Genomic DNA, 72,089 nt, shown 5'->3' with positions numbered 1-72,089 from the left:
ACTAATGTCAGAGTCCCACCTCAGATTAATTAAGTATAAATCTCTTGATAGTGAAACCGAACATCATCCCTTTTAGAAGCTCCCCAGTTGACTCACATGGTTCTAAATGACTCTAAAGGGCTGAGAACCCCCAGGAGTCCAACTTCAAAGACCAGGGAGATCTGCAAATCGCCCACCTGCATGTGATACTAATGGTGCTACAGCCCTCACCAGCAATACTAGTTCCAGCCCAGACTGTAGGGAGAAAAAACATAATTGGACTGGTGAAGGCTGATCCAAACCACCTCTGGAGCCAGCTGTCCCCCAGAGTGAGGGGCCTCCCCCCATTGCTATGTAGGTGGTTTGACAGTGGCATTGCTCCAGGAGGTGGCTTGGAAGTCTGATAGCTTGGGAGCAGAAAGAGCTTCTGCTGAAAAGTACATTGCTAGCAATCATTTTGAGAAATTGTGAAATGCCTTCTTATTCCTTTCTCCTCCGTTCATACCGCCATGCGAACTCACTCCCTCTAAATGAGTCTGTGGAAATGAGAACACTAATTTACGTCAATGTTCTGGATTTTTTGTTTTTTGTTTTTTTGTACATGCCCCTAGCGGGAACCGAACCCGGGACTCTCTGGTCCACAGGCCAACACTCCAACCACTGAGCCAAACCAGCCAGGGCAAAGTTCTGGATTTTTAAGTACTATCATGTTGGCCCTATTGGTATAGACCCATCCTCATTTGAGATTCAAGATGTCCAGGGTACATCACAGGAGAATTATGAGCATCAAGGGGACCCAAACACAAATGCCCTTCCTCCTCATTTTTTTCAAGTGTCTTAAAAGAGTCCTCCTCAGTCTCCTCACTAGCTGCTTTCCAGGTCACTGGAAATAGGGGCATGCCCCTCCCCACCAGGAAACACTAGATTCTGCCTCCTGCCTGGGAGCTGGGTGAGTCTTTGTCTCCAGATAAGACAGTGGTACTATTTTGGGATCAGATGGGCAGGCTGCTATCTGACAAAGTAACAGCCTTTCTTCTCTTCTAATGCCAACAGGGATTGCCTGGGTGCGCCAGTACCTGAATATGGCTTTTTGTTGTTGAACAGAGTCCTATTTTCTCTGTTCATGCCCAGTGATTAAAGTAAGATTTCCTATTCAGATCACTTCTAAGTCACTAAAGGAAGGTGGAGGAAGATAAATTAATTAAATGGTAATAGTCGTTGAGAGGTTACTGGATACAAGACACTGTACTTGGCTCACCACGAGTTAATATAAGGCTGGTGTATTCAAAACCATGCTCAAGAAAAAGTGACAGTCTCCCAAACCATAAATGATGGTGTATTTTTTTCCTTTAATAATAATATTTGCTAATGTGAACTTAATTGAAAGAAGTTTGGAAGGATGGGGTTGGAAAGCTGTGGAAATTTTAAATGAAATAACAAAATTTGAAGTAGATAAAACTTGAATACTTTTAACCCAAAGCTGTTTTGATTATGCAGCACAGGTTTTCTTCCCAAGGATGGAAGAACTGTGGTCGACTGGAGGAAAGAAAATTGAGAAAAACAAAAGAACAGTTTGGGATAAGCCCTTGACAATGTTAAGAATGAGTACACCACCTACAGCCACTGGTCAGTTAAACTCTAGAGGGCCAGGCCACATCCCCCACACACGGCATGATGTTCTGTTCTACTGTTACTGCGTTAATAATAGAGGAAGGAAAAAGAGACTTGGATAAGGTGAAGGAAGAAAGATATGCTTTCCGATCCTGTCTGGAAAGAGATGAAGAGCCAGGACAGGATTGGTGGTGGGGAGAGGGGCGGGGATGGGTGTAGCTCTGACGGCCAGAGCTGTTGCTTTAGAACCTGACATCCTGGCACGTCCACATTCTAGTTTTAGAGCCTTGGACACATCCCCCGACTTCTCTGACACCCAATGTCCTCTTCTGTAAAGGATACCACCACCGCTCTGATGTTATTTTGGAAGTTATTACACACAGACTATAATAGTTGTGTTTTCTGATAAATAGCCACTAACCACATGTGGCTATCTAAATTGAAATTAAGTGAAATTTAAAATTTAGTTCTTCAGTTGCACATTTCGTTTTTTTTTTTTTTGGTGGTATGTTTCCCTAGCAGGAACCGAACCCGGGACTCTCTGGTCCACAGGCCAATGCTTAATCGCTGAGCCAAACTGGCCAGGGCCAGTTGCACATTTTAAGTGCTCAATAACCACGTGTGGTTATGGCTACCGTACTGGACAGCGGGGCATTTCATCATCACAGATAGCTCTGCAGGACAGGGCTGCTTTGGATGGTCCACTGCTCTGGAGCTACACAGCACGTTCAAATCCCAGCTCTGCTACTTAGTAGCTGTGTCACTTTGAACAAATGCTTTAGCTACTCTGTGCCCTAGTTTCCTCATCTTTAATTTGGAAATGGTTAAAAAATCTCCCTCATAGGGTTATTGTAAGAATAACATATATAAATCAGTTAAGATCATGCCTGGTACATAGTTAGCATCATGAAAGAGGTGCCATTTTTCAGTAATGGTTACCCAAGATAAGATGTGGGCAGCATCTGGCACATAGGGAGCATGAGCAAATATTTCTACCTCAGGTGTGCAAACATAGAAGATAGAGGAAAACACTCTTTCCAAGCATTATGATTTGCATTTTAGACATATATAACATCTCAGTTTTTAGCCTCATAATAAAAGATTCTCTTCTAGTCTATTTTACCCGTTATCTACTTGAAACAGAATGAACCCAAGAGTTCAAAATAATAGGGGACTGCTTCAATCTTGTAAGGAGCCTCAAGGGGAGTTTATCCCTTTTTATTTGGGGATTTATCAGTAACTTAGAATGGAGGTCCTGGTCAGACTCAGACCATAGCAGGAAAGACTTACACTGTCAGCACTTGCCCATAACAGATGGACCCAATTAAGCATTCTCAATCCCAGGCTCTGAATGCAGAGGCTTATTTGCTGGGATAGCCTTCAACTGTCAAAATAGGAAATGCACTTTGGCCCATCTCCTTTCCCATCCCACTTGGTTCTAGAGAGATTTTTCTTCTTATGGACAGAGGACCATGAGTTCATGGATCTCATTGATGCAGAATGTAGGAAAGTGGGCCCCTCTTGGGCTGATTCTCAACATCAGGCATCATGGCCATATCTTCTGAGGAGGCATAAAAAATAGGTAAGATCTGGGCTGATGTCTTCTGAGAGAAAGGAGGAGGTCAAAGGTACCAGGGCAGCAGGTCTACCAGCCTCACTTGGCAAGAGCACTTGACACCTTCAAACTCGGCTTCAGATTGCAAAGAGGGCAGCAGTCTCAGGTCAGCTCCAAGCATGGGTCAAAGTACGAAGATGACCAAACAGTCCAGGTGGACCTTAAAGTTTATAAACCATCTATCTTATATGGTTTATGCCTTCTACCTTAAGGTATATTTATATTCTTGTTCATATTTGTCAAGCAGATTCTCCCTTTTTTCTGTGTTGAACTAAAGAGCATTTAGTCTCTTTTCCCCCTTTTAGACCACTCTTTCAACAAAGACATCCCAGACATCATAACATAATGGTTTCTTGATGTTGACTCACACCATCTAACGCATCTAACACCATCTAATGCATCTGACTCACACATCTGCATATCATTGTGATTCCACTTACTAGTAGACCCCCTATTAAGAACTATAAATGTACCAGCAGTAAGGATCTTCTAGAGGATGTGTTACTCCTTTTAAAGTTTTGTTATACTGAAAAAGAAAAAAATAACAATAGCTTATTCCTAAAAGGTTGATAGGAGAAGACAATGTAGCTTGCATATGACATACACATACAAGCCATGGCCTTAGTGCTATAAGAGGAAATGCGTGTTTTCAGAAGGACTTGAGTAGCTGTGTTAAATGCCTCTGACAGGTCAAGTGAGGGACATGAGGGCTAAAACGCCTTCATTGGATTTAGAAACATGGAAACGATTGATGATCTCAGTACAAGAAGTTTGGGTGGCAAGGAAGATGGAAGGCCTAATGGAGATGGCTGATGACTGACAACTAGGAAGAAGTGGAGACAGCCTCAGAGACGATGCAACAGCATGGCCACACTCAGAGAGGGCGTGGCGTTTGCATGAGGAGGGGGGTTTTCACTTGTTTTCCACTGAACCTGTTGACTGTAATTAGAATTCTAGGAACAGTCCATGGAATTACCAGAATTGGTTGACTTCGGTGGATGGTCAACATGGAAAGAAAGAAAACCAAGCTAAGCGAAGCCAAGATCATAGGACTGAGGTATTTGCTTTAGGGGCAGATACCTTCCCAACAAAAGATGTTGACCTGAACTTCTGTGGCAACTGGGAGAATCCCACCTCCAAGCTCCTGGTCATTCGAATCTGCTGTGTAAGATTGATTTCATAACCAAGTTAGAATTTTCTTTTTTTTTTTTTATCCTCACCCGAGGATATTTTTCCATTTTTTTGTACAGATAGAGTATGGGAGGGAGAGAGAGGAAGGGAGAGAGAGAGAGAAACATCGACGTGAAGGGACACATCGAGTGGCTGCCACCCACACGACCAACCAGGGCCAGGGACAAACCGCAACCGAGGTACATGCCCTTAGCGGGAACCGAACCCAGGTCTCTCTGGACCGCAGGCCGACGCTCTAACCGCTGAGCCAAACCGGCCAGGGCCCAAGTTAGAATTTTCTCTGGGCCTGAAAATTTAATCTTCAAAAAGAAAGAAATGATAATGATAATGTTGGCTAATCTAATTCTGTCTGGGGAACAGATCCTAAAACAGTTTACCATAGTGGCGATGCTTAGAAGCATAAATACAAAAACAAACAAACAAACAAGGATATCTCTCCCTGGCCACAAATAGGAGCATGCTCATTATTCTGGGATCTTCTGTGTTTTGTTTTGTTTTGTTTTTTTAATTTTTTCCAGCCCAGCCAGTGTGGCTCAGTAGTTGAGCATCAACCCATGCGCCAAGAGGTCGCCGCTTCAATTCCCAGTCAGGGCATATGCCCAGGTTGTGGGTCAAATCCCCAGTGGGGAGCATGCAGTAGGCAGCCAATTGATGTTCTCTCTCATCGATATTTCCATCTTTCTCTTCCTCTCCCTTCCTCTCTCTCTAAAAAAAAAAAAAATTAATAAAGAACAAAAACATTTTTAATAAAATTTTAATAATTTAAATTATTATTAAAAACTATTGTTATGATTTTTAAAGTTATTTAAAAAATAATTTAATAAAAATTTTTAATAAAAATGTTTTTCCTGCTTTTAAAAGAATACATGCTGGTCACAGAAAAGATGAAAATAGAAATAATTCCTAATCCCACCATACATAGATCCATACTTTTAATATGTTAGCACATGAGTGAAATTGGATCATACTTCATATACAATCTTATATTCTTTATTGTTATATAGCTTTAATTTATTATATCTTGAGCAGTTTTTATGGCCATAAATATTATTTTAGAATAATCTTTTAATGTTTGTTTATTATTCTATTCTTTGAATGCCTTATAATTTATTTAACTCTATTCCTATTTTTGAATACTTAAGTTGTTTCTAATTTTTACTACTATAAATAAAACTGCAGTGGATGCCCTTGAGAAAAAAACATTTTTGCACCTGATTATGTCCACATGATAGATGTACTTTCCAAAAACATGTATGTCAGTTCACACTTGCACCATCAGTGTCTGAAAGTATTACCACTTCGACCCCCTCTTCAGCAATAAGCATTTTTATTTATTTATTTTTATTTTTTTTTATCTTCACCCGAGGACATTTTTCCATTTTTTGTTCAGATAGAGCGGGAGGAAGAGAGAGAGAGAGAAACATCGATGTGAAGGGACACATCGAGTGGCTGCCACCTGCACGACCAACCAGGGCCGGGGACAAACTGCAACCGAGGTACGTGCCTTAGCGGGAACCGAACCAGGGTCTCTCTGGACCGCAGGCCGACGCTCCAACCACTGAGCCAAACCGGCCAGGGCAAGCATTTTTATTTTTTAACCTTTGCCATGTTAATAAGAGAAAATGTCTCCTTTATTTGGAATTTCTTTGAATACTTGTGATAATAAACATATTGTTCCCATTTTGTTAAATATGTATATTTGCATTAACAATTGCACTTCACGGTGCTCTGTGGGGAACACATTTGAACTTAAGAACTTGCAATCTGGGAAAATTTTAACTCAACAGCTTGGAAGCAAGCACTTTACAGTCGAATAGCTCGTGGGTTGGAAATTCATTTAAAAGTCCCCCAATGAAATCTGGCATCCCTCTGTGACCTGGGGCTGTTGGCATTGAAGCACGCTCTCCTAGTTTTCCGATTTCCTAATGAAAAGACATGATTTCAGTCAAGGAAGAATCCTGCCTCCGGAGAAGACTTCTCTGGGCTGTAGCTCCAGAGCAGAACCCGAGGGCCTGCAGCTCACAGACCCTGTGTAGGTGCCATCCTCAAAGCAGACTCGGGAGCTAGAAATGAAGAAGGGATCCCCCACAGAGGTGACATTTCTGCTGAGACCAGGATGATGAGAAGAAGTGAGCCATGCAAAGACCCAGGGCAAGAGATTCCAGGTAGAGGAAACAAGTACAAAGTCCCTGAAATAACGAAGACCTCTGTGTGTTTCAAGAACCAAAAGGAGGTCAGTGTGGCTGAACCACAAGCGATGGTGCAGGAGATGAACTCGGAGGTGAAGTAGACACCAGAAGGTGTAAGGCCCTGTAGGCTAGGGTCAGGAATCTGGATTTCCTTTTCTTGTGGTACAACCATTTGGAGGGTTTTAAGGAGGTCCTGGCCTGTGAGCATGAAACAGTCTGTGCCAGGCAATGTAATATATGCTGAGTTGGGTGTCCCATAGGAAATCAGAGAAGAGGAGGCCCATGCGGTTAACACATATTTAATGACAGATGAGATAGAACTGAGTCCCAAAAGAACATGGAAATGTGAATAGCTTCGGGGGCAGAAGGTAAAACACAGCAAAAAGAAAGGCTAGGAAATGAAATCTTGTGGTGAAGGAGAGACCTGCTGAATCACACTGGATTATCACTTCATCGGCATGCCTGTCACCTTGGCCAGCCCAGCAGCTCCTAGTGGGCATGGGCCACCTTCTTCCTCTTTCTCTCTCTTGCACACCTGGTGCCAGCATTTGCTAGGTGCTCTGGCTCCTTCAAGCAGATGGTGTATATTGAGAAGGGTACTAACCAAGCTTAGAGTGGGGCTGGTTATGTGGTGTCAAGCTTCGTTAAGAACTGAAGTTCGTGAAACATGTATAACCTACATCCATAAAATTAGGATTCTGTCCACTGTTCTGTTTATTGCTGTATCACATAAGAATGGCCGTTATCAAAACTTGAAGGATCTACTTGAAATCATGTGCTTAAAAATGCAGACTCTCAAGAATAGTAGAAATATCCTTTGGGGACAGTGAAAGGAATCTCAAAAAGGCAGGTGGCCAGACTCCAGAATAACTCAATCCACAGTTCAAAAGAGGACTGCCTATGGGTTAAGACACCGTGAATAAAGAAAATAAAAGTAGTTTCAAATATGAGCTCAAACCCAAAGGCACCAAGTCAGTTGTTCACATGGCGGTTATTGATCTGTGAGGGAGCATCTCACATCGGCAACTCAGGCGTACCCAGGGAGAGTGGCTTCAGGGATGTACGCACCTAGGGACTCTCCGGAGCAGTGCTGGGGAAGCCAGCTAGTTAGCGATGAATAAAAGCATCTAAGAGACCTCTGCAAGAATCATGCTCCTTTAAATTGGGATGAAAAAGTTCTCATTGACGCCCTGGTCAGTTTGGCTCAGCAGTTAGAGCATCGGCCCGTGGTCCAGAGAGACCCGGGTTTGGTTCCTGCTAAGGGCATGTACCTCAGTTGCAGTTTGTCCCCGGCCCTGGTTGGGTCATGCGGGTGGCAGCCACTCGATGTGTCCCTTTCACGTTGATATTTCTCTCTCTCTCTTCCTCTCTCTCCTTCCCACTCTATCTGAACAAAAAAAATGGAAAAATGTCCTCGGTGAGGATAAAAAAAAAGAAAAAGAAAAAGTTCCCATTGAGGCTAAGGCACTAGGAAGGGCTTTGAGGAACATTTAAATACTCTTGTCCCTTCCCTCAGTTCCAAAGGAACATCACCACATAAACAACCAGGCAAATAACTAATTTTTTTTTTTTTTTTGAGATCATCCCAAGTAACATGAGAGTGATAGCATGCATAGAAAATGTAGGCAGTTTCATTTGCCTTCTTAAAAATGGGCAGTAAGTCTTGTAGGTCAGCAGACCTGCCGTTACCTGGTGTGTGGCCTTGGATAAGTCATTTCAGTGCTCAGGCTCCAGAGCTGCTCATCTGAAAGAAGCTAACTGGATTACTCTGCCAAGGGAATTCTTGAGGAACAGGTAGGTAGATGTAGTTTGGGTTGGTTTTTGTTTGTTTTAAGCAGGGACAGAATTTAGGAGAGAGGGTATGGAGAAAAGCTAAGCCAAGGTTATTCTGGAAAAGAAAAAGGAGAAGAAGTTTGCCTCAGAGTATGGAAATGTGAGGAGAGAAGCATCAGAAGAGCAGTTCTTAGTAGGTATGTAGGCTGAATAATGACCCCCAAAGACGTCCTCATCCTGATCTCCAGAACCTGTGGCTATGTCACCTTACTTGATAAAGAGGACTGTGCAGAGGTGATAGAAATAAAAATCGTGAAATGGGGAGATTATCCTGGATTAAATAGGTGGGTCTGATATAATCACATGGATCATTATAAGAGGGGGCAGGAAGTCAGAGAAGAGAGATTATGCTGCTGGCTTTGAGGACAAAGAAGGACCACAAGCCAAGGGATGTTTCCAGGAGCTGGAAGAAGCACGGAAACAGGTTGTCCCTTGGAGCCTCCAGAAGGAACGCAGCCCTGCAGACCGGGATTTCACGCTGCTAAGTCTGTGGTCATTTGTTACAGCAGCCCCAGGGGACTACTACAGGAGGAATTCTGTGTGGTATCGGGTAGCACTTCTCTGTGTGGTCAGGAAGGCTTCAGTGAAGTGTACTTGCCCTTCAGTATCCTAGGAGTCCAGTTGGAGTTTTTGTCTGTGGTGAAATGATATGCTGAGATTGGCATCCAGCCCAAGTGGGTGCACGTTGGCTTCTAGAGGCTGAGCAATATTTAAATTAATTACAGGTGGCTGAAGGTGTTGTACTGATGATCTCAAACATCCTGTGATTTCATTATTTCAGAATGGCCTCTCAAATCACATTTGGGGTGGGGAGATAAGAATTGTGTGAAAATCCACCTTAGGCATCACCTATAAATGCCCTTTGCAACCTATGGTGTTGCATTAAAAAGTAAATCATTATCATATTTTTTTAATGACAAAATAGAATCCTCAGTGAGCTGTGGCTTCCTCAAGGTCTCACCAATACCTTGTCACAGGGCTAAGGACAATACCTGAGGTCTCTGGCTTCACCTGAGGTCGTATGCTCACTCTGACTTTTCAGTATCAACTTTAAAAACCTGTAATGTGTTTTAGAAGTGGTAAGTGGTCCTCCCATATTTCCCAATAACTTTTTTTTTTAATCCTCACTCAAGGATATTTTTCCATTTTTTGTTCAGATAGAGTGGGAGGGAGAGAGAGGGACAGAGAGAGAGAGAGAAACGTCGATGTGAGAGAGACACACCGAGTGGTTGCCACCCACACGACCAACCAGGGCCAGGGACAAACTGCAACCGAGGTAAATGCCCTTAGCGGGAACCGAACCCAGGTCTCTCGGGACCGCAGGCCAATGCTCTAACCGCTGAGCCAAACCGGCCAGGGCCCCAATAACTTTTGCATGCAGTTGGACTCCCGGTAACTGAAAGGCTTGGGAAACATGTTCTAGCAGACTTTTCTGCCTAACCAAATATGAACCTCCTGTCCAGAGGTTTTCCAAACTTTAATGGTGCACTATACTCCCTTGGTACAACCAGCATGGCAAACAGCTTTTGGACCATTTTTGTTCATTGCCAAGTCTCCCACTGTGTCTCAGCCATCACTGAGGACATTAGTCACCATTTCTATGCCTACACTGGTAGGCTGCTTTGTAAAGTCCAAACTGCATCCACAAACATCATTTTGTTAAATCTTCATGCTAACTCTATAAGGTAACTATTATTGCTCCCATTTTTCAGATGAGAAAACTGTAGCTCGGCGATTTTGAGACTCGTCCAAGGTCACCCAGAAGAATCAGAGTCTAGACCTCAGTGTTCTGCTGCAAACCCAGTGTCTGTAGACACAGGTGGTGTGGTTGACAGACCTGGATCTCTCCCAGGATTGCCCCACATAGCAATCAGGGTCCCAGCAGGAAACAGGTGGCCCACACAAAGCTTGTATTTTGAAGAAAGTGTAATGAAAATAACTATACTATACAAAAGTGTGGGTAGAGCAATCACGGGGCAAAGGGCATCTCTGGAGGCACCACACTGCCTGAGAGGGCAAAAGGGAAGAAGCGTCATAAGGCTCAGAGATAGAGGGCAGTGTGGAGAGGCCAGCTGGCAGGAGCCGTGGTCTTCAGTGGATGGACAAAGCCAGCCCACAGGGACCCAGCAGAGGGGAGCTGAGGATAAACACCTAGCCTCCCTCTGCTCCACCCTCCCAATTGCCTGCTGGTGCCTCCCATTGACCAACCCAACCAGGGGGCAAGGAAGACTTGGAAGTATTCCATGCCAGTCAGCATCCCAAGACATAGGTTGTAGGTGTGTGAGAGAGAATGTGGAAGGACAAGCAGAGGCCACTTGCACCCCCCGAAGCTGCCTTGTGTCTAAATTTATGACATTCTGTATCTAATAGCAATTTCTGGTATGGCCATAACAGCCACAACTGAACTAACCACACAGTAGGAACTCGTTAAATACGTTTAAGCAAGGATTTATTAATGGAATGTCTTAGCTCATTTACAGTGGCATGGAAAGATTAATTGATTTTCTTATATGATTTGCCTTTTCTTAAAGAGGGCTTTCCCACTGATATCTGATGACTGGAGCATTTTTCATTTCCTCGGGCTCTGGTTCTGTTACTGTTACTAAATGCACAGTAAATAAATAGCCCCTGATACCATGCCGAGGCCTGAGGTCTCAGACCTGGGATCAGTGGGAGAAAAGAGCGGAAGGTAAGGTCAGGCTGATTTCCTCCCTGACCAGGGTGCCAGGGGAGAAGAGTGGTATCTCGGTGCTAAATCACCAGATCTCCGAACAAGCTTCTCTCGCTTCTCTCGCTAAGCAGGTGCCAGGCATTCTCTTGAAAGTGTTTTCACAACAGTTTCTACCAAATAAATATACAGATGATGTTCTCAACCCCTGGAGTGCTGACAACCAGGGAAACAGAATGGAAAACATTTTTCAGCAGAAATAGTGTCCCAGGCTTGGTAAAAATCCATCCTCACAAGGTTTTTACATTTTTTTAAAAAATTTATTTCAAGCAAATCCATTTAAACTGACTTCTTCCTGTTTTATTCTGCTTGGTGTCAGAAGGAGATGAATTCTGCATCTATACTGGTTGTTAAAGGAAATCAACATTTATATCTTTACAGAATTAATTGTGGAAGTACAGGAGTGAACACGACAGTCTCTTTAAGTTTATACCTCAGATGCATAGACTTCTGCTCATTCCATGACCAAAAAAAAAAAAGCCTCAAACACAAAATACAGTTGCTTTTTCTAGTACATAGCACAGGTTCTATGAGATAAGTTATATAATCGTCACAGCTATTCACGTCCTTTTTTACAAGAAAAGTATACAACCTCACCCTTTGCCAGGTGACGAAAATGCCTTCTGTGGGAGGGGTATGCAACCCAGCCCGTTAACTTTGGGCTTGGTCATTTGACTTACTTTAGTCAACGGAAAGTCTGTGGAAATGCCACTTCCAAACAGAAGCAGAAGAGACATCGCACATTTCCACCAGTCCTGGTTCTTGGCCTGTGCCAGGGGAGAACGGCACCTGTCAGGCAGGGACTGCACCTCCAGCTTGAATCCAAGAATGAGCAGGCATGTGGAGACTCACAGTCCAGACTGATGAAAGACCTGAAGCCAATACACAGCCGGGAAGAGTCACAGCACAAGATAAATGTCATTGTTGTGACATTTGATTTGAGACTCTGTTACTGCAGCAAAAGCTGACCAATGCCCTCAGTGACATTAGAAACAGAAGTCGAAGAGGCAAGCTTTGAAAAGGAAGCTGAATTGGTACGACCTCTTTAGCACAGCTACTTAGTTGTCATAGATTCAAACTCCCCTTTAAAGGCATTGCAAGCAGATCAAAGCCAGCTGTATCTGAGATTCCACCCGCGACATAAATGGGCTAGCACGCGTTACGTCCTGTGGTGGGTGGTCACAAAATACTTGAGATGGGTTTATTAATCAAACACTTAGCAAAGATATAACTGAGGAGATTAGTCATCTGAAAAATTGGAAACGCTGCTTTTAAGCCAATTATATATCTGAATGAATTTGTCAAGCACCAACACACACACACACACACACACACACACACACACACACCCAAGGCAAAACATCTTCCTAGCCACTCTGTCGTGGTCCAAAAATGTCAAGCATGATAAACTGCAGCCTACTCAAGAAATACAAATCACAGATTGATCTAGAAGCTGTGACATGTGAGACTGCTGGTCACTGAAGAAACTGAAGATGTTTAGTCTAGGAAAGATAAGACTCCAAGAGATACGCTAGTTGCCTTCAAAAACTTGAAGACTTTTCCCATAAACAGATTAACCCTAATCTGTACAGATACAGAGAACAAAACTAGGAACAACAGAAGAGAGTTACCAGGACTCGGATCTCAGCTCAATTTTTAGGGTGTTTTGTTAGGGCTGGGCAGCGGTGGAGGTGGTGGGAGAGGGTGTCAGCAGTAGGGGACCAAGAGACCTGGTCAGGTGCCAGGGCAGGGCAGCGCGAGCTAGGGCGCCCTTGGCCTCGTGCACACGGTGCCAGGCTCTGTGCTGAAAGCTTCGCACATACTGCCTCCTTTGCTCCTTACCACCATCTTCATATCCCATCCTCTAGATGGCACGACTGAAGCATATAGAGGCTCTGCCCAAGGTCACCTCGCTGGGAAAGGCAGAGCCAGAATTTAAACCCAGGGAACCTGGCTGCTGAATTATTTCCTTAATCAGTAGCCAGGAGCTGAACCCAAAGGAGGAAAAGCAGTGAGGCTGGAGGGGAGAAGGGTTAGCACAGGACCCCAGGATATGGGCCTGGGAGGGGGCCTCAGAAGGCTCCTTCTGGCCCTGCAGCCACCAGGTGGGGCTCATCAAACCAGACCCCTTTCCCTCTAACTGTTACTTCGGTTCGCCAAGGGACACTGATTAGAAGAATTCTATAGCAGTCATAACTGTTCGGCCAGTGTTCCGTCCTGCTCCAGATGTTTCAGCAAAGGCTGGACAATTACTCACAGGGATTTCTGTAATCTTTTAGTGTATTTGCAAAATCAGGCAGGAATGATTCAGGGCTGTTTACTGTTTTGTTATCCTTTGTTTCCTTCCTCTCCTCCAAAGGCAGACTCCAGCCTAATTCAATAATCCTACCTCAGTGAACTTCTAAGCCATAATTATTTTCATCCTTACCGTCATTATACTTGGAGTGCCTGCTGAACCCTCAAGCACCCCGGCAAACGCCACAATGATGACTCTCTTCTCCCGGAGGCCTTGTAAGCCTTCCTTAGTTAAAGCTGTGAACTATTTTGAGAAACGTGAATTAAAGTGCTAGAGAAAACACAATACACATTTATTGCTCATCTTGGAAAGACAACAGCAGTGAGCTTCCAAAACTGTCTTTGATTAACATAGTCTGGGGGTAATGAATATGGATATTGTCAATAGTCACTTAGAAGCATGTTTTGTCTTGTACATTTTGTTCTCTCCAGTAAATTTCCAACCAAGACAGGAAATGCCCCGAGCCCCTGCTTGCATCAACAAAGCAAGCGCTCGACACAGACACGGAAGGAACAGAACCGGAAAGGAATCCTCACCACCTTAACTTTTTGTTCTACCTGAGTCTCTCTGTTTTTTCACCACAGTTTCTAATTGTCTATTAAATAAAAGTCTTCACCTCTCTAAGAAGCCTGGTTTGTTTCTCCACCCCCTTGTGACAGTTTCTGATGAAGGCTGATCAGGAAAATACGCTGGAGGGTACAGCACGGCACAGCATCCAGAATCACTCAGAAGATGGTTACCGAGAGGCCCAGCTCCCTGCCCAGGAAGAGAAACAGGAAAGACCTGTGGGACTTGCGGCCCCATGGGGGAAATGACAAGGCATTAGTCAGCGTTCTCTAGAGAAACAGAATCAATAGGATCTATACAGATAGATATGAGGTGATTTATTAAGCCATTGGCTCACATGTTCTGGAGGCTGAGAAACCCCACAGTTAGCTGTCTGCGAGCTGGAGAACCAGGAAGTCGGCGTTGTAATTCAGTCAGAGTCTGAAGGCCCGAGAATCGGGAGAGACCAGTGGTGTCGTTCTAGCCTGATCCAAAAGCTCAGGAGCCAGGAACACCAATGTGCAAGGACACAAGAAGACAGCTGTCTCGGCTCGAGCAGGATCAGTGAATTCACCCTTCCTCTGCCTTTTGTTCTCAATGATCGGACGCTGCCCACCCACACTGATGAGGGCAGTCGTCTTCGTCTATAATTCAAACGTTGGTCTCTTCCAGAGATACCCTCACACATACACCCCAAAATAACATTTTACCCACTGTCTGGCATCCCTCATCCCAGTCGGCTGAAACATAAACTCAGGCAACGTCTTGTTTTTTCACACCTAGTATTTCATTCGTGACTGGTGCTGGAGGGCAGCGAGCCCAACGCTGCCTTGCTGGAATCACCTGGGGAACTTTATTAGGTCCCTATATCGAGGCCACAGCTCACTCAATTAGACTGGGGTTTTGGGGTGGGGCCAGGCACCAGTGTCTCTGAAAGATCCCTGGTGACTCCACTGTGCAGCCGGGACAGCGAACCACTGCCTCCTCGGCGGGCGCACCGCACTCACCCTCGTACACCCGCCGGGACTGAGTTGCCATCGGGCGTGACTCCTCCGTTAACTTCGCACAGCAGCTACAACGAGCTTCAAGAATATGTGTCACATCCTGTCACTCACCTGGAGAAACCCTCCAGCGGCTTCACACTGCACGCAGGGTAAACGCAAGCCCCTCGTCTTGGCTGGCCAGGCTCTCGGCGGTCTGACCCTGAGCATCTCAGGCAAGAGAGCCGGGAGGAAGGACGTGAACTCTGCCGCGGACGCTCCGAAGCCGACTGCTGGCTCTGCCTCCACGGGCTCCATGACTTCCGAGAAGTTACCGGGCCACCCCAGCCCCCGCTGCCTCATCTGTACAGGCGGTTTTGTTGTCAGGATTAAATGAATGGACAGGAACAGAGCTCCGACAGGCGCTCAGATCCTCCCCCTCCCCCTGTCCCAGTCTCTGGGTTCCCAGAACAGCACTGCCCTTGTCCCCTTCGGACCCCCTGCAGGAAGGGTGACACCTGGCAGGACTGGCTCCTTTGCATCCCTCGGGAGCCAGCGCCATGACCGCAGAGACCCCCTCTCCCCATCATCACCTGCTTCATTTCTTTGTAGCCCGTATTCACTTGCTAAGGCTGCTACAGGAAGTTTGCACGCGGGGCTGAACAACAGAACTGTCTCTCAGCCCTGGAGGCGGCCAGTGGGGAGCAAGGTGTCGCAGGGTTGGTTCCCTCCGAGGGCCGTGAAGAAGGACCCTTCCATGGCGCTCTCTCTCCTAGTTCTGGTGGTTTTCCAGAAAGCCTTGTTTCATGGCTTACAGATGTATCGCCCTGACCTTTGTCTTCATCTTCACATTTTGGGGGGGGGGGGGGGGTGTGTGGCTCTGGGTCCAAATCTTTGTTATAAGGACACCAGACAAATTGGATTAGATGCCCACCTTATTCCAGTATGACCTCATCTTCACTAATATCTGCAACGACTCTATGTCCCAAGAAGGTCACGTTTGAGCTACTGGGCATTAGAGCTTCAATACATGAATTGGAGGGGGTCACAATTCAACTCATAACATGCTTTTATCCCTCTCTGGAATGTTCTCTTTGTCTACCTGAGTATTGTATCGTCTTGTCTCTCCTCATTGAATGTCATTGTTTATATTGTGTGATTTTTTGCAATAGCCATGCTATGCTTTTGTAATAGGGGAAAAAAAAAACTTTTCAGAAAAACAAACAAACAAACCCCCACCTTTGCATTGTGATTGGGCTGTCCATCACCTCCCATTCTAGACAGGAAGCTCCATGACAGCAGGTACCACGTCTTTGCACCCTGAACCTAACACCATACCTGGCACATCATAGATGCTCAGTTTATACTGGCCAATTTGAAATGAAACAGATAATACATGAATTTCCCCACAAGAGCTCAAGAGCTCAAGCAAAGCAGTTCTTGTAGCTTTCCTGGTATACATGTGACACATTTTCTCACAACTCTAGAAATCTTAAAAAAGAATGCTAACACTCTAGCTTTTTAAATGACTCTGGCATACCCAGTGGCACTGTCAAACTGCACTGATATTTAAGATGTTGTCAAGATTTAAAACACAGCATGAAGCAATACTGGCAAATCTAGGGGGAAAGGTAACCAGTGGGATAATAACCCAGCTCCTGTGGATATAACTGCCACAGTTCTCTGATTCTCCCAATTAGGTAGTGTTTGCGAAGGCTTTAGAAGCAGACCAGTGTTACACTGAGCACTGAGTAGTATTTGCTAATATTGGTCGATATCATGGGCTGTTACTTATTATAAATGTAAATGTCCTAGGCTTATCAGCACAGTAGAATATTCAGCTATACTTTGCATTTTTCTTTACAGAATTTTATAACACTTCTGGCTTCCAAAAAAAGTAGCTTCGTATAATATTTGCATTTTCTAATTTGACAAAACTTTGGAAATCATCTAATGCAATAGTTCTCAATTCTATCAACCCCAACACCTCTCTTTTGTAACATGTGTTTTGTCACACCCCTCTTTAACGTCCTGAAGCAAAATTCATGGGTAACCTGCCTTTATATAACATCTTTCAGTATACAAGTACTCAGAAATGTCCAAATGAAGTTGTCAGATGCACGCAGTGTATGAGATACTGCACACTGGCCAGTTCCTACGGCAGGCTGTCCCCTGTGTGCAGCGTGGGAGATGCAGTCCCATGGGGGCATTGCTTTGGGGTGCTGGTGTTCTGAAATGGTGAAGAACTCCTCGTAAGTTCCAAACCAAAGAAATTATGACCTTCCTTCAATTTATTCAGCTGTTGCCTTCCTGAAGAATTCAATGAACTTGTATATTAAAACTATCCCCCCAAAATCCCATGTGTTTATATGTAAAACAGAGTATGGTTTTAGGTTCAGATCATCATAACCTAAATTATCATCTACAAGAATGTCTGGTGAGATATTACCACACATTTAGCATGAGTGGAGCCCACCTGCCAAATGCCAGGAGCACTCCCCAATCTCTGAGAGCAAAAATATGTTCAAAACATTTTTCACTTGGTCAAGTGAAAACTTAGATTATGTTGTTCACCCATAATAGTGGACCTGTTGGTTATTTTAATTCATACATTTTCTGTATAAAAGAAGACAGACAAATTAGAGCTGTGCTCATCAATTATGTTAAGAAATTTTTAAATAATTATGAAATGTGCCCTGGCCAGTTTGGCTCAGCGGCTAGAGCGTCAGCCTACGGTCCAGAGAGACCCGGGTTCAGTTCCCGTGAGGGGCGCATACCTCAGTTGCAGTTTGTCCCCGGCCCTGGATGGATCAGGCGGGTGGCAGCCATTCCATGTGTCCCTTTCACATCAATGTTTCTCTCGCTCTCTCTTCTTCTCTCTCCCTCCCACTCTATCTGAACAAAAAATGGAAAAATGTCCTCGGGTGAGGATAAAAAAAAATTATGAAATGTTTTACTAATCTTGACTTGTCTTTACATGTGTGTTTCTGGTTATTAGACTTATCTATGCACATTAAAAAAATATCTGGGTGTGTACAACAACAAAAACATTTTTCATTTCATTTGAGAGCAAGGTTCCAAAACAACCCTGTGGGATGGCACTGGCCTTCTTGAGAATCATAGATCTAATTTTACATCATTAATTTTAAAACGAAGATATTATGTCCCCACAGGATATGCCCAAGACCAGGTCTTAGTGAAGTCAGGTAAAAAGCACTTAAAGTTTGGACAGATGAGCACATTTCATGTGCCAGGCATTGTCTTGGGCTTGTTTCAGACATACCCTAATTTAATCTTCACATAGACACTTGGCAGACTTTATTATCCCCATTGTACCGTTGAAACCATAGTACAGAGAAGTGACGTCACTTATACAGGGTCCTAGAGCAGTAAGTGGCAGTGCCCTGACTCAGACCATCCTCTGCAGAACGACGATGCAACACAGTGAAAACTACAGACTGTCATTCAGGAGTGAGGGGACGTGAAGGGGGAAATGTACCCTCCTTCATATGAGTACACAGGATAGGTCAGCTCTCCCAGGGCAGTACATGGACCTCCCACCATGCCTCCAAGTCATGGTTTGTTTCCCACTTAGTCTCATCTTCTCCTCTCGTCTTCTTCCTGCAGACGTTCATGCCCAGGAGAAAGCTGCTTTGGGTCCGTCTGGACCTTTCCTAAAAGGAAGATCCCTGTGCACTAAATGAGTTCCAGAAGCATCCACTAAGGCTTCCGCAGCCCTCTTCCATCAGTCGACTTTCATCAGAAGCCCCACCACTCAGAATGAGTGGCTTCCTCGCCTCCCTGGACCCCCGGCGGATACAGTGGGGGGCTTCCTGGTATGCCATGCACTCCAGGATCCTGCGCACTAAACCGGTGGAGTCCATGCTGGAGGGAACAGGGGCCACCACGGCACATGGCACCAAACTAGCCCAGGTGCTCACCACTGTGGACCTCATCTCACTTGGTGTTGGCAGCTGCGTGGGCACTGGGATGTACGTGGTGTCTGGCCTGGTGGCCAAGGAAATGGCAGGACCTGGGGTCATTGTGTCCTTTATCATTGCAGCTGTTGCATCCATATTATCAGGTAAGGGTCTCCATGCAGCATGAGGTCTGTGAAAAGCATGCTTGCCGGCCTATCCCTGTTCATCCCACAATTCTAGAGTATCCGGTGGTGAGATATGAAGTGACAGAGAAGTAGTCATCCTGCTTCCTTTGTGCCTGGACTGCTGGGGAGTTGAGGGAGACGTTTTGACTCAACTGTAGTAGTTACCATTTTCATTGGTTTTTTTGATAAAAATACTTGTTCTGGTGCCCAGATATCTCCCAACTTCTTATTCCCTGTCATGTCCTAATGGTTCCATTTTTATTCTAACTCTCCCTTACGATTCTTTTATAGGGGTAGGAGGTGAATATAGCTAGGATATAAATAATAAATAAAGGATGGGAAGATCAGCAAAATAAGTCAGAAAACCAGATATGATTGGGATGCGATGAGCTTCCAACTGGTACTGAGACTGCCGAGCAGGAGGAAACCAAGCTAGAAATGGAAAGCCATCGTTAGGCTCACAGAGCACATCTGTCACCACAGGTTGATACTCTACAGAGCCAGCTCAGCTAGCATCCTCTGCCTCCTGGAGAAAGAATCACAAAGCTCATTATTTATTTTTTGTTGTTGTTTGTTTGTTTGTTTTTAAATATGTTTTTATTGATTTTATAGAGGGGGAGAGAAACTTCGATCAGTTGCCTCTGGTACACACCCCAACCAAGGAACCAAACCCACAACCTGGGCATGTGCCCTAACCAGGAATGGAACCAGTGACCTTTCAGTTCATGGGATGGCACTCAACCAACTGAGCTGAACTGGCCAGGGCTATTTGTTTGTTTTTAATGCGATACCAGGACTTAGGGTTTATCACCTGTTAGATGCCTTTCCTATTTCCTTTCCCTCCTCTTCTCTTGAACTGTGACCCACACAGTACCTTCCCTGAACGCCAGAGACAGGTCATCAGGCACCTTCAACAGGAAGAGGAAGGAAAGCATTCTGCTTCTTGATGGTTAAAATGCACAAGTATGAGGTCGATCATGTGGTTCAACTCATGAAGGGGTGAATGTCATGGTCTTTTCAAATGTGTGATGAGAGTAGGAATGCTAACTTATATTGGGAGGTCTGTGTGCTACTACATACCATCCCAAGAAAAGTTCTGCGTTAATATTGTATACCCAGACTGCATGGTCTTCATCCATGTGGGATGCACAGACTAGAAACATGCAACCAGAGAGTGTGCTGGTTTACATTTGACCCCCTTTTAATTTGATGAGGGAAATATTTCCAGACTGATTCTGTTTCCTGTCATGGCTTACTTCCCTGATGGTTTTACTACCATCTCCTTTTCTAAAGTCATTCTCTAATATGCATGAATATCCTAACAGTTGAGGTTCTTGTAGAACAAAAGATTTTTCCTTATAGATGAAAATAAATTATTAACCTAAAAAATTCCATAGATACTTAAAATGCTATTAACCTGATTACAGTCATTTTCAAATTTATTTGGCAAAAAAAAATTATTTGGGAGAAGATGCCAGATTTTTGCCATAAGTTTATAAATCTAAAGTGTTACCACATAGAACAGCCTAGCAATGGTAGGACAAAAGGCAGACTTGTAACCAGGGGGCCCTACAGAGGGTACGGGGCAGATGGCTAAGAGTCCTGCCCAATTAATGCAGGGTGCAGTCTCCTCTAGATCCATCCTGTGATGGCCCAGCTTCCTAGATCATGATACTTCCTATGAATGAATCACCCACATCTTGTCCTTCATGAAGCTACATTGCATTTAGAATCCGTAACAAGGCCCAGTTGCATTCTAGGAGGCTTATCACAGTGCTTATGGTGCTAATAACCTAGATATTTCTGCTGCTCAGAAATTGGAACAACCATTGTTGTACTGTAGCCTACACCAAGAGCCTTGATTTTGCACACTTCTTCCAACTTTGCATTTAGTGAAGTCATGTGGTTAACCTGAAATCAGTTATGGTGGGAGTATTTATATCACAGAAGTTGGCAAATGCTACAAACCGGAGTTTGCTTGTCTTTAGATAGTTGGGTTTTAGTTCCACCAACGGCCCTGGTACTACACCAGTAACTGGTATGCCAAAAGAAAAGCCCTTTCCACATATGGTGACATTCAGAACACTTCTCTACACTTTGTGACTAGTTCATCTCCCTGCTGAGGCCTGCCAGAACCCTCCTAGAGCCCAGCCAGGTTAACATATTTATAGCAGGTTTCTTCAACCAGGCCTCTCACTCTATGATCTTTTGTCACTAAACTAAGGACAGTCCCCCTCTACTGTCTTCTTTCCACTCCCACATCATCATCATCCCCACAGACTGTCTCTCCCTTGACGGCTTCTCCATATCACAATAATCAAACTCTCCTCTATCCTCTGAGTTTTTACTATGTGGCCCTTTTCTCCTTCTGACCTTAACTAAAACCTGGCTCAACCCGAGGACACCATTGCCCTGCCACCCAAGCTGGGGAAAATGCCATTCCCACACTCCTCACCCACTCACAAGGTCAGGAGGATCTGCCCCTCCTCTGCCCCTTCCCCATTCTTCCTCCATCACATCAAAGCTGCTGCCTACCTATGTATTCTTCAGAAAGTTTTAGAACCTCTCAGAGTTCTCAGTTTTGTTTTCTTCATCTGCAAAATGGGGATAATAAGAGAGCTTAACTGATGGTGCTGTTATGAAGAGTAAATGTGAAAATAGATGCAAAGCTTTTGGCAAAATGCCTGTCAGTGACAAGCATCCATTAAAACTCTTCTTCCTGAGAATCATGCCCCCTGGCCCACAGTGTTTATTTATTCTGACCTCCTCAGCCACTAAAATCTATCCAAGAATCCCTACCTTCCCAAGTCTGCACCTGGATGAACAAGCTCTCTTGGGAAAGGTCACTCAAGCCCACAGATGAGCACAGCACAAAGCTAGGGTCTCTATCCTCCCTCTGCCAGGCTCACAAGTTTTTTCACTTGCCCTTTGACAAATCTTCTCAATCATTTTTCTGCACTTTCACTTCTCTCTTCAAGGCCTGTTCAATTTATCTCTTTCCTTAGAGCAGACAACCTTGATTCCTTGAAGATATCTGCCATGAGCTCCTTAAATATTCTACCATCAAATATGTCCCTATACTATCACCCACATATCCCTATGCCATCTTTCGTCCAGTTTCATAGGGTAACATGTCCTCACTTTCAAGACAACTCAATTCTTTGAGCCCCTAACCCTATCCTCTTCTATTCTAAATAATTCCTCTCTCCAATTTTGTCTTCAGCTGGCTTCTTCCCCTAGTCAAGTCTCTCTCGCCCTAAAATATAATTATTTCTAGGCCCACATTCTCCAATAGCAACTTCCAATCTTTTTCTTCTCCTTGTCATTCAAACTCCTCAAAAATGCTCATTGATGGCTCTTAACCTCTGATTCATTCCTCAACCCACTGCTCTCTGGAATCTGCCCCCAATACCTAGTGAAACTAATTTTAATGGGGTACCAACGGCATCGTCTTTGCCAAGTCTTATAGATAGTTTTCAGCACTTATCTTATTGGAACTTTCTGCTGTATTTGACAAAGTCATGCCATCTATTTTACATTCTCTTGACTTTGTACAAGAATATAAAGTTCTTATACCTCCCTGATTATTTCTTCTCTTTCTCCTTCATGACTTCCCTTTCTCTACTTGCTCCTTAAATGTTGGTTCTTCCCACTCTACACTCTCCAAGGTGATTATGTCCTTTCTCATTGTTTCAGTTGTCATCAATATCCCTATGCTTATATCAATTTACATCTCAACCATATTTACATGTCCTCCAAGCTTCACACTACCAAACATTTCTGTCTGGATGTTCCAGACACACCTCAATTCAACATATTTCAAATGTATCCTCTTCTAACAAACCAGGTTCGTCCTTCCTTCCTTCCTTCCTTCCTTCCTTCCTTCCTTCCTTCCTTCCTTCCTTCCTTCCTTTTCTTCTTCTTCTTCTTCTTCTTCTTCTTCTTCTTCTTCTTCTCTCCTCCTCCTCTTCCTCATCTTCCTCCTCCTCCTCTTCCTCCTCCTTCTTCTTCCTCTTTCTCCTTATTCTTCTCTTTTTCCTTCTCTCTTTTCTTCTCTCTCCTTCTCTCTTCTTTCTCTCTCTCTTCTCTATCTCTCTCTTTTTTCTCTCTCTCTCCCCTCTTATCCCCAACCTTTTCTACCTCAGCCCTTCACATTCAATTACAAGTCCCACCAGTTTTTCCTCCTACATAGTTCTCAAACCAATTCTCTGTCTCTATCTCCACTGTTCCTGCCCTCAAGTCTCTCGATTAATCAGAACTCTTTCCATTTAAAACCATGGTAACCAAAAACAACCAATCAGAAATGTATTGGTTTAATGGCTGGATCCAGGGCTTCACCTTTACACCTCACAACCCAAAGGAAAAGATGCCCTCACCAGTATTTACATATCAAATATCAGGGAAAGACTCTAATTGGCTTTGCTTAGGTCACGTGTTCACCTTTATATTGCTAGGATAGGATAAACACAGCTAACACCTTTGCTGGTAGATGCCATACCAAAGTGGGAAAAGTGCATTGCCCATTTAAGATTTGTGGTCATAAATTTGAAGGTGAGTTCAGTCTCCACTGGCTGCACTTATCTCCAGGATAAATGGCTACTTGGTTGCAAAAGTTGAGTAAATAAAAAGTTGTGATTAACTAGGTTTCGCTTCTGCCGGCCAGAGAGAAGAAAGCAATGAGTTAGGAGTGTTTTCCAAGGCTGAGGAAATAGTGCGGGACCACACGATGTAGGTTGGAAGTGAGAACATGAGGGTGGTGGTGATTCATGAGAAGTGTTAAGATCAGTGGAGATTGGGGCTTTCAATGAGTTCAAAAAAAATCACTGAAATAAAAATATTAAGAAAGTATGCTAGAGAATAGAAGTGAAGTAAAAGAGTGGGATGTTTGAAATTAAGATTTCATAAGTGGTACTGTAATCATTGTTAATTTTAGACTGGAACCTGGCTCAGCCACCAACTACCTGTGAAAACTTGAGCAGGTTCCATAACTTCTCTGAGCCTCAGTGTCTTCACCCTGAAAATGGTCATAATAATACTAAACCTCGCCCTGGCCGTTTTGGCTCAGCAGTTAGAGCGTTGGCCTGTGGTCCAGAAAAACCTGGGTTCAGTTCCTGCTAAGGGCATGTACCTCAGTTGCAGTTTGTTCCCAGCCCTGGTTGGGTCGTGCAGGTGGCAGCCACTCGATGTGTCCCTTTCACGTCAATGTTTCTCTCTCTCTTTCCCTCTTTCTCCCTCCCACTCTATCTGAACAAAAAAATGGAAAAATGTCCTCGGGTGAGGATAACAATAAATAAATAAATAATACTAAACTTCATAGAGTTGTGAAGACTAAATGAGATGCCTGTAAAATGCCTGGTCAATGCCTGACAGCACTAAATAAGTGGTTTTCACTGTTTTGTGCCAAACTCCATATTAGGAACTTACCATATATTACCACATTTACAACTCACAATACCTTTTCAAAGTAGGTTCTATTATCTCCAGTTTTACAGATGAAGAAATCAACATTTAAATAACAGAATCTAGATTCAGATTTTTTGTGCCAACAATATCGTTCAACCCTGACTATGAATTTAAATCACTTGAAGAATTTTTTTTTTCTGAAAAATGGATTGGGGAAGGGGTGGTCAGCTTTATTAAGTATAATTACATACAGTAAAATGTACCCTCTTAAATATACAATGCTATGAGTTTGAGCAACATACAGTTGTATAACCTCCACCACAATCAGCATGCGGAAGAGTTCCATCACCCTTACATAATTCTTTCATGCCACCTCTTTGCTGTTTTCCTCTCCCACCACCCTTAACCCCTGGCAACCCCTGTTCTGCTCTGTCCGTGCACTTTCACCTTGTCCGAGTGTCGTATGAATGGAATCATTCAGCAGGTAACCTTTTGAGTTTGATTTCTTTCACTTAGTATGATGCAATATAAATTGATATTGTTTGTATCAGTGGGTGGTCCCATTTTGTTTCTGAGCAGTATCCCACTGTATGGGTATACCACAGTTTGCTTATCCATGTACTAGTTGAATGACAGTTGGGTTACTGCCCGTCTGGGACCTTTACAAATAGAGCCATTACAAATATTTATGTACAGGTTACTGTGTGAACACAAGTTGTCACTGCTCTTGAGTAAATACTTAGAAGTGGTATTGCTGGTTACTGTGGTAAGTGTATATTTATGGTAAACTGCCAGATGCCTTTCCAAAGTAGCGCTATTGTTTTCCACCCGCACCAGCTCAACGTGAGAGTTCCGGTTGCTCTGTTCCTTGCCAACACTCCCAATTGTCATTGTTTTTTGGTGGTTGTTTTATTTGTTTGCCATTTTAAAAGCTATTTAGTGATATTTCAATGTGGTTTTAATTTGCATTTCTCTAGTTACTAATATTTTGGGCATCTTTTGATGTGCTTATTTGCCATCCATATATCTTCTTTGGTGAAGTATCTGTTCAAATCTTTTGCCCATTTTTTAATTGGGTTCTTCATTTAACTTTGAAGGGTTCTTTATATACTCTGAATACAAGACCTTTATTAGATACGTGTTTTTGCAGAACTTTCTCCCAGTCTATGGCTTATCTTTGAACTTTTCTTTTAATTTCTGTTCATTTGTTTTTTAAAATACTGGTACCTGGGATCCACCCCTAGAGATTCTAATTCAATTGGGCTGAGGTAGAGCCTGGGTTGGTTTTGTTTTGTTTTGTTTTGTTTTGTTTTGTTTTGTTTTGTTTTGTTTTTTTAAGTTCTCCAGAGGATTCAAATGTGCAGCCAGGGTTAAGAACTACTCTGCTATAGAAACCAGACCTACCTTCTCTGTGGCCATGTCTGGGTTCCAGACGGCAGGAAAGAGAACAGAAAGTTGGGCAGGTCACTTCCCACATTTGTCCCCTTTATAAGAATCTTTCTTATAAGTTTTTTTCCTGTAACCACTGCTTACATTGGTTAAAACCTGGACACTTAGCCACGGTAAGTGAGACTGAGAAATGAAATCTTCCGACTGGGTATATTGTCAACCCCAGTATTTCAGAGGTTCTGTTGACGAGGAAAGAAAGGAAAGTTGGCTGTCACTGCCAGACTTGTAATGGACATGACCTTGAGCCTTTCAGTTTACTGAGGTCAGTGTGTCCTGAAATATTTCAGTAAAATTTGTTCTGATACCCAGTAACACACAATTAGAAAATCTGGAGCCGTTTTAATAAATAAAACTAGGAAGTTGTGAGTCTTACTATTCCCCTAGTTTTCCCAACTCTGAATCTCAGCTTCCCTGGTGCTTCTGTCTCCTCTCTGCTTCACTCCCCAATTCCCCTCTTTTTCACCTCTTCATTCACCAGATGACATCCCAATTCTTCCTCCCCCCCGTATCAGCAAGGCAAGGGTGTAGGTACAGTGGACTTCATGGAAAGTTTGAGCCAGAGATGGGAGATATAAAGCAGTTCATTCCGGCAGAGAGCAAGCTTACAGTTGAATATAGGACACACTGCTCTGGCCACTTCTGCTCAGTGGTTAGAGTGTCGGTCCTTGGACCAAAGGGTCATGTGTTCAAGTCCTAGTCAAGGGCACATACTTGAGTTGCAGGTTCTAACCCCAGCCCTGCGAGAGGCAACCAATCAATGTGTCTCTCTCACATCAATATTTCTCTCTCTCTCTCTCTCTCTCTCTCTCTCTCTCTCTCTTTCTCTCTCCCTTCCACCCTTCCTTCCACTCTATCAAAAAAATCAGTGGAAAAATAGCCTCCAGTGAGGATGAACAACAGCAACAACAAAAAAGAATGTAGGACACTCCAATTCTTCCTGCCCTTACAGAGTGTCCACCAAACTTCTCTTCTTTGCTCCAGCCTCCAGCCCCATTAATGAGCAGACTTTCTCCTTCAAACTCCTTGGCCTGCTCAGTGCCGAGCCCTAAGGCTCTTGTCCATGTCATCCAGAGCAGTTTGCTTATCTCTATCTCCCTCCAAGTTCATCCTGGCCATTTTTCAAAGACCATCATCTCCCAAACAAAACAGTCTATCAAGATAACTCACTAAACAAACAGGTTCTCAGAGGAAGGATTTGGGGGACTGAGCAGAGAAGCTTAGACAGCAGTCTGTAGGCCCTGAGTTCAATGGCATGGGCAGATCTGTACTTTAATAACAGTAGCGAGAGATGAGAAGTGGAGAAACTGGTTATATGATAACTGTACGGAGCAGGCAAGAGATTATGAGGCACTAGACCCTAACAGTGGATGGCAGGAAGCTAAGGGTGGAGAGGATTTAAGCATGGGTGGAAGAGGGAGGCTGAGGGAAAGAGGTAAGTGCTCCTTCAAGCTTAGAAAAGATACATAATAAATAAGAATGTTTTTGAAATAATGTCATTCGAGTAACGAATTTACAACACCGTTCTGGGGACAGAAAGTGAACACAGAAACAGGTAACTCCAGTATAGAAGACCCTCCCAGCATACCCTGAGGGGCAGCAAACTAACCTGAGTGTGCAGGACACTGCATGCAGTGCTTTGGTGTAGCACCTCCTTCCCATGTCACCAACCCAGGGGAGGGAGCAGTGATTCTAGTTCTGCCCTTGGATGAGGAGCCAAACGGTCAGAGGTCAAAGTAACTTCCTGAGAGGCAGGCAGATGTTTGGTTGCAGAGCCAGGACTGAAATCTAAGTCTGTAGGACTCCAAAACTCATGGCCTTGCATTTCAGCAAGCTGCCTCTGAAATCTTTGAGGCCAATATTTCTCATTAGATGTGAATTAATAACTTTCAATCAGTGAGAAGGATCTCAAAGGCAATAAAGAATCACACCCAGTAGTATTTTTCTTGGCACTCTTAGTTTATGGTTTAGCACTAGGGTTTATAGTTCATTACCTACCAACCTCACTTGCTCTCGAGCATGTCTGATTCATCATCAGGCAAGTCCATGGTACCTGAATCCCTGGGGAGGTGGTCAGGGGAAAAGAGCCCTATCGAGCAGATGCCTTTCCCAACCTCCTCCTTGAGCTGGTTCTGGGGACCTTCGAAAATCTTAAGCAGAATGTCCCCATTCCAGTATTCATTTCAGGTTGGATTTTTATGACTGAGGAAGATTTCTAAAGATTCGGAATCTATTTAGTTAGTCTGGTGAGTTTCCTTGTTTTGTTTTTAAGAGCAAACCGTTCTCCCCTCCTTAAATCGAAACCAGACTTGAGAGATGAACATCAGGAGGGTCGGTCCTTTTGCAACCCTTTCTCATTGATCTAAGATCATTCATTCATTCCACAAACTTGCATTTATTTGTTCCCCCAAACATGTGAGAACTGCTCTTAAGCATCCTGGGAGGTGGAAGAGGCAGAAACTCACCAAAGAGAATCAAAGGAGCCAAGGAAACCCTCACTTTTATTGGGGTTTCAAAAGACCCTGTTGCTCATTGTATTCTATTAAGAGAGCAGAGAACTTTTTTAGCTCAAAACTTCTGTAACCCAGGTCATGAAAATGACGTCTAGATCAGCGCCTTCCTGTCACCTGTCAACAGTGAGAAGGGTGTTGTGAAGTGCACGTAGCTCTTCCATACAGGGCTGATTGACAGCCCTGTAGGAAGGATGCCAGTTATCAGTTCAGAGAAGGTGAGCATATTGTAATAGAAACTTGCAAGTTTCTTCAACTGCTGATTGTGAAAATGACTTTCCTCCAGCAAACCCAGGAGAACCTGGGCTTCTTTTACATCTTCTGCAGCCCTTAGTAGGCAGTGCACCCAAGAGCACCTAGCGCGGCTGCGGGAAAGACTGGCCAGATGCTCAGGCTCAGCGTGGCCAAGGCGCTGAAGAACACAGGAAAGAGCTCTGAGACAGAGCTCGGCGCCGATGCAAAGCAACAAGACAGGCACACGCACCATAACTGAGCAGTGCAAGAGATAACAGGGCCTGGGTCACAAGTCAGGACCCCTGAGATCTAGTTTCAACTCTGTCCCCAGCAGCTCAGGACCCTTAGATAAGTCATTCACATCTCCTGACCTTAGTTTCTCCCTCTGCAGAATGAAAAATTTGGATTGAATTGCCTGTATGAGTTAGAGTAATAAAAAAGAACCCAGGAGCCCAGCTGGTGTGGCTCAGTGGTTGAGCATCGACCCATGCACCAAGAGGTGGCCGGTTCGATTTCCGGTCAGGGCACATGCCCAGGTTGTGGGCCTGATCCCCAGTGGGGGGCATGCAGGAGGCTGCCAATTGATGTTCTCTCTCATTGATGTTTCCATCTGTCTGTCCCTTTCCCTTCCACTCTGTCTAAAATCAATAAAGAAAAAAAAACAAAAAACGAACCTACGAAAGGGAAAGATTTGTAAAGAAAGATCCAATGTCTCAACTTCCCGAACACACACACACACACACACACACACACACGTCAACCTTGTGCAGCAATTAGTCTCTGTAGCTAATCTTCAAGTCCTGCTCTGCTATTTACTATTTGTATGACTTGGGAAATGCACTTAACCTAGAGCTTCCCCCAAATTACACGTGCCAAGGTGTTGATCCCTCAGCCCTCTGGGCAGCCGGGAGGTGGCAGAGGCCCCAGGCTAGTCCACTCTGCCTCCGAGCAGCCTCGCCCCCTTACACATGACCTCCTTCCCATATCCACACAAATAGTATCTTTATCTAGGCGTGTTTTGTCAGGTGGAAAAGACTGGGAAGTCCTGATAACCTGTCTAGATCTTGGATTCATCTTCTGTAAGTAGAAATATTAATAGCGTTTGCCTCATAACCATCTTGTAAGATTAAGATCATGTATACAAAGTGCTTAGTATAACCAGTGTGCACAGTAAGTGCTCCGTGATGTTTGCTCTTATTATTATCACTGCTGCCACGAGCATTGGCCAGGCCTCCGACTTGGCAAGGCTAGAGGTGTCCTTCGTGCAGATGCGCAGTCCTGGTTCAGACTCTGGGGCTTCTCCGTGCACAGCCAGCAGAACACCCAGCAGGCCTGCCTCCTACCCCCGCTTTCTCCAGATGAGCCTCGTGTACAGAGTATGCTTTTACTTCTGAAAGCATTTGCCCAAGAGGAAATGTCACCCCTCTGGCAGAGTCCCCTTCAAAAAGGCTGTTCTTTAAAACATACAGATAGGCTGTGCCACAGAAAACAAGCAAATAAATACATGTAATAATGATAAATAGTGATTGGTGCTATGAGGAAATTAAACTGGGTACCGTGACAAGGACTGTCTCTGAGCAACTGATATTAAGCAGCCTCAGCTCTGTGCAGCAGAATAGGTGCTAGAGATGAGTACGGCACAAAGGCCATGGGACAACCACTTGAGACAGTAGTGCTGATGGAAACCCATGAAGAGAAGTTATGCCAAGCGCCAGCCCTTGCTTCAGACACCGGGTACAAGGCAGAGTTGGTGCACAGAGCCAACCGGCCAGCCATGGCAGCTCAGGAGCTGTGCACGTGCCAGGCCCCCTGCTCTGAACACTGCGCCCCGCCCCCCCACATTGCTAGGTCCAGAGGCTGGTGCTAAGAGACCACGGCCACCAAGGGAATCAAGGAGCTCCTGGAAAACTCCACTGGCCCTGGAAGGGGGTGAGATCACCAAAGCCAAAGGTGTGAGCAGAGAAAAGAGCTAAGGGCAGAACTTTGTTAAATGGCTGTAGACAAAGAGGAGAATTACGAAGCAACAGTGGAGAAAGAAAAAACGTGGGCAGAGAAGTGAGAATAGAACAGACGGAAGGACAGCTTCTTACCCAGGGAAACAAAGGTGTAAGCCCTGGTGTCACAGCGGCAGAAACGCTCCTGAACGGCCGGGCGGTGATGAGGGCCCGGGGATTGGAAGTAGCCGTGTCTGGGGTGCAGCCAGAGCCATCACAGTGCAAAGGGTGCGGTTGCATGGAGAAGGCGGAACGGCGAGCAGTAGGAGGGATCTTTGCTTTAACAACCCAAGGAATGCATCCGGCTCGGAGATGGCCTGTGCCCCTGCTTTACGGAGTGCTCATGCGTGGCTGCGTGTGTGTGGAAAGCAATGATTTGCTAACGTGCATTACAAACACTTCGTGCTATACTTCACCACTGGCCATTTTCACAGACCTGTCCCCCAAAAGAATCCCTTGCAGATTAGTTGAATACATGTATACATGCATGTATAGCTTTACATGTGTATGTATATTTACATATACATATATGCACACAAACATATCATTAGAGCTTATCAACTCTTCAGGAACTTCCTATTTTGGAATAAGCTTAATAGCCCTTGGCTATATTTATTGATCTTGAAACTTTATAAATACCCCAGCTTATAATTTCTTAGGCTTTTTAAGAAAATGACCAATCTAATGAATTCCTCTAAAAAATGAACCATAGATACAAATGTCTGCTCCTTTGCAAACAATACTATAAATTGGTCAAGAGCACTTAATATTGTCCTTAGAGGAATCTCTTTTGAGAAGCCACCAACATATCCGAGGGAGTCACCATTCTCTACTAGAACTGTCTTGCAGAAAAGTCAGCTAATACGCCACCACCGCCATTGCCCAGTGGGGGCTGCCCACTTGGAAACAATCCATCAGGACCATGTAGGTGAGGAACTGGAAGAACAGTAACCTGCAGATCCTTGCACAGACTGCACAGTACCATGCACCAAGCACATGCCATCCTTCTACCCTCATAGACCAGTAGGTGGTAACACTCCTTAAAATATAAATGTCATTGGCCTGGCAGGTTTGGCTTAGTGGCTGGAGCGTCAGTCAGCCTGCGGACCAAAGAGTCGCAGGTTCGATTCAGGTCAAGGGCATGTAACTAGGTTGTAGTTCGGTCTCCAGTCCTGGAGCCTGGTCGGGGTCCCCAGTTCAGTCCCGGTCCTGGTGCCTGCTCAGGGTCGTATGGGAGGCAACCAATCGATGTATCTCTCTCATGTCAATGTTTCTCTCTCTCTCTCTGTTTGTCTCTCTTCCCCTCCCTCCCACTCTATCTGAAGATAAATGGAAAAGTATCCTTGGGTGAGGGTTAATATATATATATGTTAATATATATATAATTATATATATATGTCTTATAAAAGACCAAATTCTTCTAGAGTTTTGAGGGCCAGGGAGTAGAAAGGGGGAGGGGAGAAGGAGGGAGGTAAAAGTGGTAGGTGTTTGTATCAGAGGTGCAAGAACTAGAAGCAGGAACTGCAAGCAAGTCCTCAACCCAAAGACTCTCCATCCGCCTCCTAAATCCTGGGTTTCTAGCCCTGCTCCATCCTCTCTGCGTGTTGTCCCAGTTTGGAAAGAAGTCAAGATGGCACGTCTCTTATGAGGGGTTTCTAATGTCTCTGGGAAGGTCCTCCTCAGAGAGCAGATCCAGGCTCACAAAAGATTTGCTGTGTCCCAGCCTCCTGGACACCTGCTGACTGTAGCCTGTCCGAGGGGAACCTCGGTCCCACCTGCTCCTCATGGGCTGAGAAGACCACACGAGGGCTCGGGCGTGTTCTCTTGGTGCTCACCTTTAACTCTGTCCACTAAATTCGCAGGGCAAGGGGTGGTGGCCTGGTCCCCTCACAGAAGCCTCTTGGGTCTGTCACCTTTGTCGGTGCCGCTTCCTCCTGCTCCAGGGATGGGGGCACGGCCCACTCCCACAGAGAGACGAGCTGCAAAATGTTTGGATGACAGAGAACCTCTGGTTGTCGCTTCAACTCTGCTCTCCTCTGCCTTCTGCTCAAAGCCTGTCGGCTCATTTATCAGAGTCACCTGGGTGAGGGTCTGTAGGTCTCATAAGAAAGGCTGAGCAAGCCCTAGCCGGTTTGGCTCAGCGGTTAGAGCGTCGGCCTGCGGTCCAGAGAGGCATGTACCTCGGTTGCAGTTTGTCCCCGGCCCTGGTTGGTCGTGTGGGTGGCAGCCACTCGATGTGTCCCTTCACATCGATGTTTCTCTCTCTCTTCCTCTCTCTCCCTCCCGCTCTATCTGAACAAAAAATGGAAAAATGTCCTCGGGTGAGGATAAAAAAAAAAAATTTTTTTTTTAAAATAAGAAAGTCTGAGCAAGAAGTTGACAAATTTCTCTTCACCTCACAATCATTCATAGAATTTTTGGAATAGGACAGATGTTTTAGATTAAAGGTTTAACACCTAGGAACAAACCTTTCCGTGCTCTGTTTTGGAAGGGAACTGAGCACACAGGGTTTGCTCTAGACTCCAGGTGATGTCTGACATCCCTGCAGAGGCCAAGTCTCTGAAACCATCAGCCAAGCAGCCGACAAAACTTGCTCCCAGCCCCTTGAGCCCCACCGCCAAGGCAGTCTCCGGTATAAACCTCCAGAGGCTACTGCCAGGCAAATCTCTCTGAGATCCCTTCTCCTCGTGTGTGGTAATAGCCACAGCTCCCACTGGAGGACAGCCTGCGTGTGCCAGGAGTCGCCCGTGGATTCCCGAAGACCCACAGCAGCCTGCACAGCGGGAGTCACCGTCACCGTTTTCCACAGGGGAAAACGAAGGCTCAGTGAACTGGACGACCTGCTCAAGGCCACAGTTAGCAATAATTTTTGTTGCCATTTATTAAGCACAGACTGTATCAGGCACTGGGCAACATGATCTGTGTGCATTATCTCTTTAATTGTTATAACCACTCTCTGGGCCTCTCTTCAGAGGCTGGGTGGCTCCCACGGTCCCTCATTCCCTCTCTTAAAGCAGAGGGGGGGCCTCAGCACTCCCTCATGGCTTACTAGGCACCAGGTGAGGGCCTGGCACAGGTCAATGCCAAAAACATGATGCTGCCTTTCCCGTTTGTAACATCTTTGCCCCTCCAGTACTGCCCTTGATGTTAACCTGAGGTCACCTACATGGAACCGTTAAGAACAGAGAAAAGGGCAGTTCCAGCCCCCACCCCCCACCCCCCACCCCCGTCACCTCAGCAATGAAGAGAACAGCTTCAGGGAACGGCTAACCCTATAGATTCTTTAGTTGGAAGCAACTACCTGAACATTATTATTATCATCATTATTTTCATCATTTCATAAATGATTCAGTTCCTTAAAAAGTAAAGTAATGTGCACTAATGATGATAATTAACAATAACATGACCAGACAATACTGGAATTCATTATGTTATAGAAACTGTTACAGAAACAGACATCAGGCCGCTAAAACCTCTAAATTAGTTTCATAGAGGGAGGTCTAGAGAAGAGAGTACTTAAGTAGTCTGATCACATTTAATCAGCAAATTATTAAACTTCCTTGACCTGTTTCAAGGGTCACTTCTTGGACTGTGGGGACAGCTTCTTTCCTTCCTGTTTATATGTTGATATATTGGTGCTGTGGTTTGGGGAACTTCTGAGTTCTCCGTTCACTACCCGACTTTAATTGAAGCCCTGTCAGTTCAGTAACTAATGGTGTCATACACTCCCTGATTAACGATGTTGTCCATGCCCTGAACACAGGCTCTTACTGTCCATCTGGGGCCTGCTTTGGCAGAAAAACTATAAGTCTCTTCTTAGACACAAAGAAATACAGGCATTCCCAGACACGTTTGTAAAAATTGCCTGGGCTTCACTGACAGGTGAGTGGCCAAGGTTGCCCAAGGAGAAGGGACAGTAGCAGGGAGGTAGGAGGGAGAGACAGCCTGATGGATTTTCCTCCCTTTAAAAGAAACCCACAATTTTCTTGCTTATCAAGAACATTAAGACAAGGACACCAGTGCAGATCACAGGGGCCCACAGCACATGACAGGGGGCTGAACGGATGATTCGCAGAATCCAGCAACCTGCTTCTCAAGGGAGACAGCAATGATGGGGACACTTCATCACCCATCATCTGGAACTCCGTGTCACAGAGAAAGCAAACAGTACCGAGAGAATTCACACCCTGTTTCTCTCTGAGGTCCTGTGATTTCTCCTTTTACCCTATTCCCAGTTTACATTTAAGCAGTACGCGCAACCATGTCTAAGCTCTGTTGCAAATTTATAAACAGAACAAAGATGTTTTAAGAAAACTAAGACAATGAGAAGGAAATGGGTAATCACCATCTCAGCAAAATGCTATATTTGGTGAGGACTTCCTTAAAGACATGTTTGGGCCGATGTGGTGAGTTGCATGGGTGTAGTCCATCAACTGACTCCGTCCTGTGTCTGGGAGGTGGTGGATAATTGACACTCAGGAGAAACTGCCTTCATGAATGAGGAATCAGTAACCTCATCCATTTTCCAGATCAGCTCACCCCTACCTTCCTACCTACCCATATTATAGATACAGTATGTTCAAAACAACTCATCAGGTCTGACGTCTGCAACTTGTGCCCATCACACAAAACAAGACCCTCTGAGATTGAACTGTGAGCAACACTCAAGATGTTGCTGATACTAGAGGCCTGAATGGAACTGCAGGGCTGGCAAGTTATTTTCCCCTCCCTTCACTCCCTGTCTGTCTCCTCATACTCTCCTTCCCTTTGAACAGCCCTTCTGGCTGCCGGAAGACCTTACTCAAAATTTAATTTTGCGGTTCCTTTCAGCAGTTCATGCATTTCCCTCCCACCCCCTGCAACCAATATTTCCTTTCTTGTTTTATTATAATTGTTGGTTTTTTTGGTCTGTCTTCTTCACTAGACTATAAGACCCACCAAAAAAGGGATTAAGGTTCATCCTGTTCATCTTTGAATCCCTAAAAGCTAGCATAGAATGGTGGAGATGGCACCTGATACATTTTTGGGGATAAGTGAATAAAATTAAAGCTCCTAGAACTGGATATCAGGAGGCCTCTGCTCTAGTCCCAGCTCTGTATTTAATTGAAGATGCAACTTCAGTCTGGGGCTCAGTTGCATCATCTATGAACTAAGAGAACAAACCCAGGGAGCAGTTGACACTCATCCCCATACCATGCTTAGTACAGCCTGTGCTTCCACAGAAGAGAGTCCAGGTTGTGGGGGAGGTGTGAGATGAGGGAGATCCCGGGCAGGCCAGCCTCGGGTCCGCGGCCCCTCTTCAAACATAGGCACCTTGCCTTTACTAATGTACGTACTAGACCCTCTAATAAGACTTTGTGTGCTAAGGGGGTTTTACAAGACAAAGCTTTGAAACTATAGACGTAGGTAAACTGTCCAGTCCTTTTCTGCTAGATTAAAAAAGTCCCATGCCTTCAGTCACTTGCTCTCAGTTCACGTTGCAGACTCATCTTCCTCAATCCCCAAAGCAGCCTTCGTGTATCATTCCAGCTGTGCCTTTTCATCTGCTTGCAACCACTCTTTCCCACGTGTTTCTGCTTGGCAAAGCCCAGCTCATCCTTAATGCTGCTCAAAAGCCTCCCCCTTTCCTAGACTCCCCCAGCAACCAGAGACTCATGTTCCCAAGAACCACGCTGACCCACAGAGCTCCAAGAGCACCTCATAAATACTCTATAGTATTAATACTGTCACGTGGAGTCATCTGTTTATTAAACTCTTTCCTGATTGAAACATCGAAGTTTCACAGTCAAGGGACCTGCTTACTTACTGCTGTGTCTCTGGTATTCACTCCAGTGATCAATTTAGTAGGCACTTAACAATGTGTGTCACATAAAGGAAGGAAACTAGGGAGTCAGAAGTCACTTAGGAAATTAGTAAGTTAGTTGATAAGTAGGTTAGTGATTTAGTCCATAAGTTAAACAACATGTTAATGGGAAAACCTCTTTATCTGAGTAGAGAAATTCGCATTTGAGTGTGAATAACCACAAGATTTAATCTTTCCAGGTGAAAGAACACTTTTTAAAAGTTCTTGTTTATCTAGTGCCTTTCTTTGGTAGAATGTGCTGGGAAATACATTTCTGAAGTCCAGAAACCCTTCTCTGCCGTCGGCCTACTCTCAGCTGGGTCTTTCTCCTTCCCACCCTCTCAGATTGGAGAGGTGGGCCTCCTGGTTCCAGGGGAGGAAGGGCAGCATGGCAGGCTGCGAGGGAAGCCATGAAGCTACAGCAGGAGGAGCGGGAAGGGGTGTTTTACCATGTGCGGCGCTGTCTCAGGAACCGTTGGAAAGTTCAACAGTGGACGTAGGCTCTCTGGAAGCATCTAACCTCAGGATGACCTAGTACGCCTGTATATGACAGAACCAGGGAATCTCTGAGTTGGAAAGAATTTACACTGAAAGGGACCAAGTTTTTCTGAACCCCAGATCACACGTCATTTGGGGTGCACAGGAGAGGATTGATAGAGAGTATTTCAAACATGGAATCTCTGGTATCTCGTCCCAATCCTCCTTTCAATGTACAAGTCCTAAGTCTGACTGCTTGTTTAGGCTGGCAATGTGCCAATTTAACCACAAATAGTTCAGGGTATAGAAATAAAACACTATGGATATGACAAAATGAAAACAGGGATACATTTGTAATAGACTTAAAGAGCGGGTAATGGAAAAGGAGATCAGAGTTGCCGGCTGTGAGAAATCACTCATTTCCTCTAGTCCTGCAGAAATGAATCCTCCGTGTTTCTCAGGGACCTAGACTGCCATCTGTGAGCAGCTCGAATGGGAGACGTCCATCACGGGTCTGCAGCGTGCAGTCTCTCCTTGATCGCTGTCTGGACCTCAACACTGTGCTCTGAACTGATTTCCCCAGCTACATGGTTATACTTTAGGAATCAATGTGCTACTCCCTCTCCAGTCACTGGATGGGTAGCCGAGGAATGCACTTTGACAATCGCACTGGCGAATATGATTAGGGAGGTAAAATCTAGGAAGGATTTTTTTTAATGCATTATTAAATTGAGTAAAGATTATTTATAAATGTATCTCTCCCTTAAAATAGTAATTCTCCACCCAGGACATAGAATCAACTTTAGGTAATAAATATGCTGCCATGCTTCCTTTACTATTATGAAATGCAAATTTGAGAGAATGTCACCTTTCTACACACTTAATTAAAAAAAAATTAATGTGCCCTGAGTATGCAATATAAATGAAAAAAAAGGTAATTTCTAATAAAAAATATTGCCCTGGCTGGTGTGGTTAGAGCATCGGCCTGCGGACCAAAGAGTGGTAGGTTTGATTCCCAGTTGAGGGCACACCCCTGGGTTGCAGGTTCAATCCCCAGCCCCAGTGGTCGGGGTCATGTGAGAGGCAGCCAATCAATGTCTCTCTTACATCGATGTTTCTCTCTATCCCTCTCCCTCTCTCCCTTCCACTCTATCTAAAAAATCAATGGAAAAGTATTCTCAGGTGAGGATCAACTATATATATATATCTATATATATCTATCTATATATATATATATATATTTCAATGTGTGAGTGCTGGGGCATAAGTACCTTGGGAGACATAATGAAGCCATCCAACGTCTGCCGCCATCTGGAGAACCCCTGCCGCAAACGCGCACTCACATGGGTGAGCTGTTTGGTGCTCAAAGACCATGAGTCAGGTTGCTGTGGATGATGTCGTTTTTCCAAAATGATGACCAACTCTTGGTAAATTCCAAACAAAACAAATTACAACTATCCCTCAATTTACCCAGTTGTTGTAGTCCTAGAAAACTCACTGTTTATAAAGCCATGGGGGGAAAATGTTAATGTGTAAAATGGAGAGAGATTCAGGCTCAGAAATAACAAACAGGTTTTTACTTGCGTGATTGTCCATTGGCATCTTCAGAAGTCAGGTAAGACATGGGAAAACGCTTCATTCTGTGGGACGGCCCCACACACTGCAGAATGTTTAGCAGCCCAGTCCTCTGCCCATTTAATGCAGCGTGTGCCCACAGTTACCATGAAAACCATAGTCAGATTTCCAGAATTCAAACCCTAGCAGGCAGTGGCCCCTTGGCTGAGAACCACTGGTTTGAAGTGTTTTCTGCAGAGCTTCCCCCACTGCGTCAGACTCTAGCATGAAACCAAAGAACGACAGCACTACATGGTACCTTGAGTCTTATCTAACTGCCCTTCATTTTACCCAGGTAGGGAAGTAACTTGCTCTTGGATTCTCAGGATAAAAAACAAGATTCCCCTTTTAGTCTTTTTTATTTTTAGTAAATAACTTTGGGGGGGGTTGTTTTTGTTTTTGTTTTTAATTGAGGAAGGGAGAGAGAGAAACATGGATGTGCGAGACATATCGACTGGTTGCCTCCTGGACAACCCAGACCAGAGCCAGGGACAAACCACAACCGAGGTACGTGCCCTTGACAGGAATTGAACCCAGGACTCCTTGGTCCGCAGGCCGACTCTCTCACCACTGAGCCAAATCGGCCAGGGCTCATTTCTTATTAAATAGTAATATACCCTTGAATGTGTCTCTCTGACACACCAGGTATTTGAAAATAGATGAATAACTCAACATTTTTCTGTTTTTAACTGGATATTTGGGGTTGAAATCACTCACTTCTGACCTCTGCGCTTCTAGCAGGGATACTCTCTACTCCATCTACACACCTGGACTCCTGCGTACAAATGAGAAAGATTAAAAATAGTATAAGGCCCCTTATAATGTGTTCAGAAGAATGATTACTGAGGGCAGAAACTGTCTTACATGGTTAGTGATTTTCTCACAATTGTCCCCAACCTCCAGTCACCAGGACCCAAGCAGGACCTCGGGAATGAATGACAGGTGCCCTATGCTCCTGCACTGAGCAAGCCTGGGAGTTTTTGTGTTTTTTTTATCCTCACCCGAGGATACTTTTCCATTTTTTGTACAGATAGAGTGGGAGGGAGAGAGAGAGAGAAACATCGACGTGAAGGGACACATCGAGTGGCTGCCACCCGCACGACCATCCAGGGCCGGGGACAAACTGCAACCGAAGTACGTGCCCTTAGCGGGAACCGAACCCGGGTCTCTCCAGACCACAGGCCGACGCTCTAACCGCTGAGCCAAACTGGCCAGGGCAAGCCTGAGAGTTTTAAAGTCTGATTTCGCAGATTAAGTATTAAGAAGAGAACATTAGATTGCACAAACCCTCCAAATGAAATTTGCAAATTGATGCCTGTTTCAAAAGTATTGCTTGGAAAAATCCAATTTATAAGCCTTATATATTATCAGGGGGTGATGACAAGTAGAGAGAAGACACTCATAGCATATAGTTATTGGGTAAAACTGTGGATCCTACACCAAAAAGAGAAACTAGTTGCCTTCTAATCCCTTCCCCACTCCCCACTGATAGAGCAGCCTGGTCCGCGTGTGTGAACTCAGCTCTCCAGGGGAAGAGAACACAAAAGTCCTCCAGTCGAGAAAGTATCATCAGGTCCTCATACTTGGTGCTCATGTACCCTGCAATTTCCTCATGGGAGAGTTCCTCAGGTCTTTCTCCCAAGACCACATCCTCTTAATTTTAGACCCACGCTATCAATTCAAACATCAGGTGTTAGAAGCAGCAATTTAGAAAGGAGGAGGTTGGACTGCTGGGTGTAAGCCTGTGACAGCAGCAAAGAGAAACAACTGACCGTCTGAACTCCAGGAAGGAGATGGAAAGCCATTTTACAGAGTGGGGTGGAGGGGAGCTGACATAGGAACTCAAAATAAGTAGCAGCCTGGGCCAGTCAATGGAAGGACAAACGGCTTTGCCAGCCCTGAGAGTATCTCCATAATACAAAACAACATAGTAATTGATGTAAAAAAAAAAAAAAAGTTAGATTATGCCCAATATATTTTGCAGCAAACTCAATATAGCAGGTAGAATCCTAGAGTGACAGAGTGGGAAGACCCGCCAGAGAGCGTCCCAGCCCGATTCCTTTATTTTACAAAGAAGAAACTGGATGCAAAAGGGGAACAGGTTCAAGGCAGAGAAAACGGTGCAGCCCAGCTGACCCGGGGTGCCCTCCATGTGGGCACTGCCGACTGCCGTCACTGAGAGGAAGAGAAAAGATACGCGTGCCATTATTCACTGTGTCACTGCTTTTGACTCTGTTTTCACTGCTTTCATTGATTTCTCCCCCTTCTCCTTACTCACAAAAGAGGGACTATTGTTCCCTGATCTGGGATGAGAGAGCCCTTAACAAAATTGGGACTGAAGGTGAAGTTCGCTTTGAGTTCCCTCTGACATCGTCCTCCGTCCCCTTCCTGCTGTGTTCCTCCAAGCCGTCTATCTGTCCTCCACCTGGGCACCTCACTCCCTGGCCCCGCATCCAGAGCTCCTAGCACAATGTGGAAACTCTCCCAACTCGCAGAAGTCTGGTGTATTCCCAGCCTCTTTCTAATTTGATCTCTAATTCCATTAAGGAGAGAACGAGGCCACATACCAATGTTTGGCAAGACTAAGTGGGAAAATTGTTAAAATACAGACTTCTGGTTCCCATCTCCTGATATTATGATTCAGCAGGTGATTCTGGTGGAGTGGGCCCTGACTCTCCCAGCTACCCCGCATGCACTTCATACTGTCTCTCTGCCGTGTCTCTACCTCATTTAACACCTTCTTTGTCCAGTTAATTCCTCCATGTCCCTCAAACCCAGCTCGCGCACGCATCGCTCATCTCTGCTCTCATCCCCGTGTATTTCTCTGTCACTGCCCTTCTACAGCCTACCATGTGCACTGGTTTCCCGGTACATCTCCCCTTGCGGGCAAGGCCATGTCTCACTTGTCTTTTTGTTATTCCCAGCCCATGGCAGCCTGCCAGGCACACAGTAGGCACTCTAAAGGTGTTCATCTAGTTATCTTTTGCATGTGCTCCATTTCCTTGTAAATACATTTGTTTGCATTTGAATTTTGTATCAGTCCCCTAGATATAGTAAAAGACTCATGAATCACTCAAAGGGTCACTCTCAAATGAGATGCATCTTCTGCGACTTGTAAAAATGAAAGAGAAGAATGTTACGCTTAATCTAACCCCGGTGCCAACAGTTGTGGGGGTCATGAAGAGTTAGCCCTAGGAAACAATGACAGAGACACATACAACAAATGCGAATCTTTCTAAATAAAGATCGGTTTCTAATAGTTCCTTAGAATTAGTTCTAATTGCCTTCCAGGGATTCAGATGAAAAAAGTTTTCAGAAGTGAAGTTGGAAAACATTACTACTGGCTTTGAATTGATTCGTATATATGAACCTCTGTATTTGTTCCACGGTCCCAGAGAGTCCCAGTATTTTCTACCTAACATGGGTAGCCGCCAAGAGGTTAGCTCATCTCCTACCGTCCACCACCTGTGTGTGTTTGTCCCACGCAGGTGTTTGCTATGCAGAGTTTGGAGTCCGAGTCCCAAAGACCACGGGGTCGGCCTACACCTACAGCTATGTCACCGTCGGGGAGTTCGTGGCGTTTTTCATCGGCTGGAACCTGATCCTGGAGTACCTGATTGGCACCGCAGCGGGCGCCAGTGCCCTCAGCAGCATGTTTGACTCTCTGGCGAACCACACCTTCAGCCGCTGGATGGTGAACAGCGTGGGAACCCTCAACGGCCTGGGTGAGACTGCCACACCCTCTCGCCCCAACACACCAACTTGCTACGCCAAAAAAATGGGTTCCCCTTTCGGGATGCAATTTGCTGAGATGTATCAAGAGCCTTAAATAAGTGGTGTTGTTTTTTGCAAAGTAAGTCTTCCCCTGACTCTATTCTAAGGAAATCAGTCTAATTTCCATATAGCTTCCTATGAAAAGATGTTCATCACAGTCTCATTTATAATGACAAAAATTTAGAAACACAGGAAATATTCTACAGTGGAGCAAATGACTAAGCCAATTGTGGAAGGATATTATGTAGCTAAAAGTTAAAAGAATGACTAGGAAGACTGTTGTAATTACATGGAATATTTTTAATGTAATGGCATGTGACAAAGGATGCAAATTGTGCATGTATTGTGTTAATAACTATACATAAATAAAACTAACTGTAAGGAACTTCTCTAGGGATTTCCTCAGAAGATTTTTAAAATTTTCATAAATAAGCCTGTACTAATTTTTAAATGGGAAAATATTTTCTTTTTAAATGGAACAAAATGGACTCCAGTCTAGCAGAGGTCAAGGATGGGTAATGGAACTGAGTGAATCCTAAACACTAGAAGCTCGTAACAATTAGCTTGAGACTTCAGGCTCTGTCCATGTTTGCCACCCACTTTCCACCCTGATGTCTGACTTGATCCTTTCATGTTCAAGGCAGGCTAGACATTAGCTGCGGAAGCTTTGGGGTCCTGCCCTCAACTTCCAGCAACTGATTCTGTGGCTGTGTGAAGTCATTAACTTCAGTGTCCCTATCTCAGAAGAACTGACAAAAATGCTGAGTACCCAGACACCAGGAGAAAATTTAAAAGTGTGAAGACCATATCTCAGCATATCGATTTCATAGAATTTTAGGTCTGCAAGGGTCCTCCACAATCAGGTAGTCCAACCCCTTAACCTTACCACTGAGGTCCAGAGAAATGAGGCACTTACCCAAAGAGCCCCACAGTCCTGACTTTGGGTCCTGTGTGCTTACTCATACTGTGAACTTAATAGCAACTTAATTTAACTTGACCTCTCTGGTTATGGAGAAAGTAGAGCTGAAACTCATAGACTGACTGCTGAGGCAGTGCCTCTTCCACTCTATAGAGGGCAGGAGTCCACTGGCAACGGACGAGACCCAGCAGGTGGGGCATGTTCACTGATCATTTTCTCTGCAACCACATAACATAAATGGAAAGAACGCCCTTCTTCCAGTAGTTTTCAAAGACACACATTTAAAATGTTTCTACTGATGAAAAAATTGCTGTAATGGAAAGCAAAATTCATAGACTATATAAAGATCAAACCATTTTCAAATAACATGTTAGACCTATATCTACATCTCAAATACCCCAGGACAGTCCTAACTTCAAATGTTCTGTGCCATGGTTCCATAGGACCCTTGTAATTGTCATATCATGTATCCCAATTTCTGGTCCAGGATATCAGGTCATCTTACCTTTATACCAAAACTTTCCCATGTGCAAATAGACGCTTGTAGACCACAGTGTAGACACACACACACACACAGTTTCTTCTCCTTTAGTGACAAACTGGCCACCCTTCTCGGAGCTGAGAGCGGATGCCCTGGGGTGGGGCTGGGCGTTTACATGTCTTTGTTTCCCCTCTGCACAATATTAATCATGTCTTTCCCCTCTAGGGAAAGGTGAAGAATCATACCCGGACCTTCTGGCTCTGGTGATCGCAGTCATCGTCACCATCATCGTTGCGCTGGGGGTGAAGAACTCTGTGGGCTTCAACAATGTGCTCAATGTACTGAACCTAGCAGTGTGGGTGTTCATCATGATTGCCGGCCTCTTCTTCATCAATGGGAAATACTGGGCTGAGGGCCAGTTCCTGCCGCACGGCTGGTCAGGGGTGAGTTCATTCCTGAAGCCTGGCGTACCTGTCGCACACTCTGCCTTCCACCCCGTGACCAGTCTGAGACATATTTTGGGGAAGATGTTGCTATGTCTCATGATCTTCATGCCACACTCTTCATCACCTTTCATTGGAATGTTCTGAAGAAGTGGTTCTTATTTTATTTATTTCACAAACATTTATTAAGATCCTATTTTATAAATAACAGTAATAGATTTGGTGTGTTGGTCCCTTGCAATGTGCCTAATACTAAGTGCTTTGCATGTAATATCTTATTTAATCTCCCTAATCACCTTGCAAGGAAATATTTACATTCAGTCTTGCAGAAGAAAAAATTCACGCTCAGGTTAAATGGCTTGCTATTAAGCATACAATGCAGGTAAGCAAGCACCAAGGACCCAAAGCCAGGACTGTCTGACTCCAAAATCTGTAGAATCTCCCTGCAGTCTGTTGAGCTGGCAGACAGTCCGTAGATAAACACGGCAGTGAAGGAGGCCAGGAGAGGGATAGCCGGGGAAGAGATGAGTGTTTCCTGGGCATAGAACTAGGGAACAAGCAGGGGTTTTTTCTTTGTTGTTGTTTTTTTCTTGTTTTTCCTTTCCTAATCTTCACCCAAAGCCATGTTTTATATTGATTTGAGAGGGAGAGAGGGTAAGAGAGAAAAAGGGGGAGAGGGAGAGAGAGAGAGAGAGAGAAACATCAATCGGTCACATCCCGCATGTGCCCTGACCAGGGATTGAACCTGCAACCTGGGTATGTGCACTGACCAGGAATCAAACCCATTACTGCTCGGTGCACAGGACAGCGCTCCAACCTATTGAGCCACCCAGACAGGTCAATCCCAACGTTTGACCCCAGGTGGACAGTCCCTCTGGGCTCTGAGGGCAGTTGAGCAGGCCCAGTGGGCGCAGGTTATAAATCCCTTTCCAGTGGCATGGTTCACGCCAAGAAGTCCACCTGGTACAGCCTAGGGGTTGGCAAGACAGTGGGCTGGACCAAAGGACATTTTCAGATCTCACTCCTGTGACTAGTAGTTCTAAATCGCACCTAGATTCTTTGTCTAGGATGACTGACAATGCTTACTTTATGGATTAATTGGTAAAATTCACCAACCCATTTTTTTTTTTATCCTCACCCGAGGACATTTCTGCATTTATCTTCAGATAGAACGGGAGGGAGAGAGGGAGGAGAGAGAGAAACAACGACGTGAGAGAGACACATCCACTGGTTGCCAGCCACACGGCCCGGTGGGGCCAGGGACAAACTGCAACCGAGGTACGTGCCCTTAGGGGGAGCCGAACCTGGGACTCTCTGGTCCACCGGCCGACACTCTCACGGCTGAGCCAAACCGGCCAAGGCTCTTTTTTTTTTTTTTTTTAGTAGAACATGAATTAGAGAATTTTGAGCTGAAAGGGATCTTGGAGGTCACCAGGTCCTATCCCCTCATTTAACAGGTAGAGAAACCGAGGCCAACAGAGGCAAATTTGCCGAGGATGGCGGCAGAAGCAAGCCAGGAGTCCACCAGTTTTGCTTTTGTAGCCTTTGCTTAGACTGTTTCTCCTCCAAGATGTTCAGGGACCAGAAATCTCTCTTGGAGGATGCTCAAAATAACTTCTGTTATTCTGAACCATGTCGTGCTGTTCAATGCAGAGAAATAAGCAAGGAAGCAATTTCAGCCAAGATTTCTGGTCTGCTGCTTATCTGTGAGCATTCCACAGAAGCACCAAGTTCTCTCTGCCTCCTTGAAATGAATAAATCCTGCAACTGGTTATAACCAGAGGAGACAAAGAAGCAGTGTTGACCCCATTCTGGATCCCCAAATCTGTATTTTCTTATGATACAAACCGTTCCTTTCCTATCAAATAAGAGAAATAACAAATTCTAAGAGTGACAAAGAAAGAATGTTTTTCAGGAACTTAATTGCATTTTCATCATAGCACATAAAAATGTTCTCATTGTTTTCTTAACAATGTAAGAAATTATGGGGTCATAGACTTACTATAAGTCTTTGGCCAACAGCTAACTCCGTGCTTTCAAGTTTTCTCCACTATCAAGTGGGAAAACTAATTGCACCAAATGTTTGCAAACGAGAATAAAATCTTGGATGTTTTTATGTGCACATTGTGTGGTTAGCAATAACGATAATGACAGGAGGAAGGAGCTAGAACGTACTCACTACGTGCTAGGTGCTCTTTGAATTGTGCATTGCTCTCTGTGAATATTATCATAACAAAACCTGAATGCAAGTACTGCTTTCCTCAACTTACAATGGCGGATTCAAGGCTCCGAGAGGCTGGGTTACTTACGTGAGGTCACTTAGCTACTCAGTGCCAGGACTGACATTCCTGCCCAGGTCTGCGTGGCTCCAAAACCCTTTACTACATCAGTGCTTTGTGGAGCATGACCCACCCCCTCCTCTGAGCCTTCTTAAATGAGATCATTAATCTGACAGGTTATATTTTTATTTCCTTTAAGCTTTGCCAAAGTCATAGAGTCTTGGTACTGGGAAGATCCTTCAGAGATGGCCTAGTCTCTTATCTTCAAATAGGAGTATAATTAAACCAGCCCTGGCCAAACGTGCATTTTTTTACCAAGACATCATGTCAGAGCAATTCAAAAACTTTTCTTAATTACTTGGATCATGTTGAATTTTTAATTCTTCCTAATGGCTTACCTGAATGGCACACACCGTAGTCTAGTCCCCATGTGACAACTGGAAGGAGTTAATGTGCTCTGTGTAAATACCGTAGGCTCATGCTGAACCTTTTAGTCTCTCTTGTGCTTTGTTCCAGAGTCTTTCTTCTCTTTGGGGGGTCTCCTCTTCCCTTCTTTGGGGCTCCACATCCTTCCTCAATCAGGAGCCTGCCTCATCCAGGAAGGAACTCATCAATCCAGCCTTAGAGGCTCCCCATTTACTCATCCTAGGTTCTAACCAACCAGCTTTTATAGCAAGAAATGAAGGTCAGAAATCAGCCATGAGAAAAAGAAAGATTTCATTCCTAACACTTAACATTTTCTTTATGACAAACTCTTCCATATACAGTGTTCCTTTAATCTTCACAAGAGCCCTGCAAAATAAATGCAATGATCTCCACTTTTACATCAAAATGACTGAAGTTTAGGCCACTGATCGTAATCATAAAAGAGTTGATATATGATCCCAATCCTGGAGGAGCCAAAGTCCTTATTTATGTACTCTACTACCCCCTGGTCTTTGGGGACCAACTGTCTTTTCTTGCACCTCTGGCCGCTGACCTCACTCCAACACAAACCTACCACCTTGAGTAGGCTTGCCATTAGCCACCAAAAAGTTTGGCTGGGATTTTGGATTTTTCACTGCAAATCCATTTTCCCTGTAGGAAATTCAAATATGTACTCTAGTGGCTGTGACTAAAAGCATCATCTGAGCACAAAGGACATCCCAGTGTGAAGATGTTGCTGACTCATCCTCTCTCCTATCTGCCGGGCCTTGGGTTTCTACATAGTGAATTTCCTCTCTGGCCAACTGGCCTGAACCTGTTCTTTCTCAACTTTGGTTTCAGGTCACTTTTCCAGTCCAGCAAGGTCACTTTGAATATAGATCCTATTTTTTAAGGTCCAACACTTTCTCATGAGCTTTTCATCCATCACCCTAATAAGCACACTCCCTACTCTGTTATCTAACAATTGTCAACAAAAGTGAGTTGCCTACTTGGTAGCTGCATGAATTTCTTCGCTTCTTAGGGAAAATCTGACCTACATGGAGATTAGTTCAGAGTTCCAATCCACTTTATTCTTCCACTGCTTTAAGTAGGGTGGGATGGAGGACATCATTGCATAGGGGATGGTTTATAGGATACCATTACATGACTTGCAACACAATTCTCAAGTACTTTGAAAGGGTTAATGAGCAATCTGTCCTCTGGCCATAGACCCCTCATAAGCCTACTCTTTCCCTGCTCCAGCTACTTCCTTCCAAAGAAAATAGCTTAAGGAATGGTTTACTCACTTACAGGTTCTGGGTCAAATGCTTCTTTGGTCTTGAGGAGCTTAAGAACAACAAACATTTTTTCCCCTATATCAAGTAACTGCTGGCCCTCAGCTGAACCCCTGCTTCCATCTGCAAATCCTCAGCCCCTGAACATTGCTAGACATGTATTCCCTGTATGTTATTTGTTCCTGATGCTATCTTATGGTTTTTCTTTAACCAAATAAGACGCTCTACCAGCACAAATAGCTCCCAGGAAAATGGTCCATAGCAAGGATTTGTGGGGAAAGCTGACAGCCTCCAAACAAAAGAACAGTTCTTTGCCATGGTCTCCACATTTGAATCCGTTTGTTGGAACCCATTAGCACATTCCACTGTCACTGCAAACAGGCTGCTAATAGATCTGGAGGGTGAGCTGGTAGAAAATGTTATTAAAGTTGCAGTTTTGTCTTGTTGCCTTGGGAGTGAATTATATAAAGGTGCCTAATTATCTCCTAGGGGTTTGGCAGATGGGCCAAGGCAGGATGTGGAGGGTTGCCTCACCCTAACCCCTCTCACATATTAGAAGGCACAGGGCCTCAGCTTTGAGGAACCGGACACACTGAGTAGCAGGCCACTAATGACTTTGCTTTTGACAACTAAACAGCAGCCCTCCAGCAACTGAGGCACCTGCTGCTTCCCCACAAAGCTCTGCAGAGGTGCAGGCCAGTCTGGATCTGCTGCTGAGCATACGAGGCCTACTTCGGAAAACAATGTCCATTATGTCATCAAATGAAAAAAACAACACTATTTGTTATGTATGTAAAACATTAAAGGAAAGTTACGATAAAGTACCAAGGAACCTAGTAACACACCTACACACATGCACATACGCTTCACCCACCAATTGCATTCACGGATGCTCACCCTCAGGTACCACATTCTTTCATGCAGGGAAAGGTATCCTAATCGTAAATACCAGTGGCCACATCTGAATCTGGATGAAGTGCAAAGCAGTTTTAATGGTTCCTTGCGTAGAGAGACACCCAAACAGTTTGATTTCGTGGCTTCTGTGTATTTACCAATCAAGGATCATCTGCTTGCAAGGAAGAAATCCACTCAGATTAACTCAAGTAAAAAGGTGACCTTGTTCGCTAATTCTATTTTCTTCGCTTCGATAATCTGTTTATTTACTTGTCAGGCCAGGGTCTGTTTGATCTTGGCAGGTGTGCTGGGTTTTCTCCCTTTGCCTCCACTCCCTAGATTCATTCTCCACCCTTCGTGCTCTGTTCTGTGCCCCAGAAGACCCCTTTGGCTGCTTCCTGTCAGGTTCAGTCAATGAGAGATATTATTAGATCAGAAGGGGAGAAGAGAGCAAGGGCAGAGTACTTCATTCTCACTCTCTCCCAGCCTTAGCTCCTATAATCCCTTCATTGAAATAATTTTGTTTGAACCAGCTCAGTTAAATTCTGCTTCCTGCCTAATGCAGTAGAACCTCCCAACATCCTACCTTTGACCTATCCAGTCTTTCTTCAATCATAATTGTTCTCTAGTTTTACATATGCAAATTCAGGCTAACATTCTCATTGCAAACTATTCTCTCTCTTCCCAATTTGATTATAGTTAAATTTCTGATATTTAATCATTATCAGCCATCACCAACTATTATTTTACTCACTTGGAAAATAGTAGCATTTCTTTTTAAATAATGTAGATATTTATTAATCATATTCTGTTTGTGACCTCAGTCAAGGCTGCATTTTGGGTTGTACAGTACCCTCGAGACTCCAAGCCCCACAAGATCAAGCTCAGAGTACTTGTTGCTCATTGCTCAAGCACAGTGTCCGGCATGTGGGAACAGTTCATTAATGTGTAGAGAACAAGGAACAGAATGACGAGGAGGAGAAGGAATTTGTTTGTGCCCTTGGGTTTCATGTGTTCTAGAAAAACTTACAATAGTTATAAAATACTACTGGTGAGAGCTAATATGTATTGAGCAACTATTGTATTCTAGGACTGTAGTCTATTATCTCATAAATCCTTGTAATAACCTTATGAGCTAAGTACTATCATTATCTCCATTTAAGTGATAAAGAAACTGGGCTCCAAGATGTTAGGGACTTGTTCTAGGTCACCAACCAAGTATGTGGCAGAACCACCTAGGTCTCACAGTCTACAAAGTCTGTATCCTAACCACATCTGATTCCACCCATACATGGCTCAGGAGTTCCCTCTGGAGCCTACAACTGCTATACGGTCCATACTTCAGAATTGGGAGGTGTCCTCTCTGACTTCCACTGAGTCTTCTTCAAGTTAGACACCCCCAGGTCCCCAGGTGTTCCACACCTGGTGTGGTTTACAGCCTTCTCACCTTTTTCTAGGGTAGATTTGCCCCCAAATTCTTGTTTAGGACCCTCTCGCCTTCCTTTCCTCAGAATGAGCTCTTCTAGTATCTATGACTTTTCAATTCGACTCAGAACTTACCACACCACACAGGTATGGAACTGTAGCCCTGGGACATCCTACCTGGCAGTGATGCACCTTCGACTGACTGTCACAACAGGTCACTGTATGACTGACAAGAGGGTGTGTGTGTTTGTGTGTGTGTGTGGACAGGTGTTAAAGGAAGAGAAAGCAGGGCCTGTTTTCTGGAAGCTGTCTTAAAGCAAGTCTTTTCTAGAGTGGGGCAGCTTAGCCAGCCTGCAGTCCCAGCGTGTGTTCATCCTTAAAGAGCAGAAACAGCTCTGGCCGGTTTGGCTCAGCGGTTGGAGCGTCCACCTGCGGTCCGGAGAGACCCGGGTTCGGTTCCCGCTAAGGGCATGTACCTCAGTTGCAGTTTGTCCCCGGCCCTGGTTGGTCGTGCGGGTGGCAGCCACTCGATGTGTCCCTTTCGCATCGATGTTTCTCTTCCTCTCTCTCCCTCCCACTCTATCTGTACAAAAAATGGAAAAATGTCCTCGGGTAAGGATAAAAAAAAAAAAAAAAAGAGCAGAAACATTTTCTAGGTAAGTGAAGACAAGGACATGTCCAAGCCTGGGAGCCCTCCTGGACCTCTGTTTTCACCCCTTGTGTGAAGGCCAAAGACATTTTCCATGCCCTGAAATGGAGGACTTTGCTGGAGTGGAATTGGGAGTTCTCTCCTCCCCAGAAAGTAGTTTTCTATCAACAAAGCTGCTTGTTTGAGAAGTTCTTTCTACTGCATTATTAGACTAGTCCAGGAATTCTTAGATTTTGGGGGGGCCATGGACTCCTTGGAAGTCTGGTGAAGCCTGTAAACTTCTGAGAATTGTGCTTATAAAGGAATAACCCAACTACATAGAAACTAAAAAAAAAATCAATTATATTGAAACACAGTTATAAAAATATTTTTAAATCATGATATAGTAACAATGTGCTTGTTTATTAGTATATTAAATATTAATAGGTATGCCTAATAACTATCATAATTTGAAAACAGCAGTGAGTACAACTGATATTCTAAGATCTCGCCCATCACCCTAGTATGATAGAAAAATGATTGCAGTTAGTGGAAAAGTTATCACCTATATTCGCAATGGAAAGAAATGCTTACATTCCGTCAGAGGCCAGTGAAAATAAAGATGTCATATTTCTCCACAAAATTCACAGACTTCAGGGTAAGAACTCCCAATTAGGGAAACAAAACATTAGACTCCTAACAATGGGAGAGACAATAGAAGAAACCAACTCATTTTGCAGATGAGCAAAGGTTGATTTTGAAGGTTTGAGACCTTCAATATTGTGATGGACCTTGTAAGTTCTAGAGTTCAGTATTTTGTCTTCTACTTATAGAGAAGTCAGTGGGGAAGGTAAGAGTGAAAGTTCAGGGATAGGGTCTGCTCGGCCTGTTTTGAATGTCATCATTTATAGACTGAATATGCAGAAAAGAAAAAAGGTCCAGTCCGCAAAGAGCCTCACTCCCGGACCCTGGCTGCAGCGGGAACATCTCTCTCCTCCCCTAAGAGGACATCCCAAGCACGCAAAGAGGCTCATTGTTTACTTTCAGCTGATAAGGAGGATGCCAAGGTGCGGAGACTTCATTTATACTTCAGTAGATTCTTTAGAAGAAAGTAACATACTCCTCAACGGAAGAGTTTCACTGACATCTTGACTTATGAAGTCCCAAGCACCCCTGAAGTCACGCATGCCCCTGACAGACAGACAGACATCCAGTAGATGTCACTGGATACCACCTCCACAGCTTTACCTGGCCTTATACCTTAGACCTTTTCCTGCCTTGTAGCCCAACTAAGTCACTGAAGTCCCCAAAAGAAGCACAAAAAGCAAACCATCTCTATTTGTGTTCCCATGGAAGACAATGCAGTATCTGAAGATCTGAAAATCTTTTACATCATTTCAGATCTAGAAGTACCGTAAAAATGCTCAATCAGGAGCACTAGTAGCAATTTGGGCAAGATCGTTCTTTGTGCAGACATCTGAGCCCACCCCATGTCTCTGTGACAGTCACAAGTACTTCCCCACATTCACAAACACCCCCGAGGGGTAGTCAGACAGCCCCTGGTTGTGGTTGAGAACCATGGATAAAAGCACAGAGAAGTGAATGAGTACCCCCCAAGACATGGGGATAGCCAATTTAGTGACTTTTTTATAACCCCATTTATGTCCAAGAGTGATTTGAATTTGTTGAATGACTTGGTTTTTTTATTATTATTATTATTTTTTTTTTTTATCCTCACCCGAGGACATTTTTCCATTTTTTGTTCAGATAGAGTGGGAGGGAGAGAGAGGGAGAGAGAGAGAGAGAGAAACATCGATGTGAAAGGAACACATCGAGTGGCTGCCACCCGCACAACCGACCAGGGCCGGGGACAAACTGCAACCGAGGTACATGCCCTTAGCGGGAACCGAACCCGGGTCTCTCAGGACTGCAGGCCGACGCTCCAACCGCTGAGCCAAACCGGCCAGGGCGAATGACTTGTTTTTATTTGGGCGTAATGTATCTTATCCCCATTTTGCACGTGAGTGAATGGCCCAGTGTCACACAGCTAGAAAGCAGAGAAGATCAGAACTTGAGTGTTTGGTTCCACCATGTTCCCCCACCCCCACCCCACCACTCAGTAATGTCTGCGGGGCACTGGGCAGTTGAGGGCACCACACGTAGGGCCCTGTGCTGCCCTGATGAATGTCATCACCCCTACAGGTGCTGCAAGGAGCAGCCACGTGTTTCTATGCTTTCATTGGTTTCGACATCATCGCCACCACTGGAGAGGAAGCTAAAAATCCCAACACATCCATCCCTTATGCGATCACCGCCTCCCTGGTCATCTGCCTGACAGCATACGTATCTGTAAGTACCAGATTTGACCTTAAAATGTGGCTCTGGGGCTGGGCTTGTCTGTTCTGTCAGGAAGTGATCCTTTCCTTGGGCCCTTGCTGTTTGTATGCATGTGTCCATGCTCCCTATATCCTCACACACCGATGACAAGATGACAATCAGGACTGTGAACTGGAGATGAGTCTCCATCCCCGACCTCTGAGTCTCAGCCACAGCCTCTGAGTCTCCATCCCCGACTGCCCTATGCACAGGCTCTCGGTGTCCGCTGCTGCCCCAGGGATGCTGTGCCGAGTGTGGGCCGCCGTCCAAGGAGCTCAGATCATAGGCTGGCAGTAACGGGTGGGTGTGTGAGCAGAGGCATTGTGGGCCTCTGTGCACCCTCCTCAATGCTCTTCTGTCTTTGGGGAGCTTCCCTGCAGTGAAGAGGCGAGGCTCCCCAGAATAGGAGAGAGAGTACATCATCCTCTGGAGACTCTCTTCCCTTAAATCCTGGGGGGAAGTGCAATTTCTTTCTGCTGTTGCTTCTTTTTACATGAGCTCAAGCTCACCCCTTAGGGCTTCCCTGTCAAGGGTCATCCTCAGAATGCAGCCTTCAGCCTGTGTCACCCTGAGGCGCTCCTCACACACGTGGTGTATCATCTCTCAGCTCCCACCCTAGAATTTCTATCACAGAGATGGTTCAGCCACATCCAGGATGCCCCTCACCACCTCCCCCACAATGGAGAGAATCAGCTGACAAGCCAACAGGTGTGTAGTTACACAAATACCCCAGGCCCTGAGGGTTCCACTCACACTAGTCACCACAGTCAGGAAAGAGCCCGGAGCTGGGGTGCGCCCTCTAAGCCCTGCAGCTCCTGCTGCCATAGCATGCGACAAGCACCTCCTTCCCCTTTCCTCAGGAAAAAATAAAACCACCTTTAGCAACCACCTGAACAAGCCATTTGATCAGGAAGGCAAGCTGCAAAACAGGACTGTCCTGGAAACCAAAGATAAACACAAGAGCAGCCTTGGATGTAGTTTATAGAAATTTAGTTGCTCATCCAAATGCTTGTGGACAGGTCATTTTTCATCTCCCACCATGTACACACATTGCAAGTAGCTTCATCTTACCTACATCCCAATTACGGGGCAGACAACGTGTTCAGGGAGGGGTGGTGCGGAGGAAACAGCACAGACACTGCTCTGCACTTCCCCTCCCCTTCCTCCCTCCCTCCTACCTCCCCCTCCCGCTGTGAGAGTGGACCCTCACAGTACACAATAAAGATAACAATTACTGTTCCTTCCTTAGAATAGCACTTTATAGACTACAGAGTACTTCTAGGCATCTACCAACTCTTTGCCTATCCTGATCTGATGTGGGCAGGAGACTCAACAGAAATTGCTGTAAGATCAATTCCACTGTCCTCCAACCCACCCCTCCCCACTTCCAAAAGGGACATTGCAAGTGGTGAGTGACACTGCTGGGAAACATTTGTTTAGAATGCATGGGCCTTAGTCATGCCTCGTGAGCTACCCGGTCCCGTGCTGGTCAGCAGGCTGCCATCCCACTACCAGGAGAAGAGCCAAATTGCTAGGCTGTGGTAGCCCATCCTGCTGTCCTCCCTGGTGGCCCATGGCTTCACGAGGGTTCTCAGCTCCTGAGGAACAGGCAAAGAAGTGATCTAGAAATGCAGCACTCTCTCCTTTCAGGCTCTGAACTCCCTCCTTGACGCCAGGGAAGCCTGGCCATCTGACCGCTGGCTCCACTGCCTGAGGCCCGTTCTGAGGGCAGGGGAACTGGCCGGTCAGGAATGCATGAAGGGAGATGGGTCCTGGTTAAGTGATTCCTGATTAAGCAAAGCCTCGGTGGTCTTACAGCCCAGAGTAGGGCTGGATTCCATCCTGCAGTCAGCCTGTCTGTTGGCCTGCCTGCCCCTGGGACTGAGCTACAGCGCAGAAATGAAAACATGAGTCCTCATCTGGGTCTCATCTGTTCACTGGCTATGCATCTCCTACAAACCGATCTTTGGAGTTCTGACCTCTGGTCTTTGGGGTGACAGGGAATACTGTTAAGACCTTGTAGGACCCTGAAAGTTTACAAGAAAGGAGAGTCATGATCATGTGGGCAGGGTGCTCGTGGTCACGGCCAGGCCCGGGCTCCGGAGCCGGTGGCTGCAGCTCCTCCCGCCTGGTAAGGTCTGCCCTTCACTGAACTGTCCATTGCTCCACCCTCATGGGGCTGAAATACCTGCAGGCTTAGTCCTCAGACATGAAGGCCCACTGAAAGATGTTAGAGATTATCTGGTCCAGTCTACTAAACCCACATGTGGGGAGAAAATACTGAGACCAAGAGCTCCAGAGGCCACTGGTTGATCTGAAGTGAAGGTACACGCCAAGAAGTGGCAAGTCCGATGTGCCGTGCAGGCCAGACTCTGAGGCCCCGGCTGTCCCTCTCTGTGGGGCCTTCGTTCATGCTGTCAGTCCCCCTACCTCCAGCCATGTTTTCTCCTTTTAACAGGTGAGCATGATCTTAACTCTGATGGTGCCATATTATGCCATTGACACGGAATCCCCACTCATGGAGATGTTTGTGGCTCATGGGTTCTATGCTGCAAAATTCGTAGTGGCCATTGGGTCAGTGGCAGGACTGACGGTCAGCTTGCTGGGCTCCCTCTTCCCAATGCCGAGGGTCATTTATGCCATGGCTGGTGACGGGCTCCTTTTCAGGTAAGGGTTGCGCTCTGCGGAATTGACCCCCTTCTGCCTTCCCCGTACGCGGAGAATGTCTCCCGCTGTCGGCCTGACTGCAATTTTGATGTGAGTGCCTGTCACATAGACTGTGAGACTTGTCACATAGCCTAGCAAAGAGTTTGAATTGAAAGAGTTTATGCCCTGAGACAACTCCTCTATTTGACTCTGGGCCCCTCAATCTAGTACAAACTTATCTGTTCCTCTAACTGAAATTGAAAAAGTTCAAAGTTTTAATCAAAGAGAGAATAATAACCTCTGAACAGAACCTAATAATAGTACCAACAAGAGCTACCATTCACTGAATATTTGTGTATCCGGGGTGCTTTGTATACAGTATCCCTTTTTATCATCACAACAACTCTATTCTGCAGGTGAGTGAATTAGATGAGTATTCTCAGAGAGGTGAAAACAAACCTTGCCCCAAATCCCCCAGCTTCTGAGTGGGAAGCCGGGATCTGAACCCAGGACTGCCTGACTCCAAAGAGCAGGCTTCTGACCACACCAATATAGTGACATTGCCAGCCCCCTACCTTGACCATGAAGTGGCCTATCTGCCCACAGTCCAGAAGGGATGTGGCCCCGCCTCCTGGTTCCCAGTGCCCACCATGTGAGGGAGGGGCTTAAGGAAGGCATTCTTCCAGGGCACAAAGCACGGTGTAAACCCCGGAGACCACGGAGCTCTCGGGGTGCAGAGGGATCCAGCTCCGGCATTTTATCTCTGCCATCGGCTGTCATCTTCTGCTCCAGTTCCTCAGCCTCCCCCCTGCAGACATCACCAGGTCTGAGCTGCTATGTCTGGGAAGCTGGATGGATCAGGAAGAATCTGACCATGGTGGAGGTGTGACAACTTCACACATCTGAAAGGTGTTTCTGCTGTCAAAGAAAAATAAAAGTCCATTGTCCCATGTGAATCCTGACAATCAGAGAGGAATGGAAGAGGAGGGAGGAGGGAGGATCCTTCAGAGAACAGCAACTGCTGAAGGCCCGCAGGAACTGCTCAAGAAGCAGCCGCCATTTACTCGCCCTGGTTGGTTTTCTCCCGTTGGTGACTGGCTGAATTCAGCCTGCACCAATGAGCACAGGTTCGCAATTACGGCACCATTTTACCAGCTAACTCCCTGCACTTTCCTTGTAAAGCAGTGCTTCTCGGGCTTTGTCATAAATCAGGCTCTGGAGGTTTTTTTAAAAGCTCAGTTTGTTGAGCCCCACTTCCAGAGATTGTGATGTGGTAGGTCTCAGGTGAAACCCGAAAATATGTATTTCTCACAAGCTCCAAGGCAAAGCTGGTGCTGCTGATGCATGGACCACACTTTGGGTAACACGGGTCTAGAGGACCCCCAAGCAGGTGTGTGACCTCTCCAACTATCACTTCTTCCCAGCAAGGCCTGGGTTTCAATTTAGGTTTCTGAAATACCTCCTAGACTCAATCAACCCTTCACATCACATAATACAGTAGGAACTTCAATTAAAAGTTTGTCTCAAAACCAAGGAATTAAAGTAAATTATTTTTAAATTATATTCCAGGAACCAAAACCTGGGGTAGGGATCGCAGCTGTATTTAAAGCAGTGAATCCAGCAGTCAGATGGAGGGGCTGGACCGGGAGGAATTAAGCCAGGTTCGAGTAAATCACCATCTGTAGCCACGTTAACCCTGTGCTTCATTAACCCTCCAGGTTTCTGGCTCATGTGAGCTCCTACACGGAGACGCCAGTCGTGGCCTGCGTTGTGTCAGGGTTCCTGGCGGCTCTCCTCTCTCTGTTAGTCAGCCTGAGAGACCTGATAGAGATGATGTCCATCGGCACGCTCCTCGCCTACACCTTGGTCTCTGTCTGCGTCTTGCTCCTTCGATACCAACCAGAGAGTGACATTGATGGTTTTGTCAAGTTCTTGTCTGAGGAGCACACAAAGAAGAAGGAAGGCATTCTGGCTGACTGTGAGAAGGAAGTGTGTTCTCCTGTGAGTGAAGGGGAAGAGTTTTCTGGCCCTGCCACCAACCCATGTGGGGCCAAGAACTTACCATCCTTGGGAGACAATGAGATGCTCATAGGGAAATCAGACAAGTCAACCTACAACGTCAACCACCCCAATTACGGCACTGTGGACATGACCACAGGCATAGAAGCTGACGAATCTGAAAACATTTATCTCATCAAGTTAAAAAAACTGATCGGGCCCCGTTACTACACCATGAGAATCCGGTTGGGCCTTCCAGGCAAAATGGATCGGCCCACAGCAGCTACAGGGCATACCGTGACCATCTGCGTGCTCCTGCTCTTCATCCTCATGTTCATCTTCTGCTCCTTCATCATCTTTGGTTCCGACTACATCTCAGAGCAGAGCTGGTGGGCCATCCTTCTGGTTGTTCTGATGGTGCTGCTGATCAGTGCCCTGGTGTTTGTGATCCTGCAGCAGCCAGAGAACCCCAAGAAGCTGCCCTATATGGCCCCCTGCCTCCCCTTTGTGCCTGCCTTTGCCATGCTGGTGAACATCTATCTCATGCTAAAGCTCTCCACCATCACATGGATCCGGTTTGCCGTCTGGTGCTTTGTGGGTAAGCAACTTCCTTTGGAGCCTTGAGAGTTCCCTTTTAAGGCATTTAACAGGCTTATCCCAAAATTACCTTCTTGCTGGACTAGGCATCATCATTCTAAGAAAAGTCTGGCTGGTTCTATGGACCCTTGCTTTCTGCATTAGAGTCAAGAAAGCCAGTTGTACCCTTTCTGCCTCTTACGGTTTTGGTCGTTGGTTCTGAAGAATGATGCTGATCAGTCCATCACTTAACTGAACACTATTACTGGACATTCTTCTCATGGATAATTAATACCATAAAAAGTCCACTTTAAGTGAATCCAAACAAAAAGGGGGAAATAGCATAGTAAAAGTGAGGCTGGGAAAAGTTGATTGGCATTCTATCTTAGAACTAAAATTATGAAAAAGAGTATTTCACATTTGACCAAATTAAATTAAAATAGTAACCATGCCATAATTTTTTTAAATGAGCAAAGTATAACTTAAGTGTGGATTTTCTGGCATCATTTTTTTCTGATAAAATTACATGATGGCATCATTTAACATCCTCACTTCATATTGGCTTTCATAAAGTATTCAAGAATTTTTTATTTTTTCCCAAGGTCCTTCCTTTATCCCTTGATATTCCAGTCATTCTTTTGAGAAGTACCAGGCATACCATGATCCTTCTTCTGTTAATAACCGATATGACTCTGTCAGGTCCTCTATTGGTCAGAGCTCTGGTATGAATTAGAGTTGCTCTGTCTAAACTCACTTATGTTGCCTTCATAAAGTTCTGTACCTTTCCCAAGATTTCGGATTCTCCTTTTTGATCTATTTATATTATATTCACATTACAGGTTTGTCTTATCTAACAATTACTGATGTTTATGAGATGGCTGGAGATTGGTGCTAGAGGTAACTTGAGAAGGATGTTTAAGTGAAGACTAATTTTAAAGTTCTTCAGTCACTATTTTTATGTTTCCTATACAACTTGGTAACCCTAGGGTCTCTGGTAGAAATATTTAGCTAAGGAGGACCCTTAGGTGCTTTGAGGAATGGGAAAATAATAGAATATGTAACTCCTGTCTTAAAGAGAGGCAAGACAAATATGCATGAATCAACTAGTCTGGGCAAGACAGTACAGAGACTCGTGGATTAGTAAACCATCCATTCCTTGAGGTCAGGGGTATGGGTGTTCAGCATTGTACCCTCTGTGCCTGGAACATAGTAGGTGCTTAACAAATACTTCTCTATGATTATAAAGCACTCTTCAGATGAGAAACAAAGAACTTCCTGTCACAACAGCCAGAAAGGACTTTGAGGTGGTAGAATTGGAAGCGGGCCTGTGAGGTGAGGTTTAGATGGGGGAAGAGGGGAAACAATCCTCCAAAAAAAGGGTACATGTCTTCCAGCAGATTCTTCTCCTCTGAAGGCCATTCTGTGCCTTCCTATAAGCATTTTGTTTCACTAGTCTTGGTCTCATCCCTGGTTAGACATTAGGGGGATTTCTCCAGAGGACAATGCCACTTACTCATCAAGGTTGTAACCATTTATATGATTTATTTACAATCTCTCTTCTCTTTTTAAACTTTTTTCCTCTGGTAGCTAAGCAATGGAAAGATCTTATCATGGGGAGAGTGACTGAAGTGGGTAGAAATATTTTAATGAATGAAAGTATAGACACAAAGCTACAGGGATTTACTAATTCATTGCGACACTATTAAAGCTGGAAGGAGCCTTCCCTATCTGGTTCAGTATCACCCACAGTGGGGTGACAATTCCATTGGTAATATTCAGAGAGTATATGAAGGAACTTTAAAAAATATTATATAGCCCTGGCCGGTTTGGCTCAGCAGTTAGTGTCGGCCCACAGTCCGAAGAGTCTCAGGTTCGATTCTGGTTGGGGGCACGTACCTCGGTTGCAGTTTGTCCCCGGCCCTGGTTGGGATCATGCAGCAGGCAGCCATCTGATGTGTCCCTCTCACGTCGATATTTCTCTCCCTCCCTCCCACTCTATCTGAAGATAAATAGAAAAATATCCTTGGGTGAGGATTCAAATATATATATATATATATATATATATATATATATATATACACACACACACACACACACACACACACATATATACACACACACACATATATATATTATAGTTATTATACATTTTCACATGTACTATAAAAATATATGTACATAAATCTGGTGATTATTTTTAAATTTAAAAATGGGGTCAAAAAAGAAAAACATTAGTACTAGTACAGGTGCTATATGATCCATAGTAATAATTAACACAGATAGCACTTACCACATAGTCATTATTCTGAGGGCTTTACTTATATTAACTTACTTAATCCTCACAACAATCTCCATCTTACAGATGAGGAAACTGGGGCAGTTGACTGAGGTCGCATCACTAGAACATAGCAGAGCCAAAATCAGAACTCAGGTAGTGCGTGTCCAGAGTCCCACCATCATAGGCACTGCACTAAAAATGTGATGTGTAAGTAACGAAGGTTTGAGAAACACTAATATAGCCCACCATCTCCCCACCTCTCCCTCTCTCAATGTCACAGCTAAGCAAACTGAACTCTAAGAGGTTAAATTACATGCTCAAGGTTAACAGGAAAAACAGGAAGTTATTCATAGAGCTATTACTACAATCCAGTATCTCCACACTCAGATCTGGGGCTCCTACTTCCCTACCAGGGTGCCTCTGAGTAGACCTTTTTATTTGATCAGAAAGTTTGGTGTGTAGATTAACACATAACATCAGGCAGGGCTGGCTTCCTGGGGGTAAGACCTGTGCATCCCACAGGACCCTGCACTTGGTTGAATGCTCTGTTGCTGCCTTCTTGAAGTCTTAACAATTTTTTAACAAGGGGCTCTACGGTTTCATTTTGCACTGGGACCCACAAACACATACTATCTATGGTTTCTGGAATACCAAAGGCATTTTGCAAAAGTGGTGAGGTGGCAGGGACCCTTGCCTTCGGAGTCAGACATCCCCAGGTTCAAACCACAGCTCTGCTACCTCTGTGACTTGTGACCTTGGGAAGTTTACTTAACTCCTTTGGGCCTCAGTTTACAGTTAACTCATTTGTAAAATGCAGATAATTTATTAGCCTTGATCGGGTTGCTGTTTGGGGCTTAAATAAGAAAATATTGGGGAAAGCAATGAGAACTATGTCTTTCCTGCCTTGCTTTTAAAAATCTAAAATGATTCATTGTCCACCAGACTAGCTATCACATGCCAAAGTACAGCGTGAACCTGTTCTGACTCAGGCTGCCCTCCCAGTTATCAGGCAGAAGAAAACTCCCAGAGAGCCTTTTGTAATCTTGCTGATAGCACAAACTGCAAGCTTGCTCCAGAAACTGATACTCCCTGACACGGGAGGATGCCACCCTGAAGCCCAGGCCAGCCAGACGGCACAGGAGCCCGCAGGTCAACAAGCACCCAGCTTCGAGCTACTAACTGCTTTGGTTTCATGATCTTTGAGGCTGGTGCACGAATCAGCTTGGCCTAGAAGAAAGACACACATATCAGAATCACCTGAGCTGTTTCTAAAACATTCTATACCCAGGATCTTCCCCACAGAGATTTTCTGATTCAATTGGTCTGGTATGGCCAATACTGGGTATTTTTTTAAAGCTCCCTCGGGTCATTTTAATGTGCAGCCATGTTTAAAATGATCTAGAACTGTGGTTCTCAAAATGCACTCCCAGACCAGCGGTGTCAGCATCACCTGGGAACTAGGTAGAAATGCAGTCTGGACCCTATCCCCACAGAAACAGAAGCTCCAGGGCAATTTGGGTTTTAACAAGCCCTCCAGGTGATTCTGATACATGCTCAAATTTGAGAGCCACTCATCTAGAGAGAAGAATGAGAAGATATTAGCAAGCAAGGCAGGTCATTTAATTACAAAACTCCCAGTTTCCAAAACAAATTTTTGCCTATGTAAAATATATCCATCCCACAACCCCAAATTGGCTTCTAAAATCTTTAATGATCTAACAGAATAAATATCCCACCTCTAAACTTCTGAATCTTCAAAATGTCAGAGTTTTTTCTCTTAATCTCTATTCATAGTATAGCTTTCCTAGAGAGAACAGTAGAGATATTTTTAAATAAAGCTTCTTATGAAACATCAGGTTATTTTTTTTAAAGATTTACATGGTTAGGCTGAGTCATAACTTGATAATCTTCTTGGATTCATTTTTTTTAACCCAATCCTCTCTAAATGAATGTTAATTACAGCATTTTTGTCACAATGTTTTGCTAAGCTTTGACCTTCAGAAGACACGACTCACAGAAGGAAATGAGGCACAAGTCCCAACAAGATTATCCAGGACTCATTTCTTTTCCTTCAGAAAAGAGAATTCATCCAACAGCAAACGTTTGATAATCCCAACAAAGTTAACACAAAGCAGCCCTCATCCTCCTTTTCTCTTAGCTGATGCAGTTTTGAGAACACCTCAAGGAGCTGGGCAGAGCCTCAGGGGGTGTGAAAGTAGGAAGGACCAGTGAGAACACTGGGCAATGGGATTTTCATGGCATCTTTCAGGTCAACTCTTCCCTACGGGCCATTATTATGAATCAATCATCGGTTAGACCAGTTTCTGGGCCCCCTTACCCTGGGGGCTGCCAAGTTTTCATCTAAAATGTTTTCAATCCCTCTGAGGAAAACAAATTCTTATCAACAGATTTAGAGAACAGCTAGAGCTTGTGATTTGGGCAATGGAGCCCATATACCCTGTACTAAAACATAAATATTCCAAAGAGAAGACACCACTTACAGTCTTTGCTTTATCGTCTGAAATCTCATTGGAAATTGACTAGAGCGACCCTTCTGATGACAGCAGGGGGAGAAAAAGAAGGCAGCCATGAGTTAGAACTCGAGAGGGCACTGAGATGAACATTTCCTGATGAGATGTCCACAAATAAATCTGAAATTCTCCCTGTAGGCAGAGGAGAAAACCACTGGCACCTTCAGCATCAGAAGAGCAAGAAAAATCATGAAGCTCAGGCTGAGGATGGCAACAGGGCCAGTGGGATTCCAGAAAGGAGGGCCTGTGGAGGTGAACCCTGCAAAAGTCCAGGCTGCCTGCTGGCAGAGGCGCTGTGCAGGGCAGGGAGACACCTGGGGGTAGCTGGGAATGAAAGGAAAGAGGACCATCACAGAGATGGAAGGCCCTGCAGCCGCGTGTGCAGTGCACCTGGAACAGACTTTGAGCCATGAAAGAGCAGGTGTTGGCCTTCTTTCCCTCAGCCTATGTGCGTGTGAGATTCATTCGCCTTGTTGTCTGTGGTTTTAGTATGTTCATTCCCCTTGCCATTTAGCCTTGAACTGTATCCATTCTCGTGTCTGTGGATATTTAGCTTGCTTCCAGTATGGGGCTGTTAGAAATAAAACCTCTATGAACATTCTTGTACGTGCATTTGGTGGTCACATGGACACGTTGCCCTTGGGTTTCTGTTGAGTTAGAAGTAGAAGTGCTGACTTGGATTATTAAATTTTTTAATAGTCTTTAACAAAATTCACCTGCCTCATGGCCATTATATGCCTCAAATAAAATAAGGCTAAGGGTCCCCAGCTCCATTTTGCAGATGGGAAACCGACCATAAAGTAATGTGGCTTCATATTAGATTAGTTGCAGGGCCAGGGAGAGAATCTTTCCATCCTCAGCCTGTTCTTCCCGGCCGCTCCACAGTGAACCTTACTGTCATTACAATCATCAGGACTTGCAGTGATACTGTAAAACATAATCAGCAAAGTGGGAGTTGGTGGGGATTGCACTGGATGGGAGGGTACCTCATTACCATCCAGTCTTCATCTCTGCATTGGCAAATGTCTGTTTTGGAAAGTCGATCCCAGAGTAATAAAAATAAAAAAGCCTCTGGGCAAAACAAAGTGCTCAGTTATCTGCAGCGGGCAGGGCTTCCTGATGGAAAGTGCTCCCCAGGAAGAGGCTCCACCCAGCCTGAGGTCAGGTGACCCGCCTCCTCTCACCCTGGGCAGGGAGCTACGTGCAGAGGACAGGAAGCTCCTGGGGGACTCTGGAGATCAAGGACCTGCTCCCCAACCTGAGTTTGTGCCTACAGAATTGGAAACCTGCTGTTATCGTCCATCCCCACGTCACCCAGTCTCTTTCCAGAGTTAAGTTTTTGTTCTAGGTTTTCTCCCGTATGACCCAGAGGACCCCTCCTCCCACCCTTCTCACTTGTAGGTTTGGGGTCATTTGCTTAATCATCACAGAATGGATCAACACAACTGGAGCAGGTAGGGGTACGGCCCATTCATGCTGAGGTGCCCCAGCACCTGAAGGCAGGCATTTCTAAACCTTCCCGAGGCCTTTAGGTGGGATGGGAACAACCCTCCCTTTAAACTCAAGAGATGTGGGTTCCAGTGCCATTTCAACTACTGGTGGATTGTACAGTTCTCAGCTTCTCGGGGATGATGGACAAGAAAATGCTTTTTTTTAAACAGGGCTTAATGATCACAGAGTGTTCTACTACATAAAGAAACCCCGTTCAACTGCTGAAGGCGCGATTCTTCATCTGTCTAGCCCGAACTTCTCATGAGCACATTTTCCACCAGGGAACTCTGTCTGGAAAAGAAGCCAAAGCTTCCCTTTGAATACTTCCCTTCACTGCAAACAGCCTTTACAGGCCTCATGGCCAGTACTGTTGCCCGGGGCTGGCATTCAGCCCGTGTGCCCTGGGATAGCCATGTCTGTTGTTGAAATATTGAAGCACTTCTGCTGCTAACCAGTCTCTGCCTTGAGCACCCTCTCCCACCACGATCCATCAACTAAAAATATAACTCCTGTCTGGCAGGGGAGCCTCCAGGGCCTGGTTTTCTGTGTGTGTGCTGCAGCGCAAAAACCGATTCCCTTCCGATTTTCAGTATCACACCTGCCTTTTATGTATTACAGATATAAGATATGTAACTACAAAGCAATGGACCAAAGTTTTTTTAAGAAACAGCAGAATTAAATATGCAAATAGAATAAATTATATTATTTCTCAATTGGCCATCTTATCCTCAAGGTTTGGTTCCAAATGACTTCTGGTTTATGCCAAAACCAAATCCAATCCCAAAAAATAAAACCTTGCCCTCTTTAAGGGTTTACAAAAGAATATAATACTAGTCCCAGTGACAACCCAAATAGCAGTGCCCAAGACTATTTCAAGAAATGACAGCATCATTGGGATAAGTATATAACCTCATAAGGTGAAGAGTTTTCCCCTACATATGTAATAATTCAGGGAAATTTTTAATACTAGTAGATATCAGATGATATTTAGGAATTATTACTAGTTTTTAGATGTGTAGTGATACTAAAATAAGATTTTAAAGGAGCCTACTTTATAAATACATACATGGGATAGAAGAGATTTATTTCTAAATAATCTGAAGAGAAGGAGGCAGGGGAGTGGGTGTCAGAGGGGAACCAGCCATGTGGACATGGGTTCTTTATACCATTCTCTCCACTTTTGTATGCTTGAAATTCTTCAAAATAAAAGTTTAAGCAAATTTTTTAAATTGTAAGCAAAATTTATTTCAACCTCATAGCCACCCCTGGTAGAGGGGAGAAATGACAGATGAAAGCACCTTGGATTAGGACAGGGAGGGATCCAGAGGGATCCGTGGTCTGACCGCTAGCCATGTTGCTGTGGCAATGCCCAGTTTCTGTCCCGTGCCCATTTCCTTCTGTGAAGTGCACGTGATCATAACCTTACACGCACGCACACACACGCATGCGCACTCACACGCATGCGCACTCACACACACAGGCCAGGAGTCTAAACAAGATCACATTGTATAACCTTTTGAGCTCCTTGAGATAAAGGTGCAACATAAATGCATCATTGTAGGACTTCAGCAGCTAGAGGTGTTGTGTGAAGTTTAGTTTAGATGACTCAGGATTCCCAGAATCCCCAAAGATTTTTCAGAAACTACCTCACGCTTAGTTCTCTAAGCCAAGTGAAGAGCAGAAACAAAACACTCTGCTGCTACACGGGAGGCTTTAGCAGCTCTGTTTACTCCTCCGACACAAAGCCCTTGTTTTGTGTGACAGATGGTAGTACATGTTTCTCTCCTCTCCTCTCCTCCTCTTCTCTCTCTCTCTTTCTCCCTCCCTCACTGTATTTGTTCCCTTCAGTTTTTTTTGTCCACTCGCACTTTTTCTTTTCTCCAATCCTTCTCTGCTTCCCACCACTTTTCCTGAATCGAGTCAAGGACCAGCAAGAGAGGTGAAGGCAGACAGAGCCGAGACTTGGAGGGTGCCCGCTGTTCATTCCGTGGGCTGCGTGCACAGTCTCTCCTTGGTTCACAGCTCTCATCTTTGAAGCGTGTTTTTGAAGACAGAGACACACCTTTGAAACTGTAGGGGGCTCAGAGCAAACATTAAAAGGCCCATAAATATTTATGTGGTAGGTTTCCATGGGTTGCTTTCCCAAAGTAATCATAGGCAATGCATTCACACACACACACACACACACACACACACACACCCTTTCCTGGTTCAGCCATTCCCAAAGAACAAATGTAGACCTAACCTCTTACTGAATATTTACTGCGATAAGCACAGTCTCTAAAGCAGCCAGGGGAGAGGAGGTGTGAAGGACTGGACGTGAAAGAGCCTTTTCTAGATCCGTATGGAATGCCGGTTCTGCCCCTCTCAAACCCAGGGAAGTGATTTAGTCTTTCCCAGCCTCTGTATCTTCTTCTGTAAAATGAAGGTATTCAAATCAATGGATGATCTATAGACTCTGAATGTCTATGCTTCTATGAGCAATTCACACCAAGAAAGTTCCCATAAGTATCCATCTATCTGGCACCTCCACACCTGCTAAAGGAAGGGGATGGTCTGTCAGAATGGATGATAAACCAGTGTGAAGTGAGGGGTGGCAGAGAAATGAGAGGCAATGGGAAAAGAAAAAATGGCACCGAGTTCAGTGGGGAAATAAATAAGGTCAGAAAAGGAGATCAGAGAGGAACAAACTGACATAACATATATCAAGCAGGAGTAGGAGGCAAGATTTGGCACCTGCCTGGATGTCTAGGAAAAAAAGCAAAATTGAGCAAAAGGAGGAGTGTGCCTGCTAATTCCACTTAATCTCCTAAATTTATTCTTAGGTCTTAGACATGCTTCCAACAGAGGCGTTCCCTAAGCAGCAGCATATTAGCCCTTTTGGAAGAGGTCTTAATTTGATGCTTCATGCTACACAAGGATAGTAACTATTCCCCATGACCACCCCAACCCCCAGACAAGAAGAGTAAATATTCCTGCTCAAAAAAGAAAGTCACTATTTGAGAAGCAATAGCTACATCTGCAAATGATTAACTCAAGGATTTATTACCAATTAGGACTATTAATCCCTGCTTACTTTGGCTGCTGAAAGTTGATTTCATGGGGTGTGGGGGTGATTTCAGACAAGGAAGAAGAAATCCAAGCTTAAATAGACACACTTCAAATTCAAAAGGAAGCAGGATTTTCTCAAGCTCCAGAGCGGAAAGCAGGCTTGACCTTGCTATTCCGAGCAAACAGCCCAGCAGATGCCTGCAGGGCTAGCAAAGCCAAAGGGACTAGCGCCACTCAGAAGAGGGTGTTGGGGGTCTGGAAGGAGGTTGTATGACCAAGTGGCCCCCAATGGCCAGGCCATAATACTGCCAGAGCTGGTGGTGGAGTATCAGGAGCTCTGCATTCCTCATCTCAGCCTTGGCTAACCATTGGAATCACCTGTAGAGCTTCAAAATCCATACCTATGCCTGGCTGGTATGGCTCAGTGGTTGAGCGTCGACCCATGCACCAAGAAGTCACCGGTTCAATTCCCGGTCAAGGCACATGCCCAGGTTGTGAGCCCAATCCCCAGTTGGGGGCATGCAGGAGGTGGCCAATCAATGTTCTCTCTCATCACTGTTTCTATCTCCCTCTTCCTCTCTCTCTAAAATAAATAAAGAAAAAATATTTTAAAAATAAAAATAAAAACCATACCTAGGCTTGGGTCACACTGCAGATCAATTAAATGAGAATCTCTAGGTGTGGGGCTTAGATATCAGAGTGGTTTGAAAACTCCCCAGGTGACCCTCAGGTGCAGCCAGGGCTGAAAACTGCTGCTTAATTGGTATCATTCTCACACAGCAACCCCATCTTAGAGGCGCAATAACTCTCATGGTTTTACAGACGAGAAAACTGAGGCACAAAGAGGCTAAGTAACTGCACAATTCATAGTGGTGGAGGCAGGATTTGAATGCACAGCTCACACTCAACCACCATGCTCTAAGGCCTCCCAAGGCTATGGTTCTCAGTTTTCCAGATAGGAAATGGGGGCTCTCAAATTATTTTTATGTATTGTTTCAAAAAATTATAATAGAAATGAAACGTTAGTCTATATTAATGCTATCTATTGATTAGGGAGACAAGTTTCTTTCCTTTGCTTGGAGTGACATCTAAACAAGGAGTTGCACTGGATGTTTCAGGCTTATTAGGAATCCTTATTCATTCATTCGGCAATTATTAAGTGCCAGTTTTCTACTGAATCTATAAAATAGAATCTCTGTGCAGATAATAAATCACACAATAGCTGTTTTAAGGGTCATAACAGTGGCATGCACTAGACACTCTGGGAGGCCACAGAAGGGAGTGGACAGCTGGTGTGACAGTAACGTACAATGCTTTCGGTGATTGAAATAGGACAAGGAAAAGCACAGGATAATATATGCATGTTGCTAAGTAGTGAAGTAAAAAACGGAGGCCTAGGATAACAAAATGTGAGAATGTTGGAAATACACTGTTGCTGATCCATAAATATTTAACCCAAAGTAAAAAATGCCGATTCCTGGCTGGCACCTACACAAATGTAGTGAGCTGGATGTCAACAGGGAAGGTGGGCACTGGGGTGACCTAGGGAACCTTATCCTGTCTATTGAGTCAGCTGGTTCTTCCAGCCTTACGTTGCCAAACAGGAATGTGAATGCAGTGCTGTCAGACTTTTCTAGGGGAAGCTGTAAATGTGGGCTGCTTAATGCAAGATCCCCCAATTTTTAATGGCCTCTAATTTGAGTCTCTTCCAACTCCAGCTTAGACCGGAGAAAGCACCCTGACCACCAGCTCTGCTTGAACCATTGCGAGTGATCTCCCCACTCATCCCATGGATCCCAACGCAACTGCTTATTCACTTGTGCCTTTCCCCTCCCGCAGGTATGCTCATTTATTTTGGGTACGGCATCTGGAACAGCACCCTGGAAATCAGCGCCAGAGAAGAGGCCCTTCACCAAAGCACATACCAGCGCTACGACGTGGATGACCCTTTCTCGGTGGAGGAGGGTTTCTCCTACGCCACGGAGGGCGAGAGCCAGGAGAACTGGGGCGGGCCGGCGGAGGACAAAGGCTTCTATTACCAGCAGATGTCAGATGCGAAGGCAAACACCCGGACAAGTAGCAAAGCGAAGAGCAAAAGCAAACACAAACAGAACTCGGAGGCCCTGATTGCAAATGATGAGTTAGATTACTCTCCAGAGTAGGAGTAAACACACAAGAAGTATGTAGAAATGGTGGTGATTTATTTTCAGTAACTTAACCTGTGGGCTAAAAGGTGAAAACGTTTTTGCATCTCATTTCAAAAGGCCAGCCTCCCCCAAACTCAGCCCCCAGTCATAGCCTGTCATTTGCTACTTTTGCTCTTCAGGATAGATCTGTCCAAGGGTTTAATCTGGGTCCCCTAACTGGTCCCCTTGTGAAGAAAAAAAAAACTAAACAAGAAATTCTATCTTAGATACAACCATCAGAGCTGATGGCAGCAAATGTTTCCTAGGCCTTTGTTTTGCTGGTTGAATCTTTTGGCTTCTTACTGAGACCCCCAAGAAGCAAGGAGAAAACTTCTTGGACCACACTGAGGCTGCAGCTCCTCATGGAGATGGGCCAAAGCAGGTGGGTGTGGGCACGAGGCAGCATTTCCACCACCTGGGACCACAGGGGCAAGCTCGGCACGCAGGCTGAGAGTGGGTCCCCCAGTCAGGCTGGGCAGATGGCACTGGCACTTCCTCAGCAAGCAACATTTTGTCCTGACATCTCACAAAAACAGATTCATGGAAAAGATACATGCTTCTTTTTATTCACCGACTTTCTCACAGTCACCAAACTACAACTTTAGGATCCCGCAAAAGTCAGGGACCCTGAGACCATTTCCCCTAAGGTTTCAGATTCACCATAAAGCAGTCATGCAGACCCAGTGATGTGGTGAGACGCACCATCAAAGCTCTCTACTTAAATGTTCAGAAAAACTTAAATAACCATCTCTTGCAGTGAAGGCCAGAAGGGCATTGGCAGAAATTAACTCTCTGTCAAGCCTTCTCTCATAGCAGACTCTAAGCTCCTGCTGATACAGTGGAAGGGGGCAAAGTTGGAGCATGATTTCATGGCACTAATATGCCTTGAAGAAGGAGGCTGTTTGTTTTATAATCAGATAAAAATCTTTACAAGGAGAAGTGACCCAGCCACTGAGATCACATTGCAAATTCTATTTCAGATTTCTAAAATTATAAATTCTGTAGTGTTTTTGAGATATGCCACCATTTGATTGGTGAGTGCTACTCTGAGAACAAAATTGTTGAAGCACAGCTTCTTAGGTAATTACATTCCATGAGATCACATTTCACTTCTGAACCTTATTCTTCTGGGGTAGCTCACTTTTAGACACGTATTTTTTCTATTTCCCAGAGCCGTTTCACTGAAGCCCAGAGAAATATCTACCTGGTAAGGTCTAAATCTGGGCCTTAAAAGGAGCTCTTAAATGAATTTCTCTGAAACAAATAGATGAGACAATCTGCAATAGGAAAAAGTTCATGGTCTATAAATTCTACTCTTGGGTCACAGGGATTCCAACACTGCATTGAGATATGTACACATGTATAGAAAGGCACAATTTGGGTCAAGCTAAAATCTTTCTGAGAATATTCTGAAAGGGGACAAAATAGCAAATTCCTCTCTCTCTCTCTCTCTCTCTCTCTCTCTCTCTCTCTCTCTCTCTCTCTCTCTCCTGTATCTAGCATTATGCCAAAAGATTTTCAGAATACATCAACAAATGTTTAAGTCTATTCTTTCTTACAGGTTGAGGCTAGTGCCATCTTGGCATGCTGTAGGGTTATGGACAGGAAGACGTCCATTTTTCCACTCAACTAACCCTGATTGAGAATGCACCAAGTGCTAAGTGACAAGAATGTAAAAATGGGCTCATGGTCCAGGAAAGGAGCGGCCCTGGAGCCTGACACCTGTAGATAAGAGTCGAACATCACGAGTCCCCATGGTTGATGCACTGAGCTTTAACATAGTATTTTTAAAAAGGTCAATTAAAACTATATTTTTAATA

General features: G+C 44.8%; 1 protein-coding gene across 1 annotated transcript; it reads left to right on the top strand.

The window, feature by feature from the left end:
* The first annotated feature begins 18,661 nt into the window (after positions 1-18,661).
* SLC7A14 (solute carrier family 7 member 14) lies at positions 18,662-70,354 on the top strand. Its single transcript, XM_036243271.1, has 7 exons — positions 18,662-19,052; positions 42,082-42,318; positions 43,993-44,210; positions 53,339-53,485; positions 55,971-56,179; positions 57,877-58,754; positions 69,923-70,354. Exons 1-7 carry the CDS (start codon positions 18,749-18,751, stop codon positions 70,243-70,245), a joined length of 2,316 nt encoding a protein of 771 aa, XP_036099164.1. The 5' UTR covers positions 18,662-18,748; the 3' UTR covers positions 70,246-70,354.
* The last annotated feature ends 1,735 nt before the right edge of the window (positions 70,355-72,089 follow it).

This window comes from Molossus molossus, unplaced genomic scaffold (genome assembly GCF_014108415.1).
Source record: "Molossus molossus isolate mMolMol1 unplaced genomic scaffold, mMolMol1.p scaffold_m16_p_5, whole genome shotgun sequence".
Taxonomy (NCBI): Eukaryota; Metazoa; Chordata; class Mammalia; order Chiroptera; family Molossidae; genus Molossus; species Molossus molossus.
Note: the sequence above shows the minus strand (reverse complement) of the source record. Positions and strands in the feature narration are given on the sequence as shown.

Bases quoted from the DNA above. Each gene is read 5' to 3' on its own strand.
- SLC7A14 (XM_036243271.1), top strand. From the start codon at position 18,749: ATGAGTGGCTTCCTCGCCTCCCTGGACCCCCGGCGGATACAGTGGGGG. The intron at 19,053-42,081 runs GTAAGGGTCTCC...TGTCCCACGCAG, and splicing joins TGTTGCATCCATATTATCAG to GTGTTTGCTATGCAGAGTTT. The intron at 56,180-57,876 runs GTAAGGGTTGCG...TTAACCCTCCAG, and splicing joins GGTGACGGGCTCCTTTTCAG to GTTTCTGGCTCATGTGAGCT.